Below are 69,097 nucleotides of genomic sequence, written 5' to 3'. Positions count from 1 at the left end.
GGGTAAATGCCTGCCTGTAGAATGGCTGCATCATTGGTAAGTGTATGTTTAAGTTTTAAAAAAATACCTATTTTCCATAGTGGTTTGATCATTTTACATCTCTACCAGCAGTGTATGAGAGCTGCATTTTCTTCATGTTGTGGCCAACATTTACTATGCTCAGTATTTTTAATTTTAGATAGTTTAATAGGTGTGTAGTTGTATCTCACTGTAGCATCCCTAATGATTAATCATGTCAAACATCTTTTCATATGCTTATTTTCCATCTGTATATCTTTGAATCTTTTATCTATATTTTTCTGGAGTTTTGAGAGTTCTTTATATATTCTGGAAATTAGTCCTTTATCCAATATGTAAGTTGCTAAGTATTTTCTCCCATTCTGTGACTCATCTTTTCATTCTCTCAGGAGTGTCTTTTGCAGGGCAGAAATTCTTAATTTCGATGGTGTCTAATTTATCTATTTTTTTCTTTTATGCATTATGCGTTTGGTGTTGTATCTAAGAAACCTTGCCGAACTCAAGGTCATAAAATTTTTCACCTGTTTTGTTCTAGACGTTTTATAGTTTTATGTTTTACATTTAGATCTTTGAACCAATTTGAGTTCATTTCTGTAAATGGTTTAGTTGGAAGTTCATTTTTTTTTCTTTTTGCCCCTGGATATTCAGTTGTTCCAGCATCATTTGTTGAAAAGACTATCATTTCTCCACTGAAATGCCTTTGAACCTGAAAGTCAGTTCTCCACTTATCTCTACTTGAGAACTTTGTATTCTGTTCCTTTGGTCTTTTAGTCTGTCTTTACACTACTATCACAATGTCTTGAAGGTGTAGCTTCATAATCCTTGAAATCAGTTACTGTTAGTTCTTCAACTTTGTTCTTTCTCAAAGTTGTTTTAGTTATTCTAAATTTTATTTCCATATGAATGTTAGAATTAGCTTGTCAATGTCTATAGAAAAGCCTACTGGGGTTTTGATGTATAAATCGATTTGGGGAGAATTGATGTCTCAACAATATTGAATCTTCTGATCCATGAATACTTTATATCTCTCCATTTATTTAGGTCTTTCTTAATTTCCCCCGGCAATATTTTACAGTTTTCAGTGTGCAAGTCTTTTGTCAGATTTATTCTAAGCATTTTATATGTTTGATTCTTTTATAAGTAGCATTTTAAAACTTTGATCTCTGATTGTTTGTTGAGACAAATTCATCTTTTTGTATGTTGATCTTGTACCCTGCAAACTTGATAAACTCATTTATTAGTTCCAGTATCATTTTCGTAGATTCTATCAGGTTTTCTACATAATCATGTTATCTGCAAATAAAGATAGTTTTACTTCTTCCTTTCCATTCTGAATATCTCTTTTCTTTTTGTTGCCCTATTGCACTGACTAGAACCTTCAGTGCAATGTCAAATAGAAGCAATGAGAGCAGATATCCTTGCCTTGTTCCTGATCCTGGTGAGAAAGTACTTTGTCCTTCACCATTAAGTATGATGTTAGGTTTTTTGCAGAAGTCATTTATCAAGTTAAGGAAGTCTCCTTCCATTCCTAGTCTACTGAGGGCTGTTTTTTTCTTTAATCAGGAATGTGTGTTAGATGTTTTCATTCTTTTCCTGCATCTATTGCAATGATTATATGATTTTTCCCTTCTTTACTTAATTTGCTTATTTATTTTTGGTTGAATTGGGTCTTCATTGTTGTATGTATCCAGTATTCTTAATCTTTTATGTAGATCCATATTCCAATCTGGTGTCATTTTCCTTCTGCTTAAAAATACTTCTTTTAACATTTCTTATTGTGAAAGTCTACTAGTAATGAATTCTTTCAGCTTCTGTATGTCTGAGATAGTCTTTATTTTGCTTTTATTTGGACAGATCTGGGTATAAAATTCTAGCTTGATAGAATTCAATTCCCTACTTTAAAGATGTTATTCCACTGAGTTCTCGTTTACGATGGTTCAAGCAAGAATTCTGCTGTCATTGTTATCTTTGTTCCTCTGTAGGTAGTGTATAATTTTTTCCTCTGGCTCCTTTTAAATTCTTCTCTTTATTGCTGGTTTTGAGCAATTCGATTATTTTTCGTGCCTTGGTGTAGTTTTGTCCATGTTTCTTCTGCTTAAAGTTCATTGATCTTCTTGATTTTGTGGGTTTATAGTGTTTACCAATTTGGAAAAATTTTGGCTATTATTTCTTCAAATTTTTATATTTCTCCTCTCCTTCATGGACTCTAAGTACACATGTATTAGGCCACTTGAAGTTGTTGCACAAGTCACTGAGGCTCTATTCATTTTGTTGTTGTTTTGTTACTCCTTTTGTTTCATTTTGGATAGTTTCTGTTGCTATGCCTTAATGTTCACTGACCTTCTGCCGTGTCTAATTAGCCTTTAACCTCCTGCAATATCTTTTTCATTTAGACATTGTTTTTAATCTCTAGAAGCTCAATTTAGGTCTGTTTTACATTTTCCATGCCTGTACTTAACATTTTCAGTGTTTAGTCTGGGTTTTTTAACATAGGAAATACAGTTAGAATAACTTTTCTTCATGTATAATAACTTTTTAAAAGTTCTTTTCTGCCAATTCTAACATCTGTATAGATTATGGGGTATTGTCGATTGATTGCCTTTTCTCCTCAGTATGGGTCATATTTTCCTACTTCTTTGCATGCTTGGCAATTTTTCATATGATCCCAGATATTGTGAGTTTTAGTTTATTGTGTGCTATGTATATTTATATTCCTGTAAAATGCCTGGGCTTTGTTTTGGGTGAAATTAGGTTACTCAAAACAATTTTATTCTTTTAGGTCTAGCTTTTAAGGTTCGTTGGGTAGGAGTCCAAGTAGCCTTTAGTCTGGAGCTCATTATTTGCAACTACTGAGACAAGTCCTTTCTGAGTATCATGAGGTTTTCCAGTCTGACTTGTAGGAACAGGTACTATTCCTACAACCCTGTGTGATATCCAGTTGTTCTTCTTATTAATCCTTTCATGTGGTTCTTTTCCTGGCATCAAGTTATTCCTCACACAAATGTACTGACCCATACTTTGTTGAATTCTCAAGAGATCCCTCTGCATATCTCCAGAGTTCTTTGTCTGTGCACTTCTTTTCTCTCTGATACTCTGCTTTGTGAACTCTAGTCACCTTGGTTTTCCCAGACTCTTATCTCCATTTCGTCTGTCAGGGAGCCCACTAGTCTCTGTCTGGACTTCTCTTCCCTGTACCATGACGTGGATACTCTCTCAGAGAAGTAAGGGCAATTATAGGGATCACTTCATTTATTTCCCATCTCCTCGGGAATCACTGAAATTTATTGCCTGAGGTTCAGTTTCTTGAAAACTGTTGTTTCATATGTTCCATCTGATTTTTTCCTTGTTTCAGGTGGGAGGTTAAGTTGGCCCTTGTACTTCATCTTGGCCGGAAGCCAATAACATTCTTTAAGTCTGTTTTGTTTTGATACAGGATCCAATTAAAGATTAGGCATTGCATGTCATGTCTGTGTTTCCGTTAATCTAGAATTTTTCCCTACTATTTTTTTTGGTCTTTTATGACATTGGCTTTTTTGAAGAGTCTAAGCCAGTTGTCTTGTAAATTGCCCCACAATCTGTTATTTGTCTGTTTCCTCATTAGAGTCAAAGTAAACATTTTGGGGAAGAATACTATGTAGGTGATGTATTCTTCATACTTCATCACTTCAGGTGGCCCAGTGCTAAGTTTGATCACTTGATTAAGGTGGTCTATTCCATATCTCTCCATTGTAAAGTTATTTTTCCCCTTGGTAATTGATAAATAATATGTGGGGTGATCCTTGGGATCAGTGAAGATCCTACTTTCAAACAACTCTTCACCCAACTGTGCATCAATGATAATCCTTGTCTGAATCGATTATTACATTGATAGTTGCAAAATAACACTTTCCTAATTCTATCCTTCCTTTTGCATTTATTAGCTGACATTATTCTATAAAGAAGAGCTCCCCCACTTTTCATTTGGAGTATCATTATGAACTCATGTGCTTTTTTTTCAATTAACTATGTTATACCTTATTATAATGATAATGTTATTCTTTGGAATTTTCCTTTTGTCCAGATTTGGTCAATGCGATCTCTGTTATTGTTTAGCCACATGATGCTATTTTATTACTAAAATAATTTCTAATATATTACTCCTCACAAATAGGACCTGAGAAAGTGACTCCAGAATGTGCGGTCTTATTCATACTCTTCTTAGAAGTCTGCCTTCTTCCTGTGTACTCTCAACCCAAAGTGAGGCTTTCGGGTTGGAAGGAGATACTTCTGAATTAAACTACAGATCAGTGTGACCTAATTCTAATCCCTATTCCCTTTTTTCTAGGCATATCATACCTACTGCCATCCTAATTCTTCTGTTGGGCACCTCTCTCCTCCTCTATATTTATTTACAACAGTCAAGGGCAGCAATTGGCCAACCGGCCCCTATCCAGTTCTATAGTCCATATGCCCCAAGAACTCCTTTTTGCACTGGTCTGTGGTGGCCTTGGCCTACCTCTTCTACCTACTCAGGTAACTCTTTTACCACGAATTTAATTACCTTTGTTTCCATTTATAGGATCTTACCCAGCCATATGGCCTCCTGCCTCTGCCAATTTAAAGATACTATTGAGGTTGTCTGTGAGACAGTCAAGCTGCGTTGTGACAGTGAACGCCTGAGGGACGTCACACGTTGTGGTGAGTCTCAATTGCGGGATAATACATTTTTAATTTTTAATTTAATTTTTTATTTTTAATCAAGGATGATACATTTTAAAACTAATGATGTAATTACATTATTTTAATACATTCCTTCAGAGTTCCAGCTCCCTAAATTTCTAAGAATTACCCCCTTGCTAAAAATCAGATTCTTGGTTACATTATGAAGCTAAGAATAGCTCAGTTACATTATTAGCTTCATAATGTAACTGATCTGCATATATAAAGGAACAAGAGAAAGGAATGGAAGGGGGAAGGGAATTCACATTAATGGCCACATATCCTATGCTGTGCTCTCTGCAAATGAGAACTTATTCACATACTACATAACAGTTTGTAAACTGATTTTATATACATTAGGTCTCAAGTACCCTTTGTCTTATAAGACAGGTGTAAATATAGTTTTGTTTATTTTGTTTGTTTGTGCAATTTTATAAAGAATACAAGTGATGCTGTTTTATGTCCTATATGGAGCCTGAGAGTTTTTGGTCCCATAACCAGAAGCTGCTACTAAGCCCTTCTAATGCATGGGAGAGCTAGTTATTTCTTTGACTGTCCAGCTCTGAACTTGCTCTGAATCGCAAGTTTTTCTATCCACAAAACACTCAGGGGCTTTCAACTATTTTTCTATATATTAGATTTATGGGCACTAACTTGATGACTTCCAAAATGTGCTTTCATGCCCAGGTAGCTTGAATACAGGTCTCTTTCAGTGATCTAGAGCACATCATAAATAATAACACTTTGCCACTTATATAAAGACAATATTGCTGATTTTTCAACACAGTTTTTTTTTTTTTTCCTTTGGCCACAAAGCTGGTGGGATCTTAGTTTCCCCACCAGGTATTGAACCCGGGCCACAGCAGGGAAAGTGCCAGGTCCTAACCACTAGACCACCTGGGAACTCCCCCAAACATTTTTTTTACTAATTATATTACTCCCTTCTCCCCCAGAAGTGGGCAGAAAAGGCATTTTTAATCTCCTTTTACAGGTGAGGAAAAACAAGATCAGAGGTGTTAAGTGCTATGACCCTAGTGCCCCGATCTCCTGTCCCCAGTTTGGGGCTCTCTGCTAGCCTCTGCTCCTCCTTTTTCATGACCCTTCCCTCCTCCTTTGACCCTCACCAAAAATACTTTTAATCCTTTTGGAAGACAAGCCCAGCTACACAATGGTACACATTACCTTCACACAGTCAGAAGATTTGGATGGTTCCCCAAGTAGAGCTGGAAATATTAGAAGTAAAATGAATTGAAAGCAAAGTAGCCATCTGACAGAAGTTGCTTTTTCCCGTCTACATTTTAGGGCCTCAAGTATTATTCCATTGATTTGTTGAACATTCCACATGGGCATACAATCTGGCAAATCTCTTAACTTATACGCGAGATCCCTGCCCAAATTTTAGCAAAGAGCCAGGGCGGACATAGTGTTTTTTTCTGTATAGAGCCTTCTGTTATGGGGACTGGGATATATAGAAGCAGGGACTAAGCAAAGGACTCAGTGGGTAGTTGGAGAAGGACATGTCCAGATGACGACCTGTTAGCGGTGGTTGTTGTCGTGGAGATCTGTGATAGCAGCAAGAACACAAGCACACTGAAGAGGTGGAGAGAGGAAGCCTCACACTCCTGTGCCTTTGAGGCAGGACAGGATGGGGTATATGAATGTGAGGAGTCACAGTAGATCTGCAGAGAGTCCAGCTGATTAGGGGAATATTTGTCTTCCAACCTTGGCTTTTCTTGAGTACTGGCCCCTGGGAACCAGTGGAGTAATCCTGAATATAGTTCCTATATTTCACGCTACAGAATTTTCTGAGTAGATAGCCCCTTTTTCAAGAGAGATCTTTTTCACATTTTGTTGTTGCCAGTCATAGGCTTAAGTGTGGGTTTCTTTTTCTCCTAAGTGGCACTCAAACTTTGACTGATTCCTAATTTCGTTGGCTGTGGACTGACAAAAGGCTGTCCCATCAGGCTTCAATGATCAAAAACAGTCCCTTCTTTTTTGACAGATGAAGAAACATCTATAGAGAATGCAGGAGGATCATTGATGAAGGTGTTACAAGCCCAGCAGAAGAACAACAGCACCGAGCTGACTATTGAGTCAGAGAGGATGTCCTCACATAAGAGTGCTGTCAGCTTGTCAGGCTTCATGAATGAGCAGCTGGACTTTAATAATAAAAGTGATATTATCAGTACACTAAATTACATACTGCCTTATATCTCAAAGGGAAATCTAGGAGATGTGGAATCAACATTATTACCATTCATTCAACTTCTTTTCTCAAATACACAAGATGGAGATATGCCGCTGGGACTTTTGAAAAACAATACAAGGAGCCCTTTTGTTAAACCTGTACCCAACCATTCAACTAATAAAAACAAATTGAGGGAACTCCATTTTGTGGAAAATTTGTTAGATGCAGAAACTCAAGAAAAAATCGATGAGGTTAAAAAGGAAGTAAAACCTGCCACGCGTACGTGTTGCAACCTTTTAAGTGCCATGTTTACACGCTACATCTTACAAAAGAAATTGGAAACTGCCCAACCACAGACAGACAGCCTAGCAAAGATTGAGAGAACAGAGGAAAAGCTGCTGAGAGTGAACAAGGTCCTCACGGGGCATACAGAAAATGCACCTCAAAGCAGTGGGAGATGAGAGCGTCAGGAGGAAACAGAATGCCCAGCCATCTGTGGCGAACACTGCCAAAGAATGAAAGCTCAGGAGGCCATCCCCAAGAAAGCTGAAACAGCTTCTCGTGGTGCAGAGGCCCAGGAAGCTGGTGGGAAAGTCCTCCAATGCAGAGTCTTCATTCATAAAGGAACACAAGGCCGCAGGCGCCTCTTCCCTCAAACCGTACTTCAAGGGCAGGCCTTGTGCCTCCATCCCGCCAAAATCCCCATCTGAGGTTAAAAGCAAATCAAAAGATTAATCCAACACTATTCATGTTTTTGAAGATGCAAAGGCAAGACTTAGAAATATTAAGGACTTTGAATTAATCTCACATTCTGGAAAAAAAAATACATCTTCCATAAAATTAGGTCTCATCGGGTCCACAGAAAACCCAAAGTTAAAAGGAGTCGAGGGGCTTCCCTGGTGGCACAGTGGTTGGGAGTCCGCCTGCCGATGCAGGAGACACGGGTTCGTGTCCTAGTCCGGGAAGATCCCACATGCCGTGGAGCGGCTGGGCCCGTGAGCCATGGCCGCTGAGCCTGCGCGTCCGGAGCCTGTGCTCCGCAATGGGAGAAGCCACAACGGTGAGAGGACTGTGTACCGCAGAAAAAAAAAAAAAAGGGAGTCGAAAGTTCAGAAAGAAAAGCTCACTTGATAGAATGATGCTTGCAAGCCCTCCGTTCTCTGTCGTGAGGAGTCTCATAAATTCCCCTCCATGAGAGGCTGTTTCATCTTCAGGAGAAGTGACTTCTCAGGAAAATCCTTTTCCAGAATTATTTTCTCTTTCAGACCCTTCTGCAGAAAACACTACTTCAGAAAACAATACTGCACAAAATGTTTCTGAAGCAATTATTTCTACAGGAAATGCTACTCTGCCAGGAGGAACCGGCCCTGGAAACACTACCCATAGGACCGTCTCTGCTGCACATTCTACTGTTGCTGCAGACAACAGTATGCCAGCTGTTCAACACACCAACAAAACACAATAGGAACACCACAACATGGTCACTGAATTATCCTCTAAGCCCACAGGCTTCACTTTCCCAGGGCTCGCATCCCCGGGTGATCAAGTTGAAACTCAGCTAAACCAGCAGCTCTGGTCCCTCATCCCCAACAATGACGTGCAAAGGCTCATTTCTCATGTTATCCAGACTTTGAAAATAGACTGCTCGGACACCCACGTGCAGCTGGCCTGTGCCAACCTCATCTCTAGAACAGGCCTCCTGATGAAGCTTCTCAGCAAGCAGCAAGAAGTAAATGTGTCCAAAGCGGAATGGGATATGGACCAGTGGAAAGCTGACAACTATATCAGTGAGAGCACAGAAGCCCAGAGTGAGCAGAAAGAGCAGGAGTCAAGTGAGGTGAGGATAACCCCTGACACATGGGACTTGGACTTTTACTCAGTTTAGGACATGCCATTAACGTGCCCAGGTGGGAATACCACGGGCTCCTAGTCAGTATCTTATCTTCAGCCATGAAACGGGCTAAGACAGTGATCACCAACTTTGCTCATTGAGAGAGTGTGTCACTATTCCTAGGGTAGATGCGAAAAGGACATAACACAAGATAAATAAATTGTAGATAGATTGTAGAAGAAAATGCTAATGATAAGACTAATAACATTAAATTTGGCTTGTTCTTATAGAAGCTACTCGCCTGAAAGGATTGGGTTTCATAGTAGTTTAAGAATAGTTAGCTATCGTTTAGAATAGGATTAAGAATCGTAAGTTTTCATCCCTTCTATCTCCTTGTTTTTAAAAATTGTTATATATTTTTTTAGCTCCCAAAAGAAGTTCCAGGTTATGACTATAACAACAAACTCACCTTGGAAGTATCTGTACCTGTAGTAGTGACGATTTGTGTTACAATTCTCTGTCTCATTGAGGTAAGGACAATAATTAATTCAGATTCAGAACCCAGAAACTGAGAATCAAATTCACCTTTCCACCTGCTACTACTTGATTCTTCCCTTTAGCCATGAGGACTGACATACACTTTGTTCTTTTAATGAAAATTATATTCCCAGGATGTTTTTTTTGTGTGGTTTTTTTTTTTTTTTTTTTTTTTTGGCTACGTTGGGTCTTCATTGCGGTGCATGGGCTTCTTACTGAGGTGGCGTCTCTTGTTGTGGAGTACGGGCTGTAGCTGCACGGGCTCAGGAGTTGTGGCACACTGACTTAGTTGCTCCGCAGCATGTGGGACCTCCCCAGGCCAGGGATCGAACCTGTGTGCCCTGTGCTGGCAGGCGGATCCTTAACCATTGCACCACCAGGGAAGTCCCCACAGGATTTTTAAAAGGAACTTCACTCCCAAGAGATCCCTATGGAATTGGATCCATGATAACAAGCTATTGGACTATTTTGACACGTGAAGTTTATAAGAAGGCCAGAGTTGACATGATAGTACATTTTCTTCAAATCAAAAAAGTATGCTGATTTGATGTACTCACCAGTCACTCTCATTCTACTGTTGATTTCTTTCCTTCTTGGCTGAAGTGATGAGAGATATAGGATCTCCATAGTCAAGGAGCTCTCAGTCACCCTGGGAGGGCTAAAAGGACATGCCTAAAAGACAAAAGTGTGATCTCGTCAATTCCTCAGGTTTACTTAGCAGCTTTCTTCTCCGGTGTATTAGGAATTGTATAGATAGTTTCCATTAAAACACTGCAAGTAAAATCTTGCAGCAGGCTACCCTAAAATATTTATAGTAGCCTATTCCTGGAGCTAGCCTGTTTACCTTTTGTTCAGTTACATAGTGGTTTATTCCTTTTCCCAGCAGGCAGTTGCTAACATGAAAAGAGTGATTTTAATAGGCTGACAGTCTTGATTCTACCCTACCACTCCACATTACTTTAGTTATCTTTTCTCCTGTAATGGCAGCCCTCCATTCCAGCCAAAGCAGCTCCTCACTATACGCTAGTTACACCATACCCATTCCTACTTTTGTCTGTGCCTTTGTCCTTCTAAAATTCCTTTATTTTGCTTTGCCTGTGGAACTCCTATGAATCTCTGAAAAGCCAACTCAAGTTCAGATATCTTTCTCTGTAAAGCCTTCCCTGAATACTCCAGCCCTCCTGATCCTAGTCCTGTGAGGTTTGTCACCATTTCTTAGGGGCCATAACAAAGCAGTCCCCTCCCCTCAGAACTCACCAAAGTGGTAAGCAGTTTTTTGAAAGGCAGCCCCCCAGGAGAGAACCACCAAGGTTAGCACATCATGGAGCTGAGGAGAGATGTGTAAGGACCAATGGCTACCTGGCCTATCACACTTGAATAAAACCTGATATGATGTACTAACTTCTAAAGAGAAATGTGTCTATCTGCAGGAGGGTTGGTCACTAGTGAAAGCATAGAAAAGGTGAGGAGAGACCAACATGGGCAGTGCCCATCCTCACATTGCCCAAGAGTAGAGATGGCACCTTAGGCAGCATAACTGAAGAGTCAGGCCCACTAGCCAGGCTGTCTGTTGAGGAGATGGATGGATCCAGTTACCTCAGGCCTTCCCATTAAAGTCTGGATTCAGCTGATTCCTTTTCTAATTCTGTTCTCACCAAGTAGCCTTCGATTCTGTGATTGTGCTTTAGTGTGCCACGGAGGCCTGTCCCCACAGAAGGTAATTCTCTGATTGTGTAGACACAGATGCCCTGTGTGTAGAACAGATGTATTTCTCATTGTCAAGTAATTTGGCATTCTGATGTTTGATCAATCCTGTGATATTGCTAAAGTGAGACTGCCACAACAGGAAGACGTGAGTTCTCTCTTGGTGAGGAAGAGTATGATTTCTGAGCCTAGGAGGCTGGGGACTAGCTTGCTAGTCATTGGCCATTGCCCAGACTGTACCCTCTACATCTCAGGTGGCATATGGCCTTTGGCATTTTTAGAATTTCTGTAAAGTCCCCTTTTTATTGTTTTTAACTTCTTGCATTTGTTTTCTTTTGTTTTGTTTGGGCCTCTGTGATCTTAGTTCCCCAAGTAGGGATTGGACCTGTGCCCTCGGCAGTGAAAGCGAGGAGTCCTAACCGTTATTTCCTCTCCCCACATATATGATAAGCTTTTTGAGGACAGGGTCCATGCAGTGTTCTTCCTATGGTAGACAATAATGGTGTTCAACGGAAGAGAGATGAGGCGTTATGTCAATTCCACAGTGAGGAATAATTCAACCGAATATTTATTTGAAGTAGGATAGAGTCCAGCAATAGACCCCTGTGTTCTTAAGACTTTTGAAATGCCATGTTTTAATATTGCAATCAGCAGAAGAAAATGAATAAATGGTGATAGAATAGCTGCCTAACTACTTGGGGGGTAAATAGCAGATCCCCATGTTTCATCTTAAATAAGCATATATCCATAAGTGTGAAAAAAGACCACATAAAGGTATTAGAAGAAAATAAAAGCAATATTTCTATCATCTTCTGGTGGGAAAGAGCCTTCAGAGCCTGATGCCACAAGCAGAGTCTTTGATATATTCCACCATCTTGTCTGTGACACCAGCTTAGCACTGATTCATGCCAAGCGTAAGACGAAGAGTTTTCCATATATTGTCTGATTTAAAGCCCACAGTCCTGTGAGGATGATATTACTATCCCTCCTTCATAGATGAAGGAGATCAGTGTAAGGCCCCAGCGGCCAAACCAAAAGCAGAAGGCAGTTTCACCCGACTGCAAAGCTGGTGCTCCCTACTCCACTCTTTTGTCTTGTCTCCTTAGAGACAAAAACACTGGAAATATTCGAAACACTGAAATTCAATGAAAGCCAGTATTTCTTTACCATAAAGAGTTTTTGTTTGTTTGTTTCGAAGTGGTGGGGTTTGGCCATGCTGTGCAGCTTGCAGGATCTTAGTTCCTTGACAAGGGATTGAACCTCGGGCCACAGCAGTGAAAGAGCCAAGCCCTAACCACTGGACCACCAGGGAACTCCCAAGAGTTTTATAAGTCAACAAGAAGAAGACAAACAGTCCAGGGGAAAAGGGGGCAAGGGCTGTGAAGAGTAGGAGGTGTGTTGACAGTCTGCCACCATATCTGCCTGTCGTCTCCTCATGGCTCATGTGGGGTGGGTTTTGTTAGCCAGGCCTTTGTCACCTCGTGACGTAAAAATCATCTCTAATATTTTCTTCAAGTACTTTTATAATCTGTCCAGAATTTGTTGTATTTGTTTGTTTGTGTGGTTGAGGTAGGGGATCTAACTTTTTCCCCCTACATGAAGATCTGATTCTTTTCAAATCTTTCACTGAATGGTTTATTCTTTCTTCCCTGGTCTAATATGCTATCTTCATCTGGATGCTGTTCTGTGATCCAGTAATCTTGTCCTGTACCAGTACTGATATCACACTGCTTAATTCAGTCACTCTATAACATATTTTATATCTGGTAGGACAAGGTCCTAATCTTTGACCTTCTTTTGCATACATTTCATAACTATTCTTACATATATTCTCTACCAAATGTCAGCTGGCCAGGTTTTATTTAGAAATTATTTTGGCTATAAATGGATTGCATTGAATTTTTAGTTTCATTTGAAGAGAATTGACCTCTTTACAACATTCTAGGAGGATGGTATCTCATGCCATGTAAGTACTTCTTAATGTCCTTCAAAAAAGTTTTAATATTTTCATCACATAGGTCTTACAAATTTGTGGTTAAATTTATTCCTAGGTACGTCATGCATTTTTATTGATAGAGTAAATTGGGTGTTTCTTCTGTTTTTTAGTTAGTTAGTTGTGTTATATGGGAAAGCTATTGAGGCTAATATGTTGATCTCTTGATTTTGTATGGAGCCATCTTACTCATGTTACTTCCAATAAAATTTCAGTTGATGCTTTTGGTCTTTTTAGGTCCCTTGTTTCATATGCAAATATGTTTGTCTCTTCTTTCCAATACTTCATTTTTCTTATCGTACTGATTAAGACCTCCTCCATAATACTCAATAGTAGCAGTAATGATTGGGCATCCTACTCTTGTTCTTGACTTTAAAACAATGCTTAGGTTTCTGCCAGATACTTTTATTTTCTTTTCCTACTTCTAAGAGTTTTTATTAGGAATTATCTGTTGAACGTTATCTAAAACAGTCAATAAAATATATCGCCAGCTGCATGCAAGACCCTAAGTTAGGTACTGTGGAAGAGTCGAAGGATTATTAAACAGGGTAGAAATCCTTTCCTTGAAAGAGTTATCATCTTACTGGATAGATAAGATTTAAAGTAAAAAGGAATGAATAAGGATTTGGAAATAGTTGTAATGGATCATCATGATCCTGTTTTCTTTCAAGACAGATTTCTTCTCATAGAATTGCAAAAGAGGAAGATAGAAAAAGAAGCCGAAGGTAAATATTGGTCTTTGAAAGCAGAATTTTACAACTAGAGGAGAACTTAGAACTCATCTATTTCAATTTCCTCACCAAAGGCAGGAAGAACGCTTAATTACCCTAATGGTTTACCCTAGTTTATTTATCAGCAGAAGTAGCTCCCCAGCCGAAGCTGAGTTAGAACAGGACTGGCACACATTCATCTGCTTTCACTAGTCCTTTAAGGAAAGAGGGTGGACGGGGAGAGGTTTTGGTTGTACCTGTTCCTGCTGGGCTGATGCCTGGCTCCCAGGCATCAGGCCAGGCCAGAGGCCTTCTAGGAGGCTCTGGGGTAGGGAGGGCCACATGGTTGGGGATTTAGGGGCTGGCCTCACTCAAAGCTGACGAAAGGTAGAACATATGAGTCCCTTCTGGAAAGTGGCAAGAAAACTTCCCTCTCATCCTACTGTTTTTCAGGCCCCTACTCTCTATTCCCTTTATCCAAACCTCATAGAATTTTAACCGGGAGAAACTTTAGACAGTAGTTTGTCTCTTCCTTTTGTAATAAGGAACTGGAGAAAGAGAAAGGGAAAATATCTTGCCCCATGGTCATACTGCTAGTGATTACCAAGAAGAAGATGGTCCCTTTCCACTGAGGACTTCTCTACTGATCACACACTGTGCTTGGGCTGTGAGCTACGTTTTATGTCACAGTTGAGTAGACACATACTATATGGACATAAGTAGTTTCTGAAACAAAGTTATTGCGCACTGTGATTTTTTTTCTATTCTGTTTGTATTCGAAAAGAGTATTTTGTGCATCCCTGCTGGTCACGGCCTTTAAACGGATTCCACAATTCACTGACACCTGAGTGACAGCCTGCAGAGTGAAAGTCAGAGAGCTATAGATGACTTTGCTCGTTGGGTTCAGGTGTTTACTTGGTGTGATTCAACTTATAGGATAGAGCAGCCAGGAAAATAAAATCACCTTCTCCCCACACCCACACCCCCAGCAAATGCTGCATGTGCAACTAAGTCCGAAGCGGACTGGTGTGAAGCGCGTCTAAGGGAGTAACAAGTTTCTGCCCAGTGCCGTTGTGCAGTGTTTTCACTGCACGAGGGCAGTTGGCCCAGGGCAAAGAAAGGTGAACGGGGCTGAAAATCCTGCCTATGCTCCATGCTAAGCCACATACAAATGTCTCTCCAGAGACACTTGGGGTCCATTTTGGACAGACACAGAGAACTTCTGGAAGGCCTGCATGCATGCAATGATTTTCATGATCCCGGGTCTGTGGTGATTTTGCTCATTGTGATTATGGACTGAGGTACCCATTTAGTCCTAATGAAAGCAGAGATAACACATTGTGAGAGAGATGAAAAGTGACGTGTAATACTAACTGTGTGTGTTTTCCTCCAAGGGGCTTTTTTGATTTCTGCTGCGTAAGAGAGGCTCAGGGGAAAGTGAGAGTCAGGTAGATGTGAGGAGGATAAAGTACTGTGGCCAGAGAAAGCAGGGGAGATGCAGAATTAATATTTCCCTTTCTGTGTTCTAGGAGGGCTTTTTCGGGAGAAGGCGGCCACTTTGGCTTAGGGATATGTATAGGCCTCTCAGCGCCACACGCAAGGAAAACATGGCACAAAAGCTACACGACAGGGAGTCTTCTGATGAGGATGCGATATTTCTGCATCCCAGCAGGAGGCCCAAACTCGTCATCCAGAGCTCACTGAGGAGGCTGAATCTTTACCCAGCAGGAAGGCCCTGCTCAGCATCCACAGACCCCTGAGGACGTTGAATCTTTTTCACCCCAGGCAGAGGCCCAGGCTCAGCATCCAGAGCCCACTGAAGTGGTAGAACCACCTCCACTTCCGCAGGAGGCTCCATCTCAGCCTTCAGAGGCCCCTGAGGAAGTAGAAACTACAAGTCCTCAGGAGGCCCTCACCCAGCCTTTGGAGACACTTAAGGAGGTTGTAGTTCGACTAGAAGCACATCAAGTGGTAAATGATACTCAGGAGTCACACTTGTACAATGTCACTGTTAAATCTCTGGCTCTGGCACTTCCCATAAGTCCACAGGTCACTAAAGAGGTTGAACCTTCTCCAGTCCAGGAGGAGACCCCATCTCAGCCTCCAGAGCGCCCTGAGGAGATTGAACCTTCTCTACTCCATCAAGAGGCCCAACTCAGGCTCCTGAGAGCCCCGAGAAGGTTGAACCTTCTCCCGTCCAGCAGGAGGCCCCATCTCAGCCTCCAGAGCACCCTGAGGAGATTGATCCTTCTCTACTCCATCAAGAGGCCCCAACTGAGGCTCCAGCTTTCCCTACTGAATATGTACTTCAAATTCCAGTGACTGATGAGGTAGCATCTCTACCTGGCGTTCAGCATCACGCTCATTCAAACTTGCCCAGTGTTCCACTTCAACCTCTGGATTTGGAATTTACCATCAATCCAGAGGCCACTACGGAAGCTGAGTTTCCTACAGCTCAGCAGGAGGCCCTGGCTCCACCTCTTGATCATCCTGAGGAGACAGGATCTTCTCCAACCCAACAAGAGACCACAGCTAGGCCTCCAGAGCCTCCTAGAGAGGATGAGCCTTCAAGGGAGCAGTAGCAGCCAGCTCAGCCTTCTGAGCCTCCTGGGGAAGTTGAACCTTCTCCAACCCAGCAGGAGCCCACAGGTCAGCCTCCAGAGCCTCTTGTGGAAGCTGGGCCTTCTCCAAGTGAACAGGAACAACCGACTCAGCCTTCTGAGCCTACAGAGCCTCCTGAGGAGGTGAAAGCAGCAACCCAGCAGGAGACCCCAGCTCAGCTTTCAGAGTCTTTTGGAGAAGCTGAAACTTCTGCAACCCACGAGGAAGCCTCAGCTCAGTCTCTAGAGCCTCCTAATGAGGCAGAATCTTCTCCAACCCAGCAGGAGATCCCAGCTCTGTCTCCTCCAGAGATAGGACCTTCTGCAACCCTGCAAGAGCAACCAGCTCAGCCTCCAGAGCCTTCTTCAGGGGAGGTGGAACCTTCTCCAACTCAACAGGAACAGCCAGCTCAACCTCCAGAGCATCATGAAATGACAGTTTCACCTCCAAGTCACCCTCATGCTCAGCATTCAAAGTTATCCAGTGTCGCTGTCAAACCTGCAGATGTGGAGCTTACCATCACAAAAGAACCCACTCCAGAGGTGGGACCTTCTCCAAATCAGCACAAGCCTTCAGCTCAGCCCTCAGTGCCCCTTACTAATGCAGAATTTTCTACAACCTAGCATGAGGCCCCCACGCTGCCTTCACAGCCACCTGAGGAGTTTGAACTTTTGCCAGTTCAACAGGAGGCTCCAGCCCAATCTCCAGAAGCCGGTATACATAATAAACCTTCAGTACAAGACGAGACCCCAGCTCAGTATCCAGAGCATCCTGGAGAAGAAGTTATTCCTGCCACAAGCCAGCAGGAGGCTCCAGATCAGCATCCACAGGCTCCTGAGGTTGTACCTTCTCCACCTCAGCAGGAAGACACAGCTCAGCATCCAGAGTGTCCTGGTGAGGTTGAATCTGCTCCAACTCAGTCTCCAGAGCTCTCTAATATGACTGTAGTTTTCTCTCCAGAGCGTCATGTGACAACAGTTTCTCCTCTAGGTCAGGATCGAGCTCAGCTTCTGCAGCGGCCCAATGTCACTGTTAAACCTGTGGATCTTGCACTTATCGTAACTCCAGCGTTCACCAATGGGGTTGAAACTTCTCCACCCCAACAAGAAACCTCGGCTCAGTCTACAGTGTCCCCTGAGCAATTGGTACCTTTGTCAGTTCAGCAAGAGTTTTCAGATCAGCATGCAACCCCCTGTGAAAATGTTGAACCTTCTCCGGTCCAGCAGGGAGCCCCAACTCAACCTCAAGGGCTTCCTGAGGAAACTGAACCTTCTCCAAGCCAGCAGGAGAGCTCAGCTCAGCATCCAAAGCCCACTGAGTGGGTTGCACCTTCTCCAGTCCAGCATCAGCACCCAAGTCAGCCTCCAGGGGCCTCTACGGATGGTGCAGCTGAATCTTCAGCGCATAATGAAGTGACATTCTCACCTCTAGGTCCAGGTGGAGTTGAACATCCAGTGTTGCCTAACATCACAGTTCAACCCGTGGATCTGGCGGTTCTCTTAACTCTAGAGCCCACTAAAGAGGTTGAACATCCTCCAGTGCAGCAGGAGGACCCTACGCACACTCCAGATCCCCCTGGAGGGGTAGAGCTTTCTTTAGTCCAGGAGGAGGCACCAGCTCAGTCTCCAGTTCCCCAGCGGGGCTCAGCTACATCTCCTTAGCCCCCTAAGGAAGTGATACCTTCTCCCACACAGCAGGAGTTTCATGCTCAGTCATCAGAGCTCCTTTCAAAGGTGGAACCATTTCCAGTCCCTCAAGGGACCTTTCCTCAGCTTGTACAGCCCCCTGAGAATATGAAATCTTCTCCAGTCCAACAGGAGTTCCCAGACCTACCTCTGGAACCCCTTAAAGAGACAGAACCTTCTCCAGCCCAGCAGGAGGCCCCATCTCAGTCTACAGAGCCACCTAAGGAGGTTGTAGCATAAACTCCAGTGCATTATGGGATGACAGTTCCAACACTAGGACAGGATCAAGCTCAGCATTCAAACTTGCCCAGTGTCACAGTTAAACCTTTGGACCAGGGGCTTCTCACAGCTCCAGAACCTACAACGTAGGCTGAACATTCCGCAACCCTGCAGCAGACTGCAGTTCCTCCAACTTACCCTGAGGTGGCATTTCCAAATCCAGAGTAAGTTCAGGCTCAGCATCCAACCTGGAGTGAGACCACAGTTCAACCTTTGGACCTGGAACTTACGTGAACTCTGGAATCCAGTATGGAGGTTGAACCTTCTCCAACCATGCAGCAGACCCAAGCTCAGCCTCCAGAGCTCATTAAGGAAGTTGTAACTCAATCTCCATTGTATCCCGAGGTGACAGTTCCAGCACCAGATCAGGATCATACTGAGCATCCAATGTCACCAAGTATCACAGTTAAACCTTTGGACCTGGAGCTTACCACAACTCCAGAACCTACTAAAGAGTCTGAACATTCTACAGCCTGGCAGAAGACTACAGGTCCCCCTCCAAAACACCCTGAGGTGAAACTTGCACAACCAAACCTGACTCAAGTCACAGTTCCACCTGTGGACCTGGGAGTTAACATATCTCAGCAACCAAAGCCATCTGAGGCAGTTCTTTTTCCTTTGACTCAGTATTCAGTATCCACAGGTCTTCCTGGTGTAAAATATACCCCAGAAAAGAAACAGCCAGAACAGAATGCCACCACAAACATCAGCATATGTGAGCTCTGTACCTGCAAAAATGAGACGCTGTCGTGTGTTGGTCTCAGCCCAAAGCAGAAGCTCCACAGAGTGCCTGAGCCAGAGCCTAACGCCTACAACGGCACCTTCACCATCATGTAAGAATCGCCATTCCTCATCTGTTCTCTGCATCCTACCTGACATGGCAGCCTTTCTTCAGGTCTTCCTGGGTCCTCCTTATGTCCCCAATCCACATTGACTGACTTTCTGTTTCCATCTTTTGTTTGTCTATGATTCCTTATCTTCATTCTCCTTCTTACTATTTTTCCCTCTCCTCCAGTCTTTTAATTGCCCTTATTTTTCCCCCATTATTTAATTCCCTAACATCTACTCTTCTCCCATCTTTACTCCATCCTCTTTACAGCAACATGTCCCTCTCCCCATCTCATTGGTGGTAATACAACAAAGTGGTTAACAGTAGAGATTCCGGAGCCAGACTACCCGGGTTTGAACCCAGGTCACTCATTTATTAGCTTTAGGACACAATTTCCTACCTGTAAAATGGGGATTATGGTAGTTATCATCTCATCTCATAGGATGACGCTTATGACTCCTCAACAGAATTGGATGCCAGGGAAATTCTGTTCCCTGAGAAAGAGAATATTTAACTTTTTCACTTAATTTTTAACAGAATTAATTTTCCTTAATTTTAAATAATTTACATTCTAATAGGCATTTGGCTAGTGGCTACTGTAATTGACAATGGAGCTCTAGGGCCTTGAGGATAATGGATTTAGCTAGACAGCAATGGAGGGAAAGCAGGGATAGTTTAGTTCCTCATCAGGCCCTGTGGAATGGGGCTGGGGTGGATGTCCTCAAACAACCAGAGAACACTTCTCTTGTCTCTTTATTCCTCATGCATATCTGTCCCCTCTTTTTCTAGGTTTCTCATCACACACTGATATCCCCACTACTTGATGGTCTCCGGTGAGTTGTTGGATGTCTCTCAGTGAAGGCGCCTGGGAGACAGAGCTTCGCACTTGTCCCTGCCTGCTGTCTCTGCCGGGCGTCAAAGACCACACGCCCTAGCCGGGTGCCTGACCCAGGACAGTAGGGCTTCCAGCTGGTTTTGGGAGGCGTAGACATCTGGCGATAGTTCTGGCAGGCTGGAAGAACTGTATCAGTGGGGTGGTACATCCAGTCTTGGCTGCCTGTTCACTACGAGGAGGTTAGCAGGTCACTGTAGGCCCCCTGAGCCTTGGCAGAGCAGGAGTTGTGACTGGGTGGGACAGAAGTCCATGGTATGTGCTGCCCTGCATCTTCCTTTCGAGGAACTGTCTCAGATATAAATGATTTTTGGGTCTGATGTGGGTCCAAAACTTGGACAAAGTCAGTTACAAGAGGAACAGAATTTTTTTTTTTAGCCAAGCCATGGAGCTTGCGGGGTCTGAGTTCCCCGACCAGTGATTGAACCCCAGGCACAGCAGTTAAAGCGCCAAGTCCCAACAACTGGGCTACCAGGGAACAGAATTGGATGCCAGGGAAATTCTGTTCCCTGAGAAAGAATTTTTAACTTAATTTTTAACAACTAATTTTCCTTAATTTTAACTAATTTACATTCTAATAGGCATTTGGCTAGTGGCTACTGTAATTGACAGTAGCAGCTATAGGGCCTTGGGGATAACAGATTTAGCTAGACAGTGATGGAGTGAAAGCCGGGATAGTTTAGGTCCTCATCAGGCCCTGTGGGATGGGGCTGGGGTGGATGTCTTCAAAGACCCACAGAACACTTCTCTTGTCTCTTTATTCCTCATGCTTATCTGTCCCCTCTCTAAGTTTCTCATCACACAATGATATCCCCACTACTTGACCATCTCCGGTGAGTTGTTGGATGTCTCTCGGTGAAGGCACCTGGGAGACAGCTTCGCACTTGTCCCTACCTGCTCTGAACTGTCTCTGGCAGGCGTCAAAGACCACACGCCCAGGCCGGTTGCCTGACCCAGGACAGTAGGGCTTCCAGCTGGTTTTGGGAGGCGTAGACATCTGGCGATAGTTCTGTCAGGCTGGAGGAACTGTATCCATGCGGTTGTACACCCAGTCTTGGCTGCCTGTGCGCTGCGAGGAGGTTAGCAGGGCATTGTAAGCCACTTGAGCCTTGGGAGAGCAGGAGTTCAGCCTGCGTGGGAGAGAAATCCATTGTATGTGCTGCCTTGCATCCTCCTTTCGAGGAACTGCCTCAGATATAAATGACTTTTGGGTCTGATGTGGGCCCAAAACTTGGACAGAGTCAGTTCCCAGAGGGTTCTTGTGGAGGCCAGGGTTTGGGATAAGGCCTGAGTTGTTATGGAGGCCTGGTCTCTTGGGTAAGCCAGAGTCTTGAGTAAGGGCTGGACCCTTATGGGGGCCAGGATCTCGATTAATTCCTGTGTCCTTGTGGAAGTTAGGGTCATGGGTATGTTCTGAGCTTCTGTAAATTCCAGCATCTTGGGTAAGGCCACATCTCCTTTTGACTTCAGTGGCTTGGGTAAGGCCTGGATCCTTATGGAGGTCAGAATCTTGAGTAAGGCCTTGGCTTCTGCAGATGCCAGAATCTTGGGTCAGACCTGGATTCTTGTAGTCTCCTGAGTCTTGGGTAAGTCTTGAGCCCTTATAGATGCGAGGGGTTTGCACAAGGCCTGGGTTCTTATGGAGACCAGATTCCTGGCAAAGGACTGAGCTCTTGTTGATTGCAGAGTCTTGGGCAATGTATGGACTCTTCTGTGGCCCAGAGTCTTGGGTAAAGTCTGGACTCCCAGAGACTCCTGAATCTTGGGCATTACCTGTACTCTTGTCACATCCAGAATCTTGAGAAGGGTGTGGGCTATTATGGAAGCCTGTTTTTTGGGAGAGCGCTTGACTTTTATAGAGTACAGTCTCTTGGTTTCGCTCTAGATTCCTATAGACTCCAGAATCGTGCATGAAGCCTGAGCTCCTATTAATGTGAGCAGTTTAGGAGAAATGATGTGTTCTTGCAGAGACCAGAGAGTTGCGTGAGATATGGGCTTTTAAAGAAACGTCCATGTAGAGTAGAACCTAACATCTTCTGGGAGCCAGAATCTTGGGTAATGACTGGATTCTTCTGAAGTTCAGAGTCTTGGGAAAGGCTTCGATTCTTTCAGAGGTAAGGGTCTTGGGTAAGGGCTGGAAGCTTGTGGAGGCCTGGATCTTGAGCAAGGCCTTGGTTCTTGGGGAGGCCTGCGTCTCGGGTAAGGCCTGGGTTCTTGTGGAGGCCTGGATTTGGGGTAAGTCCTGGGTTTCTGGAAACTCTACAGTCTTGCCACATCCAGAGTTTTGAGAAGGGTGTGGGCTATTTTGGGAAAGGCCATGACTTTTATAGGGTACAGTCTCTTGGTTTCGCTCTAGATTCCTATAGACTCCAGAATCCTGCATATAGCCTGAGCTCCTGTGAATGTAAGGAATTTGGAGAAATGATGTGTTCTTGTGGAGACCAGAGGGTTGGGTGTGATACTGCCTTTTAAACAAAGGTCCATGTAGAGTAGAACCTAAGACCTTCTGGGAGCCAGAATCTTGGGTAATGACTGGGTTCTTCTGAAGTTCAGAGTCTTGGGAAAGGCTTGGATTCTTGCAGAGGTAAGAGTCTTAGGTAAGGCCTCGAAGCTTGTGTAGGCCTGGATCTTGAGCAAGGCCTGGGTTCTTGGGGCTGCCTCAGTCTCCAGTAAGGCCTAGGTTCTTGTGGAAGCCTGGGTCTTGGATAAGGCCTTGGTTCTTGTGGAGGACTGGATTTAGGGTAAGGCTTGGGTTTCTGGAAACTCTACAGCCTTTTGAAGAGCCTGAGGCGCTTTGGAGGACAGAGCCTTGGTTGAGGCCTAGACTCTCATGAAGTTCAGCGGTTTGTGGCTTGTTTGGGGTTTGGGAAGTAGTGAATAACTGGGGAGGGATGGCAACCTGGGGAGAGAGGACAGACTGAGGAGACTTGGAGGGTGGGGGATAGGTGGGGGGTTCATATTAAGGTCTAGGGCTTCTGGTGGTTGCTGTGTTGATGAAGGACAAAGGATCTGGGAGAAACAAGAGGCAGAGAAAGAGTGCATGGTGGAGGCATGGTGCATGGTGAGCTCTGGGCACTGGTCGGAGAATAGAAGCAAGGTTGAGAAGGTGCATCATCCTTGGAGTACACTAGGAATTTGGGGTACAGTGGAGTCTGGAGGTCCGTGTTTCTCTTCTCAGACCTGCAAGGATGGAAGCTACAGTAAGGGAAGGTCTTGGACTGTACAAATTTGTCTTTGGCACCATTTGAGATCTTCCATTCCATATTCCCCAACTCCATGTAACCCAATATGGGTCCTGTGGAGGGCTTGGCACTGTCCCCACTACATTGCTTCAGTGTTTGCTCAGCTGTACCAGAGCTCACCAGACCATGCCCCTCTTGGGGCCTGGAGAGGGTACCCAAGTCATTTCTGGAGTACCCAGAGTTCTGAGGGGGACACACATGGAATAAGTTCTGCTTTACACTGCGGGCGTCTTAGACCACATGGCCAGGGGAGAGGCCTTGGCTGAAGGCAGACAAGGTAGAGGGAGTAGAATCTAGGATGGGGGTAGGGGTGTTCGAAGGGACTAGTGTGGTCGTCAGTGCCATGACCAGTGCTGGGACAGTGGTTGTGGCAGAGATCGGGACAGGGGCTGTTGTAGGGGCTAGGGCAGGAGTAGTAGCAGGGGCAGAAGTTGGGAGAGGGACCAGAGTGTTGGCATGGGTATAGGTCAGATGAGCATGGGTGAGGGTGCAGAGAGAAGTGTGGCCCAGGAATTGGGCTGAGGCATGTGAGGGGGCCTTGGCTGGCGTATGGGCTATGGTATGCTCAGGGCCATGGACTTGGGCAGGGCTGTGCTCAGGGTTGAGGGCTGTGTAGGGTGTCTGAGCCGAGGGGGTGGTGTGCTCAGGGGGGTGGAATGTGGAGCAAGTCTGGGTCTGAGGTTTCACGTGCTCGGAGGGTTGGGCGGAGGAGAAGGTCTGGGCTTTGTCAGGAGTGTTCCCAGTGGTGTGCACTAGGGAGAAGGCCTGGGCCTTGGCGGAAGTGTGCTCATGTGCGTGGCCTTGGGAGCAGGTCTCGGCCTGGGGGTGGTGTGTGCTCAGTGGGATGACCTGAGGAGCAGGTCTGGGCCTTGGCAGGAGCATGTGCAGGGAGCTGAACTGGGGAGCAGGTCTGTGCCCACGCTGGGGCCTGGACTGTGTCATAGCCTGGGGTCTTAGTCTTGCTCTCTTGGGGCAGGCGGAGTGGAACCACGTCCACCTTGCTCATTCTGTGGAGCTTGGAAGATGTCTCTTACCTGGAGTTAAAGGTGGCTTGGGACTTTAAGGCTGTGACTGGAGGGGCGTCCCCAGCTCCCACTACCCCCTCCTTCCACAGTCCCCGTGGAGCCTCCGTGGAAGCCGGAGCCCGTCCACACTGAGGCGGCATCCAGCAGCACTTAGAAGCCGTCTCATCATCTGTTTCTGGTATCCAGGAGTCAAGGTGTTTTGGGTGCCCGAGCAGGAAGCTTGGGCAATGGCGGAAGCGGGGAGAAACTCTTGAGCATATGTTCTTGGGTTCCACCGAGCAGTGCATGCACATACGATGGCTGCCTACACAGCTGGCTTGCTTGTCTGTGGGGAAAGGCGAGATGGGACAGGGCCTGGGGTCCTGAGGGGCTGAGAATCAAGGCAGGGATAGAAGAAAGGGGACAGGCCTACATCCCTTGTGCACATGCTGGTGCCCACTTACCTTTGGGGAAAATACGGTTGAAACCTGCCGGCAAGAATCACTTCAGTTGCATCCAGAGCTGAGGGAAGCAAGGGAGCGTGGAGTTCGGGATCAGGTTGAGCCCTGAAATCCAACCCTTGTCCGGCCACACCCCAGCAGCCCTACCACCTCAGCCCCTTCAAGACCCCAGGGCTCCCCCAACCCCGCTGCCCAGATCCTGCCCTGACCAGAGTCACCACATTGATCCCCACGTTGAGCAAGATGAAGCTGACCAGGATCAGAAGAATTGAGTCTCCTAGGTCTTGGCATTTCCTGGGGGTGGTGCCAGAGCACGGCTGGGCTCAGTAATGGGTTTGCTTACCCATGGCCGGATATCCCAGGACTGCCTGGGTCCCCTGGCCTCCATATGTATACTGGGAACCAGACTGGGTCATAATGGGGCAGGTGGTGGGGTCACAGTGAGGGAGGGGGACGAAAAGCAGGGCCCAGGGTGGCATTCCTTGGTTATCAGGGTCAGGTAAGCTGAGCCTGGACAGTCAAACAGGGCCTGGAGGCCGGCACCCCTCCCGTCGAGCGGATTACTTCCTTCTGAATCTCAGCTCTAGGACATAGACCACGACTCTCAGCCCTTCCCTCTAGGATGAAACTAGAGCCTATATAGGCATGTTATTGCTCTAGATTAAGAGTTCTCGACCCACGCTCCCACCTTCTCTGTTGATACCTGTTAAGCAGGAGCTCTGGAAAGGAGCCAGCTATGATTCACAAGAACTAAGTTCTGGATGGATCAAGAGCCACTTCTTGTTTGCCCTAGACAATTTTCCAAAAATCGTATTCTTCCTATAGAATGCTAACCTTATTTTTTTACATGCAGTTTCTAGCTCCTGCAACTCAGCTGGGGTCCTGCCAGGGAACAGAGGCTGAGGAAGGGCAGAGGAGTTTCGCAAGGAATCCCTGGCTCATAGAAGGGCAGCTAGGATGGGAAAGGGGCCAGAGCCATGGCATGGCTGGACCTGTGCCTGGGTTGGGGGGGACATGAACACCTAGCTACCTCAGCAGGAATTCCTTCCAGGTCCCCTTTAAAGCTGAGGTCTTTAGGGTAATGGGTCTAGAATAAAAAAGACAAATGGGACATAGCTTTGAGCCCCCTCAAATGAGATACCACTTCAGCAATAAGTCCCACCCTCCTCCCCTACAGGTCAGGCCAAGGAGGGTGAGGGCCTCTTTGTCTCTAGACCACATACACCCCTCCAGCTTCTAACTGAATAGAACTTGCTTTACCTCAGCTGGCTGTTAGGTACCCAAAAAGGCTCTGCTCCCGGGGGACCAGTCTCCACTCCATGCTTTCTCAATTAAAGACGATTTATACAATTGAAGTGTTGTCTGCCATCTGTGGGTAGCAGACTTTGGCAGTTGCTCGGGGAGGGATGAAGTCCCAGGGGCGGGGCGGGTAGGCTGGCGGCTGCCCCCCAATAACAGGTGCACATTCCTGGGCGCCTCGTCACTTCCCTTGCGCTGCTGTCCTGGCGGATCACGCATGGGGACTCACTGAGCGACGCGGCGGGCTATGACCCCAGGTGGTGCTGCTGCTGGGGGCGTTGGGGCGCCTTTCGCCCCGGGTAAGTCTGGGCTTCAAAGGGACAGTGACAGGGCCAGAGGTCGTGGCCGGGCACCAGGGCTTCACTCAGTTCTCTCCTCCTCCAGGCGCCCGCGGCTCGGAGGCAGACAGCCGAGTCCGCGAGAAACTTTTCTCGGGCTATGATAGCTCGGTGAGGCCGGCGCGGGAGGTGGGAGACCGTCTCGGGGTCAGCCTTGGTCTCAACCTAGCGCAATTAATCAGCCTGGTGAGGGCGCACGCGGGGAGCTGAGGTCTGGCCCACGAGCCGGCTGGGGTGCGTGGCTTTAGGCAGGGCAGTACCCAGGGACCACTGGGGATGGGGTCCGGGGCGAGGCCAGGCTGGGTGACTGACGGGCCGTTAGTAGAGATTGGGTTGAAATCGGACCAATGGACAAGCTGTGGGCGTGGCTGCTGGACGGGCCAGGATTGAGCCGGGCAGGATGATGAACGGGCCTGTGGGCGGATCTCAAAGTGGAGCTGGGGCCGATGGACAGGCCAGAGAGCGGACTTTGAGGCGGGGTCACAGGCTGGGGCGGACCTTGGTGCCGGACAAGGTCAATAAACAACAGCGGGCAGAGATTCACTCCGGCTGGGGCTGGGACAGATAAATGAACTGGCTGGCTGTATGGCCAGCAGGACGTTTACGAGATAGAGGCGGAGCTTAAGCCAACGCAGTTTATAGGAGGTGGGGCTTGAACCGAAGAGGGTGCGACTCAGAAAAAGAGGGGAGTTTCCAGGGAGAGTTTACCCACCGAGCCCCTCATTTCTCTACACTGCCATCATATCTACCCTTTAAACTTTTCCCTTCTAGAACGAGAAGGATGAGGAGATGAGCACAAAGATCTCCTTAGACCTGGTACGGAGACCCCCGCAGGGTGGAAAGGGCGGGCGTCCCGCTGCCTTTACAATTTCCTCGAATGTCCCGCCCAGTAAGATTTTTTTTTTTTTTTTTTTTTTTTTTTTTTTTTTTTTTTTTTTTTTGCATCACGACCTCAGAAAACACATTTATAACTGAAACAGAAGCTTCAGGAAACAATACCTGTCTTTACTATGGGAGCTGCATTCCATGCATTTTTCATTCTAAAAATTTTTTAACACTGGTTTGGGGCCACTCATTTGATTCCGGACCTATGAAAAGGGTCGTTAACTGCAGTTTGAAAACCACTGTTTTAGAGGCTAGCGTGCAACCCCCTCGTTTTTACAGAAAAAAGAAATTGGGGCCCGATGAGAGAGAAGGGGAAATTAGTTGATAGGGTCCCAAAGAGTGCAGCTGGAGTCTTAAACAGAGCCCCGGCCTCCGGAACCACAGACCATGCCTGCGCGGCTCTCCTCCCTTGCATTCCCTGCCTGGGCTTCCTTCGCACATCCCAAGACTTCTTCCAGCCCCCAGCCCCAGACGGCCCCTCAGCCTCTGCTTCCCTAGGAGTGGACTGACGACAGGCTGAGCTGGGACTCTGAGGAGCACGAGGGCATCACTTCACTCCGCATCACTGCCGAATCCGTGTGGCTACCAGACGTGGTGCTCCTAAACAAGTAAGGATGTTCCCAAAGTCTGGGAGGTGGGGCAGGGCCTCTGGAGGGGCGCGGCCTCCGGAGGGAGGGGCCTGATCCCAGATGAGAAGATTCTTTCCCTGCAGCAACAACGGAAATGTTGACGTTGCTCTGGACATCAGCATCGTGGTGTCCTCCGACGGCTCCGTGCGCTGGCAGCCCCCGGGCACCTATCGCAGCAGCTGCAGCATCCAGGTGTCCGGGCCCCACCTGAGAAGCTCAAGGCGCTCCTAGGAACCCTCACTCGGATATCCCTCCTCCATTATCCCCATGACCCTCACGTCTCTCTTACGCTTCTGATTTTCCTTTGAGTTTCGTCTTCTCTGTCCACTTTCATTGACTTCCAGTCTTCCTCAGTGACCGCCCCCCTCCATTGTCCATGACTTCCCCGCATAACCTTCTTATTCCTCTGTGACTCCACTTCTCTGGGATCTTCCCCTGGTGGTCCCTATCTCCCTAGTGCCCCATATCCTCTGACCCCTGTCTGCCCTGTGACCTCCCCAACTCCCCCAGCCCTGACCAGCTCTCTGGCAGCTCTAGTGACTCTCCACTCCATCCCGGTCACCTACTTCCCCTTTGACTGGCAGAACTGCACCATGGTGTTCAGTTCCTATAGCTATGACAGCTCAGAAGTCAGTCTGCAGACCGGCTTGGGTCCCGATGGGCAGGAGCGGCAGGAAGTGCACATTCATGAAGGCACCTTTATTGGTGAGTGGGCATGGCTCCCATGTCCATGGGCTTTATGATTTCCAGTTTCTAACAGGCTGATAAATATACTCCATCAGTGAGTCGCTGTGGGTTCAGCAAGATAGGTGTAACTGTCTATATTTTATGGTTATGGAAATTGAGACTTGCTCAGATTTATTAGAGATGGGCTGTCCAGCCCAGGGACCGTAGCTAGCCCCTTATTACATCAGTCCCCCCTGCTCTAGGATGTGGCAGAGAAAGCCATATCTGGGAATTCCCTGGCGGTCCAGTGGTTAGGACGCCACACTTTCACTGCTGAGGGCCCGGGTTCAATCCCTCGTTGGGGAACTAGGATCCCACAAGCAGCGCAGTGGTGCAGTGAGGCAAAAAAAAAAAAAAAAAAAAACAGCCGTATCTGGCACCAAAAAAGACAGGTTCCACATCTGTGTCACCTTCTCTTCTCCCTCCCCCGCCCACGAGAATGGTCAATGGGAGATTATTCACAAGCCTTCTCGGCTAATCCAGCCTCCAGTGGATCCTAGGGGAGGGGGGGAAAGATGGCGTGAAGAAGTCACCTTCTACCTCATCATTCGCCGGAAGCCTCTCTTTTACCTGGTCAACGTCATTGCCCCACGCATCCTCATCACTCTTCTGACCATCTTCGTCTTCTACCTGCCACCAGATGCAGGTAAGAGGGGAAGGGGCCCAGCACTCCTTCTTACCAATTGCTCAGGTTCTTCCTCTTCGCCTATAATACAGGGAAGGTTTTCGTGCCAACTGAAGCCTTCATGAACTGTGCTTCAGCAGTCTGACCCAGGTTTTCCTTTCAGGAAGAGCGTTTGCCTCTGCATCCAGATTTCCCCTCCAACCTCAAGCTCTACCTCCCCTCTGCTGCTCACTTCTCTGCACCCAGTAACTTCTGAACTCTTCCCTTCAGAGTCCTAGGATCTCATCCTTGGAACTGCCACTCCTCTGACCAACAAACTCCCAGGCTTAGCTAACGCTTCCTTTCCCTTTCCCCATTCCTGGCATCCTCCCCACCCCCACCCCCCCCCGCTTGTCAAATGCCGCCTACTAGTCCCTTAACCTCCTATCTCCCTTGGAAATAATAGCCAACATTTCTCTGGGAGACAGCACAATATGCTAACAGAGTAACCTTGGGCAAATTCCTTAATCTCTTAGTGCCCTGATCTGGAAATAGGCCAGTCGTTGTCCCTCCCCCATAGGACTATTTTGAGGATTAACGGAGTTAATAGAACTATGCCTGGTACTCTGTAAGCTTTGTGTAAGTGTAGGTATAGTCTTTTCTAATTTTGAGCACTTGCTATAAGATAATACAAACAATGTGTTACATATATTAACTCAGTTCTAATCTTCACAACTCTGTGAGGTAAGTACTGAATTGTCTTCCCGTTTCACAGAGGCTAAGTGAGTTGAAGTCATTCACCTGACATTACACAGAGAGAGGCAGTGTTGCTCTTCCAACCCTGCTTAGTACTAGTCTGATTCAGAGACTGATATCCTAAACACTCATATTCAAAACATGCTTTCCTGGGAGTTCCCTGGTAGCCTAGTGGTTAGGATTCTGGGCTTTTACTGCTGTGGCCTGAAAAACAAAACAAAACAAACAGAAAACACACTCTTTCCTTCTCTGTGTAATCAAGCCCTCTCTCAGTCTAGGGAAGGAGAGTGATGAATCTCTAGAACACACTTCCACATGTAACTTCTCCTTCTTCCTGGAGCAAGGCAAATCTTGGGACCCAATATTACAAGACTCAAGTAGAACAGACCATAATAGTTATTTATTTCAATACCTTCCATGAAGTTTTCAGTGCCTGTTGTATGCCACAGTAATAACCAGCCACCTGGCATATTCTTATATACTAGGTTTCATTTTCAGATCCTTCGATTTGCTATATAGTTCCTGCTACAGGGGTTGGTCCATTCATTCATTTAACAATATTTGTTAAACATCTGTAATGTGCAAGGCACTGGGAATGCATCAGTGAATAAAACAGACAAAATCCCTGCCCTTGTGGAGTTTATGTTCTAGTGGGGCAGACAGTCAGTAAACAAAATAAATAAACCCATTGGATAGTATATTATTATTTTTTAAATTAATTAATTAATTTAGGCTGCATTGGGTCTTTGTTGCTGCGCGGGGGCTTTCTCTAGTTGTGGTGAACAGGGGCTACTTTCGTTGCAGTGCACGGGCTTCTCATTGCGGTGGCTCCTCTTGTTGTGGAACACGGAATCTAGGTGCACGGGCTTCAGTAGTTGTGGCACCTGGGCTCAGTAGTTGCGGCTCACGGGCTCTAGAGCACAGGCTCAGTAGTTGTGGTGCACGGGCTTAGTTGCTCTGCGGTATGTGGGATCTTCCTGGACCAGGACTCAAACCCGTGTCTCCTGCATTGGCAGGCAGATTTCTAACCACTGTGCCACCAGGGTAGTCTTAGATAGTATATTAGGAGAGGTCAATTCCTAAGAAGGAAAAACAGGAAAAGGGTTTGGGGAGGATGAGAATGGGGGTAGGGGTTGCAATTTATTTATTTATTTAAACAATTTTGTTGAAATATAGTTGATTTACAATGTTGTGTTTCATTTCTGCTGTACAGCAAAGTGACTCATTTATATATATATATATATGTGTGTATATATATATATATATATATATATTTTTTTTTTTTTTCATATTCTTTTCCGCTATGGTTTATCACAGGGGTTGCAATTTAAAAATAGGATGGTCAGTGAATGCCTCACTAAAAAGGGAATGTTTGATCAATATTTGAACAAAGACTTGAAGGAAGTGAGAGAATGACCCTGGTAGATATGTGGGGGAAGAAATTACCAGGAGGAGTTAACAGTGAATGCAAAGGCTCTGAGGTGGGCGTGTGCCTTGCATATTCAAGAAATAACCAATGAAGTAATAACTGAAAGAAGTAAGCAAGAGAGAAAACAGTATGAGATGTAGTCAGAGAGCAAATGGGAAGGCCTTGTAGACTTCAGTAAGGACTTTTATGCTAAAGGCTATGGGAAACCACTGGAGTGATATGATCTGATTTACATTTTAACGGGATCAATCCGGCTGCTCTGTTGAGAACAGTCAGCAGGGGGGCAAAGGATGAAGCAAAGAGGAGGCCTTTATAATAACTCAGATCTGAGGTAATGGTGGCTTGTACCAGGATGGTAGTGGTAGATGGGATAAGTCATCAGTTTCAGGATATATTTTGAAGGTAGAGCCAATAGGGTTTGGTATGGATTGCATATGGGATGAGAGAGAGGAGAGCTGAGAATGATTCCGAGGGATTTGGCCTGAGCCACAGGAAAGATCGAGTTGTCATTTATGAACTGAGGAAGACAGTGGGAGGAGTCGGTGGTGAGGGAATTAAGTTTTGGACATGTTAAGTTCGAGATGTCTATTGGACACCCAAATGGAGAGGTTAAGTAGGCAGGTGGATACAAGTGTGGAATTTAGGGGAATCAGTCCAGGTTGGAGGTATAAATGTAGGAGTTATTTGCATGCAGTTGGCCCTTCCAAAAGCCTGTCCTTGAGTGGGCTGGAAACACGGTCACTGATTATGCCAGGGAGATTGCTTTCTGGCAAAGCCTAATCCTTCCGCCTTCCCCTCTGTCCCCCAAGTAGAGCAGATGGGGCTCTCGATCTTTGCCCTGCTGACCCTTACTGTGTTCCTGCTGCTGCTGGCAGACAAAGTGCCTAAGACCTCCCTGTCTGTCCCCGTCATTATCAAATACCTCATGTTTACCATGGTCCTCGTCACCTTCTCAGTCATCCTTAACATCGTAGTCCTCAACCTGCACCATCGCTCACCCCACACCCACCAAATGCCCCTTTGGGTCCGTCAGGTAAGAAGATCTCCTCTCCAACCTGTGTTAACTCTCAATCCTAGTATTTGGCTTTTTGTCCAGGTATCGCTCCTCACTCCCACCAACTTTCAACCTTCCCTTTCACAGACCTGAGGGAGAACTACAACTCCTGGTAGAGCGTCAAAGTGCCAAGGTCTTTGGGTGTTGAAATGTTGCCCAATTAATTTTATCCTCCCATCATTAACATTGCGTAGATCCCAGACTCTCTTCATCAATACTGCCCATCGTGGGTCCCAAGGAAGCATTCTCAGGGTTAGGTACTATCAGGGTGGAAGCCCTCAGAACTTTTCTTTCCAGTCAGGATGCCTCCTAACCCCCTTAAGGACTCTTGGGCTGTGTAGTTGCATTTCATCTGTGGGATGCATGCACGCATGAGCAGGAATGGGCACGTGCCGTGGGGGTGGTTGGCGGCTTCCCTTCTGGTCTGAAAGCATAAGAGCCCCCTCCAACACGCCTCTTCTTCTACTCTGCAGATCTTTATCCACAAACTCCCTCCGTATCTGGGTCTGAAGAGACCCAAACCTGAGAGAGACCAGATACCGGAGCCACCTCCTATACCTCTCAGGGATTCTCCAGGAAGTGGCTGGGGTCGGGGAACAGATGAATATTTCATCCGCAAGCCACCACATGATTTTCTCTTCCCCAAACCCAACAGGTAGTATCTACTCCCCATGGCCCACGTAGAAGGGAGAGGGCGAACTACAGTTCCCAGAAGACTGTGCGGAGGCAGGCGTCCTAAGCTCTCAGAGGATGTCGTGGTTGAGCATCATGGGAGTTGTAGTCCTCCTTCTGTTGCCCACTTTGCGGGGAGGTGGGAACTAAAGCGTAAGGGAATAGGAGGAATTGCGGAAGGCTAGAGAGGTCGCCGCTGTTGAAGAGAACCTGAAGGGCTCTCTCACGTTTGGAAACCTGGATGGGCGTTGGAGGAGGGAGTTGGGGCGGGGCCTAGAGCACCCACGCAGGCCGTCTTTGTGCCCCGGTCGTGGCCAAACAGACTCGCCTCTTCCACGTTCCAGCCTGAACTGTCTTCCCCGGACCTGCGGCCATTTATCGATGGTCCAAGCCGGGCTGTGTGCCTGCCTCCCGACCTACGGGAGGTTGTTTCTTCAATCAGCTACACCGCTCAACAGCTGTGGGAACAGGAGGACCACGAAGCTGTGACTCCAAAGAGGGTGGGCTAAGGCAAGGCCTGGGCGGCCTTGGCTCCACTGGCAAACTTAGGCTCCGCCCCCAGAACTCGATTTCTTTTTCTGATTGGAAGTTTGCCTCACTTGGTCCCGCCCCCTGGCTTCCCACTTGTTCTTTACTCACATCCGTCGCCCGCAGTTTCGCTCTCTGCTATTCTGCGGGCCCGCCCTTGTCTCAAAGCCGTGGTTGGAGGGCGTGGGTGCAGTACAGGGACTTTGGGCCGCCTTCCCTGGGGGTTTGGAGCTCAGGAACAGTTTCCTCTTCCTACCCCCAGCTGAAGGAGGACTGGCAGTTTGTGGCCATGGTGGTGGACCGCCTCTTCCTGTGGACCCTCGTCATCTTTCTGGACGCCACGTACCACTTGCCCCCTCCCGACCCCTTTCCTTGAGGACGAGAGGGCCGAGACCGAGGTCCTCGGCCACTTGAATTGAGAGTTCGGTAGTACTCTCAAGGCCTATCCCTTTCTGCATCTTAACTCCTTCACTAGGAGTCCAATCCTCTCATTTCGTTTCTAGGGAGGAAGCCCAAGTGGGACTGGGCGGCTGGGGGTCTTGGGCACACGTGAAATGCACTATCCGCTTATTTACTCTTTGGCTTCTTGAAGAAGCTCCATTGGATATTCACATCTAGGTTGGCAATGAATGGAACAAAGAACAAGCACTAGATTGTAAGCCTTCTGAGGGCAGGAACTATGGCTGTTCACTGTAATATCCCCAGCACCTAGCACAGATCTTAACCTATACAGCCGGTACCTCTGACTGAATGAATAGGGAAATTTTTTTTTCTGTAAGGAAATACACTAAGTAATAGTGCTTATGTTTGCATGTTGGGACTAGTGGTCGTTTTTTCTTTGTTTTGACCTTTCTGTACTTTATTGTATTTTGTAATATGTATTATCTTTAGGATAAGAAAAGGTTCTTTCTAAAAGGATGCATTTGTAATGAGGATAAAAAAGCACACTGTAAAAACCTCAAGTTCCAGCTTTGGTGCTCAAACTTTGGACAAGCTACTAAACTGCTCTGTGCCTCAGTTTCTCCATCTGTAAAATGAAGCGAATAATAGTATCTGCTCCCTAGTCTGAGGATCATATGAGAAGATGAGAACAAAAGCATTATACAGTATACATAAGAGGTTACAAACTGGTGTGTTTTGTGTGGCCCATGTTGTTGGCCAGCAGAGTTTAAAATTTGAATTGGTTTGCTACTTTTTTTTTTTTTTTTCTTGTGGTACGCGGGCCTCTCACTGTTTTGGCCTCTCCCATTGCGGAGCACAGGCTCTGGACGCGCAGGCTCAGCGGCCATGGCTCACGGGCCCAGCCGCTCCGCGGCATGTGGGATCTTCCCAGACCGGGGCACGAACCCATGTTCCCTGCATCGGCAGGTGGACTCTCAACCACTGCGCCACCAGGGAAGCCCTGGTTTGCTACTTTTAAAATGTGGATATTTCACAGAGAAATTTGGATTTTTGGCTTCTCTTGAAACTTTTAAAGAACTACAGGCTAGTTCTAAGAAGCCCAACAGGCTACATAAGCTGCCCTAATGTCTCGAACAATGAAATGGAGGAAATGCTATATGCATGATCCAGTCACTATGAAGACTGTCTCTCATCTGTAGCAACCCTGCTTGCAAATCAAGTTAAGCAAGGCCCCATGGAGACAGAAGGAGAGACTGAACTCTGGTGACAAGGCTCCATGTAGTGGGAGCCGAGGGCAGAGACGGCCACATAAAGGGCCTGCTGATTGGATGAAAGATTGGGCACCTCTGCATTGTGACTGCCTGCAACCTGCCTCATTATGACCATGCTCCCTCACCTGTTGGTGGGTGTCCCCAGGTCCTGGCATGAATTCACTGTGGGTCAGGGCCGGTGGGCAGGGGGCATCCCACGGTCCAGGTGGCCCTAGGACGCCCCCCCCACCATGGAAAACCGGCTCTGGTATGACAACTTGGGGTGCTGCCATCAATACCAAGAAAGTACCCAGAATGTGGAGGACTAACTACTCCTGCTGCTGGGCCTTGTCATTCTTGTCAGCATTGGGATCAGCATGGCAACTATGGTCAGCGATGGTTGGGGACCACCAGTAGGGGTGAAGAGGGCAGAGGGTGGGAACCAGCTGCAGACTGCACCTCCGTCTGCAACAACGGTCTTGGCTGGGAATGGGGGTGAGGGTATAGAGCCTGGCCTTCATTTTCACCCACCCCACCCCACCCCACCCCAGATATGGCATGGTCTCCAGAATGCCTTAGACAAGGCCATGTATTGGATTAATCAGAAAAGTAAGTACAGAAGACAGGTAGGGGGCACACCACCCCCGCCATTCCCAGGGCCCTAGAAACCAAGGTCCCCAGGTTCCCAACCCTGAACTCTTCTGACAGTTGCCCTGCCCTCATGGACTCTCGCTTCCCACAGATGAAATCTCGCAGGCTTGTGAAAGTTCCCCCAAACAGCCTCCAGCCAAGCCCAAAGACATCCACGTCCACTGCACCCTGGACTCTGTGGAAGTGAGAATGGCCCGGCCAACTAGCTACTCCTCGTCCTCCTACCATCATCTCCTCAACTGTAGCTGCAGCTGCAGCTGCCGCCCCTGCACCCACCAGCGGAGGCCGAAGATCCGCAGACAATTCCCCTACAGCCGCTCAGGCTTCCGTAGGCCGCATCACAGCCACGGGATGTCACAGCTGCGGCTGATGCCCTCCTTTGATTGGGAGGACCCGGACTTCTGTCTGGAGGAGGAGGACGACCTTTCCTTCCCACAACCAAAGTACCCGTGGGGGTGCTGGGGAGGGCTCTACCAGCAGATGGGCCTGCCCTCCAACGTGGGCCTCTGGGGCCGCCAGGGTGGCATCCTGGCCAGCCTGCCACCACCCTGTCTCTACCTGTCGCCCGAGCTGCACCGCATGCCCAAGCATGTGGAGGCCAAGTCTGAGCTAAGGCTTCAGTCCTTCGGGGCCCCCTGCTCACCATCCCGCATCTAGGGCCACGTGGACACTGACCAGTGGACCTCGTCTCCACCACTTCCCTGATGGCTGCCCCCTAATCCTCATGGGTCCCTGGGGGGCACAGCACTTACCCCACAAGGGGCCATCTCCCGTATGTCTCCTGGGATCAGCAGTGGCGTGGTCTGGAGGGCTCTGAGCCTCCATCCGCCCTGGTGCCTCGGTGCCTCGGGCAGCGCAACTCCCCCCCGGCCCACGGACGGAGCCTCCCCAGCTGTGCTCACAGCCAGCGCAACCGCAGCCCGCGCCCCTCCACGGGACACTTGAACTACTCCCTGGATCCCCACGAGATGCGGCACCGCAGGCCGAATGGGCAGAGATGCTGCCTGTGAGGCGCCCTCTGGCCACCTCCGCCTCCCTCACGGTGCTGGCCGAGGCCTCTACCAGCGGGCCTCGGATCCCAGCTCAGCGCTGCTCCTCCGCCCCTCCCAGACTCTGCCCGACGTCCAGGCTACCGAACACCCTCCACCCCTGCCCACCTTCATGCCACTCAGCTGGAACCCGTGGGACAATGCCAACTACCGGGTATATGACAGACTGGAGCTGAAGTGGCAAGTGCAGGAAGCCAAGTGCGGGCCAACTCGCTGCTACCTTCCACCTCGGCCTTGAGGCCCTCCCTGCATGGAAGCCAGGCTGGGAAAATGAACTGGCCAACAGCTAATGGGGGCGGGTGGGGGGCAGCATGGCATGGAGAGAGGAATAAAGAGCGCCAGGGTCCAGAAAACATTGGCGGTCTGTGGCTTGGAAGCACCACTCCTTCTGCCAGCTTGGGTCCCTGCCCTTGGCTTCCTGCAATAAGAAGCCAGTGTCCCCTTCTTGGCCTGAGGGTCCCCTTGGTTTAGTGGCCACAGCCCTGCCAGCAGGCCCCTCCTGGTCCGATACCATGCACTAAGTAGATCTGCAGCTGCAGACTCCAAACCACTGGTCTCTGGGCACCTCCTCTGTGTCTCAGCTGTCCCTGTCCCCAAAGAGCCTGATACAAGATTCTGCTTCCAAACTGGGAGGTTCCAAATCTGGGCAGGTCCAGCTCCACAGCCAGTGAAGGGCATGAAGAAGGCTGAGGCTCTGGACTCCAGCCAGGCCTTCAGCAGGTCTCTGAGGCCAAGGTCTTCCTAGTCTCAGGAGGGGCCAAGAGATGGAATGTGTCATTTGAACAAGTGAATCAGCGGGCGGTGAGCAAATGACTGACTGCTCGAGGGGAGGTGAGCCGGCCTCCGGGCCCTGTTTGACTGTCCAGGCTCAGCTTACCTGACCCTGGTAACCAGGGAATGCCATACTGGGCCCTCCTTTTCATCCCCCTCCTTCACTGTGACACCACCACCTGCCCCATTATGACCCAGTCTGGCTCCCTGTATATATATGGAGACCAGGGGACCCAGGCAGTCCTGAGACACCAGGCCATGGCTGAGTAAACCCATTACCTACCCAAGCCGTGCTCTGGCACCACCCCCAGGAAATCGCAGGACCTACGAGACTCAATTCTTCTGATCCTGGTAAGCTTCATCTTGCTCAGTGTGTGAATCAATGTGGTGACTCTGGTGAGGGCAGGATCTGGGCAGTGGGGTTGGGGGAGCCCTGGGGTCTTGAAGGGGCTGAAATGGGTGGGCTGCTGCGCTGTGGCCGGACAAGTGTTGGATTTCAGGGCTCACCCTGATCCCGGCCTCCACCCTCCCTTGCTTCCCTCAGCTCTGGATGCATCTGAAGAGATTCTTGCGGGCAGGTTTCAACTGTATTTTCCCCAAAGGTAAGTGGGCGCCAGGGTGGGCTCAGGGTATGTGGGCCTGTCCCCTTTCTTCAATCGCTGCCTTGATTCTCAGCCCCTCAGGAACCCAGGCCCTGTCCAATCCCGCCTTTCCCCACAGACAAGCAAGACAGCTGTGTAGGCAGCCATCGCATGTGCATGCGCTGCTCCGTGGATCCCAGGAACATACGCTCAAGAGTTCCTCCCCGCTTCCGCCATCACCCGAGCTTCCTGCTCGGGCACCCAAACCACCTTGACTCCTGGATACCAGAAACAGATGATGAGACGGCTTCTAAGTGCTGCTGGATGCCGCCTCAGTGTGGACGGGTTTGGGCTTCCACGGAGGCTCCACGGGGACTGTGGAAGTAGGGGGTAGTGGGAGCTGGGGACGCCCCTCCGGTCACAGCCTTAAAGTCCCAAGACACCTTTAACTCCAGGTAAGAGACATCTTCCAAGCTCCGCAGGAGAAGCAAGGTGGACGTGGTTCCACTCCGCCTGCCCCAAGAGAGCAAGACTAAGACCCCAGACTATGAGCCAGCCCAGGCCCCAGCCCGGGCCCAGACCTGCCCCCCAGTTCAGCTCCCTGCACATTCTCCTGCCAAGGCCCAGACCTTCTCCTACAAGCACCCCCCTGAGCACACTACCCCCCAAGCCAAGACCCGCTCCCCAGCCCTCACCCCTGAGCACAGCCCCGCCCAGGTCCATGGCCCTGAGCACACCTCAGCCCATACCCCAGCCCAGACCCAAGCCCAGGCCCCCTCACATGCCTCAGCCCAGTCCCTGGTTCATACATCTCTCTGCACCCTGAACCATGCTCATCTGACCTATACCCATGCCAACACTGTGGTCCCTCCCCAAACTTCTGCCCCTGCCACTACTCCTGCCCTAGCCCCTACACAAGCCCCTGTCCCGATCTCTGCCACAACCTCCGTCCCAGCACTGGTCATGGCCCTGACGACCACTCCAGTCCCTTCCACCACCCCTACCCCCATCCTAGATTCTATTCCCTCTACCTTGTCTGACTTCAGGCAAGGCCTCTCCTCTGGCCATGTGGTCTACGATGCCCGCAGCGTAAAGCAGAACTTATTCCATGTGTGTCCCCCTCAGAACTCTGGGTACTCCAGAAATGACTTGGGTACCCTCTCCAGGCCCCAAGAGGGGCATGGTCTGGTGAGCTCTGGTACAGCTGAGCAAACACTGAAGCAATGTAGTGGGGACAATGCCAAGCCCTCCACAGGACCCATATTGGGTTACATGGAGTTGGGGAATATGGAATGGAAGATCTCAAATGATGCCACAGACAAATTTGTACAATCCAAGACCTTCACTTACTATAGCTTCCACCCTTGCCGGTCTGAGAAGAGAAACAGGGATCCCCAGACTCCAGTCTACCCCCAATTCCTGGTGTACTCCAAGGATGCTGCACCTTCTCAACCTTGCTTCCATTCTGTGACCAGTGCCCAGAGCTCACCATGCACCATGCCTCCCCCATGCACTCTTTCTCTGCTTCTTGATTCTCCCAGATCCTTTGTCCTTCATCAACACAGCAACCACCAGAAGCCCTCCACCTTAATACAAACCCCCACCTTTCCCCCAACCTCCAAGTCTCCTCAGTCTGTCCTCTCTCCCCAGGGCCCCATCCCTCCCCAGTTATCCACTACTTCCCAAACCCAAAACTAGCCCCAACCTCCTGAACTTCATGGGAGTCTAGGTCTCAACCAAGGCTCTGTCCTCCAAAGGACCCCAGGCCTTACCGGAGACACAGGCCTCCCCAAGAACCCAGGCCTTGTTCAAGATCCAGTCCTCCAGGATCTTCGGGTCCTTAACGAACATCCTTACCTCTGCAAGAATCCAAGCCTTTCCCAAGATTCTGACCTTCACAAGAAGCCAGTCATTACGCAAGGGTCTGGCTCCCAGCAGATCTTAGGTTCTACTCTACATGGACGTTTCTTTATAAGGCCATACATCACCCAACCCTCTGACCTCCACAAGAACACATCATTTCTCCAAAGTTCTTACATTCAGAGGAGCTCAGCCTTTATGCATGATTCTGGAGTCTATAGGAATCTAGAACAAAACCAAGAGCCTGTACTCAATAAAAGTCGAGGGCTTTCTCAACAAACTCACTTCCATAATAGCCCACACCCTTTTCAAGATTCTGGATGTGACAAGAGTACAGGTAATGCCCAAGATTCAGGAGTCTCTAGGAGTCCAGACTTTACCCAAGATTCTGGGCCACAGAAGAGTCCATACCTTGCCCAAGACTCTGCAGTCAACAAGAGCTCAGTCCTTTGCCAGGAATCTGGTCTCCATAAGAGCCCAGCCCTTGTGCAAACCCCTCGCCTCCATAAGGGCTCAAGCCTTACCCAAGACTCAGGAGACTACAAGAATCCAGGTCTGACCCAAGATTCTGGAGTCTGCAGGAGCCAAGGCCTTACTCAAGATTCTGACCTCCATAAGAATCCAGGCCTTACCCAAGCCACTGAAGTCAAAAGGAGATGTGGCCTTACCCAAGATGCTGGAATTTACAGGAGCTCAGATCATACCCGTGACCCTAAGTTCCAAAAGAACTCAGGAATTAATCGAGATCCTGGCCCCCATAAGGGTCCAGCCCTTACTCAAGACTCTGGCTTACCCAAGAGACCAGGCCTCCATAACAACTCAGGCCTTATCCCAAACCCTGGCCTTCACAAGAAACCTCTAGGAACTGACTCTGTCCAAGTTTTGGGCCCACATCAGACCCAAAAGTCATTTATATCTGAGGCAGTTCCTCGAAAGGAGGATGCAGGGCAGCACATACCATGGACTTCTGTCCCACCCAGTCACAACTCCTGCTCTGCCAAGGCTCAGGGGGCCTACAATGACCTGCTAACCTCCTCGCAGCGAAAAGGCAGCCAAGACTGTGTGTACCACCCCATTGATACAGTTCCTCCAGCCTGCCAGAACTATCGCCAGATGTCTATGCCTCCAGAAACCAGCTGGAAGCCCTACTGTCCTGGTTCAGGCATCCGGCTAGGGTGTGTGGTCTTTGACGCCCGCCGGAGACAGCGGGCAGGGACAAGTGCAAAGCTCTGTCTCCCAGGTGCCTTCACCGAGAGACTTCCAACTGCCGGAGTCAAGCTCCAGCGAGTCCGGGGATAACCGAGGGATGGGTAGCATCGGGGAAGGAAATAAATCTATCACACTTCTTAAAGAATCAGCATTGCATGTTTCTCTCTCTTCTTTATTGTTTACAATCACAGGTTTATATATTGTAGTTGATTACTTTACCAGGTACGTGACCAAACAATCTTAGCACAATCAAACCTCAAAATGTTCTATAAAGATTTTTTTAAAAAAAATATCCCCTAGTTTCTAGATGTCCTATTAAAATATTTCAACCTTTTACAATGGTTCCATGAAAATATTTACAATGTACCCTGCATGCCCTTTCTCGTTGTTTCCTTGAACTGAGACAGTGTTTTCTCCCTATCCTAGCAACCAATTCTGCTCTAAGCATTTGCTTTTCTATAATTAATCTTCGTTTATAATAGAACCATAAATTTCTATATCATCAGGAACTTCGGCCCATGGCCATAACTCCATACTCGAGGGTGTTTTTCATGAAAACATCCCCTTAGTTCCAGGCTCTTATTTCTTTACCCATTTCCCCGGGGCTTTAGTGGGTACTTCCCATTCTGTGGTAGTTTCAGGAGGGGGAGTCCTAGAGAAATTTTTCTTTCACGTGGAGCAACATCCCCCCAAAATTGCCCCTATATTTAAATTTATTATCATAAAACATAACAACAGAGCTGTAGTCCACCTTCCTGGCACGCCGCTGCCTTGCAGTTTCGCCTTCCGTTGCTTCATGACTTTGTCATGGTGCAATGGCTCCAGGATGGCTTCCAACATCCAACAACTCACCAGAGACCATCAAGGAGTGGGGATATCAGTGTGTGATGAGAAACTTAGAAAAAGAGGTGACAGATAAGCATGAGGAATAAAGAGACAAGAGAATTGTTCTGTGGGTCTTTGAAGACATCCACCCCAGCCCCATCCCACAGGGCCTGATGAGGACCGAAACTATCCCTGCTTTCCCTCCATCGCTGTCTAGCTAAATCCGTTATCCCCAAGGCCCTAGAACTGCACTGTCAATTACAGTAGCCACTAGCCAAAGGCCTATTAGAATGTAAGTTAGTTAAAATTAAGGAAAATTAATTCTATTAAAAATTAAGTTAAAAAGTTAAAAATTCTCTTCCTCAGGGAACAGAATTTCCCTGACATCCAATTCTGTTCCCTGGCGGTGCAGTTGTTGGGACTTGGTGCTTTCACTGCTGTGGCTGGTTTTCAATCCCTGGTCAGGGAACTCAGACCCCGCAAGCTTCATGGATTGGCCAGAAAAAAAATTCTGTTCCTCACTGCCATGATCTTCTAAGTGCTCAGTAGCCACGTGGGGCTAGCGGCTACTGTATTGGACGGCACAGATTTAGAACATTTCCATCATCATGGAAAATGCTATTGCAGAGCAGTGCTTTAGAGTTTAGAGCAATTTGCCTTTCCCTGTCACCCACCCCCAGCATCTTAAAGCTCCCCCAGAGGGCAGAGAACTTAGTTCTTTTTAGGGTGGCTCAGAAGCCACCCTCTGGGGAGGAGGTAACATGTAGGGATGGATGCCCAATGCCTGATTTCCCCAGACTGTGAGAAAGAGCCCAGGCTTCAGTTTTCCTCATCTGGTCTCTTGAGTCACGACCACATGTATGGAAACTTGCCCCCACATGCTGGGCTGTGTTTGGGGCTCTTGGTTACTGAGGGAGAAGACCTCTCTTTGTCAGTGAGTAGGAAACCTTGTGTTTTAGGCTCCCCAAATTGAGGCCTGGATTCTGAGGGTCCCCTCCTTCATAGGCCTCTAATTTTTTCGAGGTGTCTGCACTTAATTTTCTTGCTCATGGACTTAGGCCTAGTTCACTGTGGAGACAGAACCCTGGGGAAAAGGAATGTAAGAATTCCTGGTCCAGTATGCATTGGTCTAATCTGTGAGCGTGTCTCTGGTGTCCTATCTTTCTGTCCTATTATTCTGGCTCCTAGTTTCATCCTGGACTTAAGCTGTGTCCACGATAGCACTGTTTGCTGAAAGCCATTTCCTTCCCCTGATAATTTTTCATTGTCCTGCCCTAGCCCAGCTGGGGTTTCCTCTGGACTTGATTTTCAGTCCTGATAACTCTTCTGTATACACACATAAGCTGCGACATTCCAAAGTGTTTTCCCTGCCACCACTTGTGTGTCTGAGGTGGGCAACACTAATATGTCCCTTCCCTGAGTCAGATGTCCATCCCTGGGTCACTACATGCACACTATCGGCATGTTCTTGTCTAACGTTACCACCACCGATTCCAAGGAGATACGTCCCAGCTGGAGAGCCCATTTCCAACACCTCTCTGGCTCAGCTCCGACCTTGGGCAAGTCATGTGCAACCTTTCTAGGCTTGCAGTCTCATCTCTATCTGAAGTTGTAATTGCACGCAAGAACCCTTCTAGATTAAAATGACCAGGGCGCCTCTACTCCCAAGTGAGATGTAGAGTCCCCTATTTCTCCGCATGCCCTAGTGTATGCCCCTCATTATTGTTATTCAGATCCGTCCTATTAGGCCTCTGTTCTAAACCCAAGGAGTGTTTGTGCGGTTGACCTGACCTTGTAAAGACACAGAATAGTTTATCTCTATAGAAGCTACAACTTCCATCAGGCACTACTTCAAGGGAACGGGAAAGGATGTGGGTGCGTGGCCCCAACGCCCTGGTAGCTTTGAAGACAAACTACAACTCACAGGATAGCCGCGAGATCTCCGCAGAGCGAAAGGAGTGACTGAACTCTGAGTGGAGGCCGGGCTGGTCCGGAACCACCCCGACAGTCTCCCAAAAGAGGCGTGGTTATAATTTAGGGGCGTGGCCTTGCCGGCAGCAGGAAGAAGTTACCTGTTGAATCTTCCTCTCCATTCACTTCCCAGCCTTTGTAGCTAACACTAAGAGGGAAGCCGCAAACCACTACCCTCTTCTGAAAAACAGGTAAGGGGACGTAGGCAAGGGGCAGCGAAGGAGGCTATTGCATTCCTTCAGAGGGGCCAAACAGCTACTTTCTACCTGCTGAGTCAGGTGAACCGTTCCATGGGGACGGGGACCAGCACATGAGGAAAGGGCAAGGACGGAGGAGGTATCTATTTGTTCGCTTTCAAGACTAAATATAGGGCCCTTCGTCTGCAGACCCATTGGCGCACTGTGTCTTGCGAACCCTCCTGGCCTCTGGAAGAGCAAAGAATGGGGGCCAGTTTTCCACAGCAAAAGGAACGGCCCGTCTGGGCTTCCTCCCCTCTGTGTATTTCCTAGCTCCAAAACGACAGAGCCGTATGGTTTCTGCGGTGTGGGGGAGTGCTCCCTGGTGGGGCCCACCGCGCCCAGCCCCTGCCCGGCCGCTCACGGACATCGACTTCTGCTCTGGGGCACAGCAGCAAGAACTAACCCAGCTGATCCAGGAGCTGGGTGTGCAGGCGAGCTGGAGTGAAGGTCCCAAGCCAGGACCAGATCTCCTCCAGGCCAAGGACTTTGCTTGGTAAGTAACCATCCCAGCCTTCGGGAACTTGCAGCTCTCAGCTCCGCCTCACCCTGCCCCAGCTCTGGATCACGCCTTTTACGATCCCTTCTCTTTCCTTAGGTCAACGTGGTGACTCTGGTCAGGGCAGGATCTGGGCAGTGGTGTTGGGGGAGCCCTAGGGTCTTGAAGGGGCTGAGGTGGGAGGGCTGCTGGGGTGTGGCCGGGCAAGGGTTGGATTCCAGGGCTCACGCTGCTCCCGGCCTCCCCCGTCCCCTGCTTTCTTCAGCTATGGAGGCATCTGAAGGGGCCCTTGTGGGCACTTTTCAATCATATTTTCCCCAAAGGTGAGTGGACACCAGCGTGTGCTAAGGGGATGTGGGCCTGTCCCGGTCCCATCTCGCCTTTCCCCGCAGACAAGCAAGACAGCTGTGTAGGCAGCCATCGCATGTGCATGTGCTGCTCCATGGATCCCAAGAACCTGTGCTCAAGAGTTCCTCCCCGCTTCCGCCATCGCCCAAGCTTCCTGCTCGGGCACCCAAACCACCTTGACTCCTGGATACCAGACAAAATGATGAGAAGGCCTCTAAGTGCTGCTGGATGCCGCCTCAGTGTGGGTGGGCTTGGGCTTCCATGGAGGCTCCACGGGGACTGTGGAAGGAGGGGGTAGTGCGAGCTGGGGAGGCCCCTCTGGTCACAGCCTTAAAGTCCCAAGCCACCTTTAACTGCAGGTAAGAGACATCTTCCAAGCTCCGCAGGATGAGCAAGGTGGACGTGGTTCCACTCTGCCTGCCCCAAGAGAGCAAGACTAAGACCCCAGACTATGACCCAGCCCAGGCCCCAGCCCGGGCCCAGACCTGAACCCCATTTCAGCTCCCGGCGCATTCTCCTGCCAAGGCCCAGATTTTCTCCTCAGCCCATGCCCCTGAGCACAAGCCCCCCACCCCAGGCCGAGACTTGTTCCCGAGGCCACGCCCATGAGCACACTTCCTCCAAGGCCCAGGCCTTCTGCCTAGTTCACCCCACTGGGAACACTCCTGCCAAAGCTCAGACCTTCTTCTCCACCTACTCCTCTGAGCACGCTCCAGCTCAGGCCCAGACTTGCTCCACATTCCAGCCCCCTGCGCACACCATCCCCCAGGCCCAGACCCCCTCCGAACCCTCAGCCCTCAGCACGGCCCTGTCCATTTCCATGACCCTGAGCATACCACAGCCCATACCCCAACCCAGGTCCAAGCCCAGGCCCCCTCAACATGCCTCAGCCCAGTCCCTGGGTCACAATTCTCTCTGCACCCTGACCTATGCTCGTCTGACCTATACTCATGCCAACACTCTGGCCCGTCCCACAACTTGTGCCCCAGTCCCTCCCCCAACTTCTGACCCTGCAACTACTCCTGCCCTAGCCCCTACACTAGCACCTGTAACAAACTCTGCCACAACCTCTGTCCCAGCACTGGTCATGGCCCTAACGACCACTCCAGTCCCTTCCACCACCCCACCGCCATCCTAGATTCTATTCCCTCTAACTTGTCTGCCTTCAGCCAAGGCAGCTCCTCCGGCCATGTGGTCTACGGTGCCCACAGGGTTAAGCAGAACTTATTCCATGTGTGTCCCCCTCAGAACTCTGGGTACTCCAGAAATGACTTGGGTACCCTCTCCAGGCCCCAAGAGGGGCATGGTCTGGTGAGCTCTGGTACAGCTGAGCAAACACTGAAGAAATGAGGTGGGGACAGTGCCAAGCCCTCCACAGGATCCATATTGGGTTACGTGGAGTTGGGGAATATGGAATGGAAGATCTCAAATGGTGCCAAAGACAAATTTGTACAGTCCAAGACCTTCCCTTACTGTAGCTTCCATCCTTGCAGGTCTGAGAAGAGAAACACGGATCCCCAGACCCCAGTCTACCCCTAATTCTTGGTGTACTCCAACATGCTGAACTTTCTCAACCTTGCTTCCATTCTCTGACCAGTGCCCAGAGCTCACCATGCACCATGTCTCCCAAATGCACTCTTTCTCTGCCTCTTGTTTCTACCAGATCCTTTGTCCTTCATCAAAACAGCAACCAACAGAAGCGCTCCAACTTAATACGAACCCCCACCTTTCCCCCAACCTCCTAGTCTCCTCACTCTGTCCTCTCTCCCCAGGTTCCCATCCCACCCCAGTTATCCGCTACTTCCCGAACCAAAAACCAGCCCCTGAACTTCATGAGAGTCTAGGCCTCAAGCAAGGCTCTATCCTCCAAAGGACCCGAGGCCATTCAAAAGACTGTAGAGTTTCAGAAAACCAGGACGTACCCCAAATCCAGGCCTCCACAAGAACCCAGGCCTTACCCGAGACGCAGGCCTCCCCAAGAACCAAGGCCTTGCTCAAGATCCAGGCCTCCACAAGCTTCCAGCCCTTACCCAAGACCCTTACCTCTGCAAGAATCGAAGCCTTTCCCAAGACTCTGAACTTCAGAAGAATCCAGTCATTACCCAAGATTCTGGCTCCCAGAAGATCTTAGGTTCTACTCTACATGGACGTTTCTTTAAAAGCCCATATCTCACGCAACTCTCTGGTCTCTGCAAGAACACATCATTTCTCCAAACTTCTTACATTAATAGGAGCTCAGGCTTCATGCACGATTCTGGAGTCTATAGGAATCTTGAGAGAAACCAAGGGACTGTACTCTATAAAAGTCAAGCGCTCTCCCAAAAAACAGGCTTCCATAATAGCCCACACCCTTCTCAAGATTCTGGATGTGACAAGATTACAGGTAATGCCCAAGATTCAGGAGTCTCTGGGAGTCCAGACTTTACCCAAGACTCTGGGCCACAGAAGAGTCCATACATTGCCCAAGACTCTGCAATCAACAAGAGCTCAGTCCTTTGCCAGGAATCTGGTGTCCATAAGAACCCAGGCCTTGTGCAAACCCCTCACATCTATAAGGGCTCAAGACTTACCCAAGACTCAGGAGACTACAAGAATCCAGGTCTGACCCAAGATTCTGGCATCTGCAGAAGCCAAGGCCTTACTCAAGATTCTGACCTCCATAAGAATCCAGGCCTTACCCAAGCCACTGAAGTCAAAAGGAGATGTGGCCTTACACAAGATGCTGGAATTTACAGAAGCTCAGAACATACCCATGACCCTAACTTCCACAAGGACACAGGAATTAATCGAGATCCTGGCCCCCATAAGGGTCCAGCCCTTACTCAAGACTCTGGCTGACCCAAGAGACCAGGCCTCCATAACAACTCAGGCCTTATCCCAAACCCTGGCCTCCACAAGAACCCAGGCCTTGCTCAAGATCCAGGCCTACACAAGCTTCGAGGCCTTACCCAAGACTCTTACCTCTGCAAGAATCCAAGACTCTGAACTACAGAAGAACCCAGTCATTACACAAGATTCTGGCTCCCAGAAGGTCTTAGGTTCTACTCTACATGGACGTTTGTTTAAAAGGCAGTATCACACCCAACCCTCTGGTCTCCACAAGAACACATCATTTCTCCAAATTCCTTACCTTCAGAGGAGCTCAGGCTATATGCAGGATTCTGGAGTCTATAGGAATCTAGAGCGAAACCAAGAGGCTGTACTCTATAAAAGTCAAGGCCTTTCCCAAAATAGCCCACACCCTTCTCAAGACTCTGGATGTGGCAAGACTGTAGAGTTTCCAGAAACCCAGGACTTACCCCAAATCCAGGCCTCCGCAAGAACCCAGGCCTTACCCGAGACGCAGGCCTCCCCAAGAACCAAGGCCTTGCTCAAGATCCAGGCCTCCACAAGCTTCCAGCCCTTACCCAAGACCCTTACCTCTGCAAGAATCGAAACCTTTCCCAAGACTCTGAACTTCATAAGAATCCAGTCATTTCCCAAGATTCTGACTCCCAGAAGATCTTAGGTTCTACTCTACATGGACGTTTCTTTAAAAGCCCATATCTCACGCAACTCTCTGGTCTCTGCAAGAACACATCATTTCTCCAAACTTCTTACATTAATAGGAGCTCAGGCTTCATGCACGATTCTGGAGTCTATAGGAATCTTGAGCGAAACCAAGGGACTGTACTCTATAAAAGTCAAGCGCTCTCCCAAAAAACAGGCTTCCATAATAGCCCACACCCTTCTCAAGATTCTGGATGTGACAAGAGTACAGGTAATGCCCAAGATTCAGGAGTCTCTGGGAGTCCAGACTTTACCCAAGACTCTGGGCCACAGAAGAGTCCATACATTGCCCAAGACTCTGCAATCAACAAGAGCTCAGTCCTTTGCCAGGAATCTGGTCTCCATAAGAACCCAGGCCTTGTGCAAACCCCTCGCATCTATAAGGGCTCAAGACTTACCCAAGACTCAGGAGACTACAAGAATCCAGGTCTGACCCAAGATTCTGGCATCTGCAGAAGCCAAGGCCTTACTCAAGATTCTGACCTATATAAGAAGCCAGGAATTACCCAAGCCACTGAAGTCAAAAGGAGATGTGGCCTTACCCATGATGCTGGAATTCACAGAAGCTCAGAACATACCCATGACCCTAACTTCCACAAGGACACAGGAATTAATCGAGATCCTGGCCCCCATAAGGGTCCAGCCCTTACTCAAGACTCTGGCTTACCCAAGAGACCAGGCCTCCATAACAACTCAGGCCTTATCCCAAATCCTGGCCTCCACAAGAACCCAGGCCTTGCTCAAGATCCAGGCCTACACAAGCTTCGAGGCCTTACCCAAGACTCTTACCTCTGCAAGAATCCAAGACTCTGAACTTCAGAAGAACCCAGTCATTACCCAAGATTCTGGCTCCCAGAAGGTCTTAGGTCCTACTCTACATAGACGTTTGTTTAAAAGGCAGTATCACACCCACCCTCCGGTCTCCACAAGAACACATCATTTCTCCAAATTCCTTACATTCAGAGGAGCTCAGGCTATATGCAGGATTCTGGAGTCTATAGGAATCTAGAGCGAAACCAAGAGGCTGTACTCTATAAAAGTCAAGGCCTTTTCCAAAATAGCCCACACCCTTCTCAAGACTCTGGATGTGGCAAGACTGTAGAGTTTCCAGAAACCCAGGACTTACCCCAAATCCAGGCCTCCCCAAGAACCCAGGCCTTACCCGAGACGCAGGCCTCCCCAAGAACCAAGGCCTTGCTCAAGATCCAGGCCTCCACAAGCTTCCAGCCCTTACCCAAGACCCTTACCTCTGCAAGAATCGAAGCCTTTCCCAAGACTCTGAACTTCAGAAGAATCCAGTCATTACCCAAGATTCTGGCTCCCAGAAGATCTTAGGTTCTACTCTACATGGACGTTTCTTTAAAAGCCCATATCTCACGCAACTCTCTGGTCTCTGCAAGAACACATCATTTCTCCAAACTTCTTACATTAATAGGAGCTCAGGCTTCATGCACGATTCTGGAGTCTATAGGAATCTTGAGCGAAACCAAGGGACTGTACTCTATAAAAGTCAAGCGCTCTCCCAAAAAACAGGCTTCCATAATAGCCCACACCCTTCTCAAGATTCTGGATGTGACAAGAGTACAGGTAATGCCCAAGATTCAGGAGTCTCTGGGAGTCCAGACTTTACCAAAGACTCTGGGCCACAGAAGAGTCCATACATTGCCCAAGACTCTGGGCCACAGAAGAGTCCATACATTGCCCAAGACTCTGCAATCAACAAGAGCTCAGTCCTTTGCCAGGAATCTGGTGTCCATAAGAACCCAGGCCTTGTGCAAACCCCTCGCATCTATAAGGGCTCAAGACTTACCCAAGACTCAGGAGACTACAAGAATCCAGGTCTGACCCAAGATTCTGGCATCTGCAGAAGCCAAGGCCTTACTCAAGATTCTAACCTCCATAAGAATCCAGGCCTTACCCAAGCCACTGAAGTCAAAAGGAGATGTGGCCTTACACAAGATGCTGGAATTTACAGAAGCTCAGAACATACCCATGACCCTAACTTCCACAAGGACACAGGAATTAATCGAGATCCTGGCCCCCATAAGGGTCCAGCCCTTACTCAAGACTCTGGCTTACCCAAGAGACCAGGCCTCCATAACAACTCAGGCCTTATCCCAAACCCTGGACTCCACAAGAACCGTCTGGGAACTGACTCTGTCCAAGTTTTGGGCCCACATCAAACCCAATAGTCATTTATATCTGAGGCAGTTCCTCAAAAGTAGGATGCAAGGCAGCACATACAATGCATTTCTCTCCCACCCAGTCAGAACTCCTGCTCTCCCAAGGCTCAAGTGGCCTACAATGACCTGCTAACCTCCTCACAGCGCACACCAGCAAAGACTGGGTGTACCACCTCATGGATACAGTTCCACCAGCCTGACAAAACTATCGCCAGATGTCTACGCCTCCCAAAACCAGCTGGAAGCCCTACTGTCCTGGGTCAGGCAACCGGCTAGGGCATGTGGTCTTTGTCGCCTGTCAGAGACAGTTCAGAGCAGGCAGGGACAAGTGCGAAGCTCTGTCTCCCAGGCGCCTTCACCGAGAGACATCCAACAACTCACCGGAGACCGTCAAGCAGTGGGGATATCAGTGTGTGATGAGAAACTTAGAAAAAGAGGGGACAGATAAGCATGAGGAATAAAGAGACAAGAGAATTGTTCTGTGGGTCTTTGAAGACATCCACCCCAGCCCCATCCCACAGGGCCTGATGAGGACCTAAACTATCCCTGCTTTCACTCCATCGTCGTCTAGCTAAATCTGTTATCCCCAAGGCCCTATAGCTGCTACTGTCAATTACAGTAGCCACTAGCCAAAGGCCTATTAGAATGTAAATTAGTTAAAATTAAGGAAAATTAATTGTTAAAAATTAAGTTAAAAATTCTTTCTCAGGGAACAGAATTTCCCTGGCATCCAATTCTGTTCCCTGGTAGTCCAGTTGTTGGGACTTGGTGCTTTAACTGCTGTGCCTGGGGTTCAATCCCTGGTCGGGGAACTCAGACCCCGCATGCTGCATGGCTTGGCCAAAAAAAAAAAAAAAAAATTCTGTTCCTCTTGGAACTGACTCTGTCCAAGTTTTGGGCCCACATCAGACCCAAAAGTCATTTATATCTGAGACAGTTCCTGGAAAGGAGGATTCAAGGCAGTACATACCATGGACTTCTGTCTCACCCAGTCACAACTCCTGCTCTGCCAAGGCTCAGGGGGCCTACAGTGACCTGCTAACCTCCTTGTAGTGAACAGGCAGCCAAGACTGGATGTACCACCCCATTGATACAGTTCCTCCAGCCTACCAGAACTATCACCAGATGTCTACGCCTTCCGAAACCAGCTGGAAGCCCTACTGTCCTGGGTCAGGCACCCGGCTAGGGCGTGTGGTCTTTGACGCCCGGCAGAGACAGCAGGCAGGGACAAGTGCGAAGCTCTGTCTAGGGCGTGTGGTCTTTGACGCCCGCCAGAGACAGCAGGCAGGGACAAGTGTGAAGCTCTGTCTCCCAGGCGCCTTCACTGAGAGACATCCAACAACTCACCGGAGACCATCAAGTAGTGGGGCTATCAGTGTGTGATGAGAAACCTAGAAAAAGAGGGGACAGATATGCATGAGGAATAAAGGGACAAGAGAATTGTTCTGTGGTTGTTTGAGGACATCCACCCCAGCCCCATCCCACAGGGCCTGATGAGGACCTAAACTATCCCTGCTTTCCCTCCATTGCTGTCTAGCTAAATCCGTTATCCCCGAGGCCCTAGAGCTCCATTGTCAATTACAGTAGCCACTAGCCAAATGCCTATTAGAATGTAAATTATTTAAAATTAAGGAAAATTAATTCTGTTAAAAATTAAGTGAAAAAGTTAAATATTCTCTTTCTCAGGGAACAGAATTTCCCTGGCATCCAATTCTGTTGAGGAGTCATAAGCGTCATCTTATGAGATGAGATGATAACTACCATAATCCCCATTTTACAGGTAGGAAATTGTGTCCTAAAGCTAATAAATGAGTGACCTGGGTTCAAACCCGGGTAGTCTGGCTCTGGAATCTCTACTGTTAACCACTTTGTTGTATTACCACCAATGAGATGGGGAGAGGGACATGTTGCTGTAAAGAGGATGGAGTAAAGATGGGAGAAGAGTAGACGTTAGGGAATTAAATAATGGGGGAAAAATAAGGGCAATTAAAAGACTGGAGGAGAGGGAAAAATAATAAGAAGGAGAATGAAGATAAGGAATCATAGACAAACAAAAGATGGAAACAGAAAGGCAGTCAATGTGGATTGGGGACATAAGGAGGACCCAGGAAGACCTGAAGAAAGGCTGCCATGTCAGGCAGGATGCAGAGAACAAATGAGGAATGGCGATTCTTACATGATGGTGAAGGTGCCGTTGTAGGCGTTAGGCTCTGGCTCAGGCACTCTGTGGAGCTTCTGCTTTGGGCTGAGACCAACACACGACAGCGTCTCATTTGTGCAGGTACAGAGCTCACATATGCTGATGTTTGTGGTGGCATTCTGTTCTGGCTGTTTCTTCTCTGGGGTATATTCAGACCTGTGGATACTGAATACTGAGTCAAAGGAAAAAGAACTGTCTCAGATGGCTTTGGTTGCTGAGATATGTTAACTCCCAGGTCCACAGGTGGAACTGTGACTTGAGTCAGGTTTGGTTGTGCAAGTTTCACCTCAGGGTGTTTTGGAGGGGGAGCTGTAGTCTTCTTCCAGGCTGTAGAATGCTCAGACTCTTTAGTAGGTTCTGGAGTTGTGGTAAGCTCCAGGTCCAAAGGTTTAACTGTGATACTTGGTGATGTTGGATGCTCAGTATGATCCTGATCTGGTGCTGGAACTGTCACCTCGGGATACAATGGAGGTTGAGTTACAACTTCCTTAATGAGCTCTGGAGGCTGAGCTTGGGTCTGCTGCATAGTTGGAGAAGGTTCAACCTCCATACTGGATTCCAGAGTTCACGTAAGTTCCAGGTCCAAAGGTTGAACTGTGGTCTCACTCCAGGTTGGATGCTGAGCCTGAACTTGCTCTGGATTTGGAAATGTCACCTCAGGGTAAGTTGGCGGAACTGCAGTCTGCTGCAGGGCTGCGGAATGTTCAGCCTACGTTGTAGGTTCTGGAGCTGTGGGAAGCCCCTGGTCCAAAGGTTTAACTGTGACACTGGGCAAGTTTGAATGCTGAGCTTGATCCTGTCCTAGTGTTGGAACTGTCATCCCATAATCCACTGGAGTTTGTGCTACAACCTCCTTAGGTGGCTGTGTAGACTGAGATGGGGCCTCCTGCTGGGCTGGAGAAGGTTCTGTCTCTTTAAGGGGTTCCAGAGGTAGGTGTGGGAGCTCCTGTTGGACTGGAGAAGATTCCATATTCTCAGGGGGCTGTAGAAGCTGAGGAAAGGTCCCTTGAGGGACTGGAAATGGTTCCACCTTTGCAAGGAGCTCTGATGACTGAGCATGAAACTCCTGCTGTGTGGGAGAAGGTATCACTTCCTTAGGGGGCTCAGGAGATGTAGCTGAGCCCCCCTGGGGAACTGGAGACTGAGCTGGTGCCTCCTCCTGGACTAAAGAAAGCTCTACCCCTCCAGGGGGATCTGGAGTGTGCGTAGGGTCCTCCTGCTGCACTGGAGGATGTTCAACTCCACCTGGACCTAGAGGTGAGAATGTCACTTCATTATGCACTGAAGATTCAGCTGCACCATCCGTAGAGGCCCCTGGAGGCTGACTTGGGTGCTGATGCTGGACTGGAGAAGGTGCAACCCACTCAGTGGGCTTTGGATGCTGAGCTGAGCTCTCCTGCTGGCTTGGAGAAGGTTCAGTTTCCTCAGGAAGCCCTTGAGGTTGAGTTGGGGCTCCCTGCTGGACCGGAGAAGGTTCAACATTTTCACAGGGGGTTGCATGCTGATCTGAAACCTCTTGCTGAACTGACAAAGGTACCAACCGCTCAGGGGACATTGTAGACTGAGCCGAGGTTTCTTGTTGGGGTGGAGAAGTTTCAACCCCATTAGTGAACGCTGGAGTTACGATAAGTGCAAAATCCACAGGTTTAACAGTGACATTGGGCCGCTGCAGAAGCTGAGCTCAATCCTGACCTAGAGGAGAAGCTGTTGTCACATGAAGCTCTGGAGGGAAAACTACAGTCACATTAGAGAGCTCTGGAGACTGAGTTGGAGCAGATTCAACCTCACCAGGACACTCTGGATGCTGAGCTGTGTCTTCCTGCTGAGGTGGAGAAGGTACAAGCTCAGGAGCCTGTGGATGCTGATCTGGAGCCTCCTGCTGGCTTGTGGCAGGAATAACTTCTTCTCCAGGATGCTCTGGATACTGAGCTGGGGTCTCCTCTTGTACTGAAGGTTTATTATGTATACCGGCTTCTGGAGATTGGGCTGGAGCCTCCTGTTGAACTGGCAAAAGTTCAAACTCCTCAGGTGGCTGTGAAGGCAGCGTGGGGGCCTCATGCTGGGTTGTAGAAAATTCTGCATTAGTAAGGGGCACTGAGGGCTGAGCTGAAGGCTTGTGCTGATTTGGAGAAGGTCCCACCTCTAGAGTGGGTTCTTTTGTGATGGTAAGCTCCACATCTGCAGGTTTGACAGCGACACTGGATAACTTTGAATGCTGAGCATGAGGGTGACTTGGAGGTGAAACTGTCATTTCATGATGCTCTGGAGGTTGAGCTGGCTGTTCCTGTTGAGTTGGAGAAGGTTCCACCTCCCCTGAAGAAGGCTCTGGAGGCTGAGCTGGTTGCTCCTGCAGGGTTGCAGAAGGTCCTATCTCCGGAGGAGACAGAGCTGGGATCTCCTGCTGGGTTGGAGAAGATTCTGCCTCATTAGGAGGCTCTAGAGACTGAGCTGAGGCTTCCTCGTGGGTTGCAGAAGTTTCAGCTTCTCCAAAAGACTCTGAAAGCTGAGCTGGGGTCTCCTGCTGGGTTGCTGCTTTCACCTTCTCAGGAGGCTCTGTAGGCTCAGAAGGCTGAGTCGGTTGTTCCTGTTCACTTGGAGAAGGCTCAGCTTCCACAAGAGGCTCTGGAGGCTGACCTGTGGGCTCCTGCTGGGTTGGAGAAGGTTCAACTTCCCCAGGAGGCTCAGAAGGCTGAGCTGGCTGCTACTGCTCCCTTGAAGGCTCATCCTCTCTAGGAGGCTCTGGAGGCCTAGCTGTGGTCTCTTGTTGGGTTGGAGAAGATCCTGTCTCCTCAGGATGCTCAAGAGGTGGAGCCAGGGCCTCCTGCTGAGCTGTAGGAAACTCAGCTTCCGTAGTGGCCTCTGGATTGATGGTAAATTCCACATCCAGAGGTTGAAGTGGAACACTGGGCAAGTTTCAATGAGGGTGACGCTGAACGCCAGGTAGAGATGCTACCTCATCAGTCACTGGAATTTGAAGTACATACTCAGTAGAGAAAGCTAGAGCCTCACTTGGGGCCTCTTGATGGAGTAGAGAAGGATCAATCTCCTCAGGGTGCTCTGGAGGCTGAGATGGGGCCTCCTGCTGGACTGGAGAAGGTTCAAACTCCTCGGGGCTGTCAGGATCCTGAGTTGGGGCCTGTTGAAGGAGTAGAGAAGGTTCATTCTCCTCAGGGTGCTCTGGAGGCTGAGATGGGGTCTCCTCCTGGACTGGAGAAGGTTCAACCTCTTTAGTGACCTGTGCAGTTATGGTAAGTGCCAGATACAGAGATTTAACAGTGCCATTGTACAAGTTTGACTGCTGAGTTTCATTTACCACTTGATGAGCTTCTAGTCGAACTACAACCTCCTTAAGTGTCTCCAAAGGCTGGGTGAGGGCCTCCTGAGGACTTGTAGTTTCTAGTTCCTCAGGGGCCTCTGAAGGCTGAGATGGAGCCTCCTGCGGAAGTGGAGGTGGTTCTACCACTTCAGTGGGCTCTGGATGCTGAGCCTGGGCCTCTGCCTGGGGTGAAAAAGATTCAACGTCCTCAGGGGTCTGTGGATGCTGAGCAGGGCCCTCCTGCTGGGTAAAGATTCAGCCTCCTCAGTGAGCTCTGGATGACGAGTTTGGGCCTCCTGCTGGGATGCAGAAATATCGCATCCTCATCAGAAGACTCCCTGTCGTGTAGCTTTTGTGCCATGTTTTCCTTGCGTGTGGCGCTGAGAGGCCTATACATATCCCTAAGCCAAAGTGGCCGCCTTCTCCCGAAAAAGCCCTCCTAGAACACAGAAAGGGAAGTATTAATTCTGCATCTCCCCTGCTTTCTCTGGCCACAGTACTTTATCCTCCTCACATCTACCTGACTCTCACTTTCCCCTGAGCTTCTCTTACGCAGCAGAAATCAAAAAAAGCCCCTTGGAGGAAAACACACACAGTTAGTGTTACATGTCACTTTTCATCTCTCTCACAATGTGTTATCTCTGCTTTCATTAGGACTAAATGGGTACCTCAGCCCATAATCACAATGAGCAAAATCACCACAGACCCGGGATCATGAAAATCATTGCATGCATGCTGGCCTTCCAGAAGTTCTCTGTGTCTGTCCAAAATGGACTCCAAGTGTCTCTGGAGAGACATTTGTACGTGGCTTAGCATGGAACATAGGCAGGATTTTCAGCCCCGTTCACCTTTCTTTGCCCTTGGCCAACTGCCCTCGTGCAGTGAAAACACTGCACAACGGCACTGGGCAGAAACTTGTTACTCCCTTAGACGCGCTTCACACCAGTCGGCTTCGGACTTAGTTGCACATGCAGCATTTGCTGGGGGTGTGGGTGTGGGGAGAAGGTGATTTTATTTTCCTGGCTGCTCTATCCTATAAGTTGAATCACACCAAGTAAACACCTGAACCCAACGAGCAAAGTCATCTATAGCTCTCTGACTTTCACTCTGCAGGCTGTCACTCAGGTGTCAGTGAATTGTGGAAGCATTTTAAAGGCTGTGACCAGCAGGGAAGCACAAAATACTCTTTTCGAATACAAACAGAATAGAAAAAAATCACAGTGCACAATAAGTTTGTTTCAGAAACTACTTATGTCCGTATAGTATGTGTCTACTCAACTGTGACATAAAACGTAGCTCACAGCCCAAGCACAGTGTGTGATCAGTAGAGAAGTCCTCAGTGGAAAGGGACCATCTTCTTCTTGATAATCACTAGCAGTATGACCAAGGGGCAAGATATTTTCCCTTTCTCTTTTCTCCAGTGCCTTATTACAAAAGGAAGAGACAAACTACTGTCTAAAGTTTCTCCCGGTTAAAATTCTATGAGGTTTGGATAAAGGGAATAGAGAGTAGGGGCCTGAAAAACAGTAGGATGAGAAGGGAAGTTTTCTTGCCACTTTCCAGAAGGGACTCATATGTTCTCCCTTTCGTCAGCTTTGAGTGAGGCCAGCCCCTAAATCCCCAACCATGTGGCCCTCCCTACCCCAGAGCCTCCTAGAAGGCCTCTGGCCTGGCCTGATGCCTGGGAGCCAGGCATCAGCCCAGCAGGAACAGGTACAACCAAAACCTCTCCCCGTCCACCCTCTTTCCTTAAAGGACTGGTGCAAGCAGATGAATGTGTGCCAGTCCTGTTCTAACTCAGCTTGGGCTCGGGAGCTACTTCTGCTGATAAATAAACTAGGGTAAACTATTAGGGTAATTAAGCGTTCTTCCTGCCTTTGGTGAGGAAATTGAAATAGATGAGTTCTAAGTTCTCCTCTAGTTGTAAAATTCTGCTTTCAAAGACCAATATTTACCTTCTGCTTCTTTTTCTATCTTCCTCTTTTGCAATTCTATGAGAAGAAATCTGTCTTGAAAGAAAACAGGATCATGATTATCCATTACAACTATTTCCAAATCCTTATTCATTCCTTTTTACTTTAAATCTTATCTATCCAGTAAGATGATAACTCTTTCAAGGAAAGGAATTCTACCCTGTTTAATAATCCTTTGACTCTTCCACAGTACCTAACTTAGGGTCTTGCATGCAGCTGGCGATATATTTTATTGACTGTTTTAGATAACGTTCAACAGATAATTCCTAATAAAAACTCTTAGAAGTAGGAAAAGAAAATAAAAGTATCTGGCAGAAACCTAAGCATTGTTTTAAAGTCAAGAACAACAGTAGGATGCCCAATCATTACTGCTACTATTGAGCATTGTGGAGGAGGTCTTAATCAGTACGATAAGAAAAACAGAAGTATTGGAAAGAAGAGACAAACATATTTGCATATGAAACAAGGAACCTAAAAAGACCAAAAGAATCAACTGAAATTTTATTGGAAGTAACATGAGTAAGATGGCTCCATACAAAATCAAGAGATCAACATATTAGCCTCAATAGCTTTCCAATATAACACAACTAACTAACTAAAAAACAGAAGAAACACCCAATTTACTATATCAATAAAAATGCATGACGTACCTAGGAATAAATTTAACCACAAATTTGTAAGACCTATGTGATGAAAATATTACAGCTTTTTTGAGGGACATTAAGAAGTACTTACATGGCATGAGATACTATCCTCCTAGAATGTTGTAAAGGGGTCAATTCCCTTCACATGAAACTAAAAATTCAATGCAGTCCATTTATAGCCAAAATAATTTTTAAATAAAACCTGGCCAGCTGACATTTGGTAGAGAATATATGTAAGAATAGTTATGAAATGTATGCAAAAGAAGGTCAAAGAGTAGGACCTTGCCCTACCAGATATAAAATATGTTATAGAGCAACTGGAATTAAGCAGTGTGATGTTAATACTGGTACAGGACAAGATAACTGGATCACAGAACAGCATCCTGATGAAGATAGCATATTAGACCAGGGAAGAAAAAATAAACCATTCAGTGAAAGATTTGAAAAGACTCAGATCTTCATGTAGGAGGAAAAAGTTAGATCCCTTACCTCAACCACACAAACAAACAAATACAACAAATTCTGGACAGATTATAAAAGTACTTGAAGAAAATATTAGAGATGATTTTTGCGTCATGAGGTGACAAAGGCCTGGCTAACAAAACCCACCCCACATGAGCCATGAGCAGACGACAGGCAGATAGGGTGGCAGACTGTCAACACACCTCCTACTCTTCACAGCCCTTGCCCCCTTTTCCCCTGGGCTGTTTGTCTTCTTCTTGTTGACTTATAAAACTCTTGGGGGTTCCCTGGTGTCCAGTGGTTAGTGCTTGGCTCTTTCACTGCTGTGGCCCGAGGTTCAATCCCTTGTCAAGGAACTAAGGTCCTTCAAGCTGCACAGCATGGCCAAACCCCACCACTTCGAAACAAACAAACAAAAACTCTTTATGGTAAAGAAATACTGGCTTTCATTGAATTTCAGTGTTTCGAATATTTCCAGTGTTTTTGTCTCTAAGGAGACAAGACAAAAGAGTGGAGTAGGGAGCACCAGCTTTGCAGTCGGGTGAAACTGCCTTCTGCTTTTGGTTTGGCCGCTGGGGCCTTACACTGATCTCCTTCATCTATGAAGGAAGGATAGTAATATCATCCTCACGGGACTGTGGGCTTTAAATCAGACAATATATTGAAAACTCTTCATCTTACGATTGGCATGAATCAGTGCTAAGCTGGTGTCACAGACAAGATGGTGGAATATAGCAAAGACTCTGCTTGTGGCATCAGGCTCTGAAGGCTCTTTCCCACCAGAAGATTATAGAAATATTGCTTTTATTTTCTTCTAATACCTTTATGTGGTCTTTTTTCACATTCATGGATATATGTTTGTTTAAGATGAAACATGGGGATCTGCTATTTACCCCCAAATAGTTAGGCAGCTATTCTATCACCATTTATTCATTTTCTTCCGCTGATTGCAATATTAAAACATGACATTTCAAAAGTCTTAAGAACACAGGGGTCTATTGCTGGACTCTATCCTACTTCAAATAAATATTCGGTTGAATTATTCCTCACTGTGGAATTGACATAACGCCTCATCTCTCTTCCGTTGAACACCATTATTGTCTACCATAGGAAGAGCACTGCATGGCCCCTGTCCTCCAAAACCTTATCGTATATGTGGGGAGAAGAAATAATGGTTAGGACTCCTCGCTTTCACTGCCGAGGGTACAGGTCCAATCCCTACTTGGGGAACTAAGATCACACAGGCCCAAACAAAACAAAACAAAACAAAGCAAATGCAAGAAGTTAAAAACAATAAAAAGGGGACTTTACAGAAATTCTAAAAATGCCAAAGGCCATATGCCCCCTGAGATGTAGAGGGTACAGTCTGGGCAATGGCCAATGACTAGCAAGCTAGTCCCCAGCCTCCTAGGCTCAGAAATCATACTCTTCCTCACCAAGAGAGAACTCACATCTTCCTGTTGTGGCAGTCTCACTTTAGCAATAGCACAGGATTGATCAAACATCAGAATGCCAAATTATTACTTGACAATGAGAAATACATCTGTTCTACACACAGGACATCTGTGTCTACACACTCAGAGAATTACCTTCTGTGGGGACAGGCCTCCGTGGCACACTAAAGCACAATCACAGAATCGAAGGCTACTTGGTGAGAACAGAATTAGAAAAGGAATCAGCTGAATCCAGACTTTAATGGGAAGGCCTGAGGTAACTGGATCCATCCATCTCCTCAACAGGCAGCCTGGCTAGTGGGCCTGACTCTTCAGTTATGCTGCCTAAGGTGCCATCTCTACTCTTGGGCAATGTGAGGATGGGCACTGCCCATGTTGGTCTCTCCTCACCTTTTCTATGCTTTCACGAGTGACCAACCCTCCTGCAGATAGACACATTTCTCTTTAGAAGTTAGTACATCATGTCAGGTTTTATTCAAGTGTGATAGGCCAGGAAGCCATTGGTCCTTACACATCCCTGCTCAGCTCCATGATGTGCTAACTTTGGTGGTTCTCTCTTGGGGGGCTGCCTTTCAAAAAACTGCTTACCACTTTTGTGAGTTCTGAGGGGAGGGGACTGCTTTGCTATGGCCCCTAAGAAATGGTGACAAACCTCACAGGACTAGGATCAGGAGGGCTGGAGTATTCAGGGAAGGCTTTACAGAGAAAGATATCTGAACTTGAGTTGGCTTTTCAGAGATTCATAGGAGTTCCACAGGCAAAGCAAAATAAAGGAATTTTCGATGGACAAAGGCACAGACAAAAGTAGGAATGGGTATGGTGTAACTAGCGTATAGTGAGGAGCTGCTTTGGCTGGAATGGAGGGCTGCCATTACAGGAGAAAAGATAACTAAAGTAATGTGGAGTGGTAGGGTAGAATCAAGACTGTCAGCCTATTAAAATCACTCTTTTCATGTTAGCAACTGCCTGCTGGGAAAAGGAATAAACCACTATGTAACTGAACAAAAGGTAAACAGGCTAGCTCCAGGATTAGGCTACTATAAATATTTTAGGGTAGCCTGCTGCAAGATTTTACTTGCAGTGTTTTAATGGAAACTATCTATACAATTCCTAATACACCGGAGAAGAAAGCTGCTAAGTAAACCTGAGGAATTGACGAGATCACACTTTTGTCTTTTAGGCATGTCCTTTTAGCCCTCCCAGGGTGACTGAGAGCTCCTTGACTATGGAGATCCTATATCTCTCATCACTTCAGCCAAGAAGGAAAGAAATCAACAGTAGAATGAGAGTGACTGGTGAGTACATCAAATCAGCATACTTTTTTGATTTGAAGAAAATGTACTATCATGTCAACTCTGGCCTTCTTATAAACTTAAAGTGTCAAAATAGTCCAATAGCTTGTTATCATGGATCCAATTCCATAGGGATCTCTTGGGAGTGAAGTTCCTTTTAAAAATCCTGTGGGGACTTCCCTGGTGGTGCAATGGTTAAGGATCCGCCTGCCAGCACAGGGCACACAGGTTCGATCCCTGGCCTGGGGAGGTCCCACATGCTGCGGAGCAACTAAGTCAGTGTGCCACAACTCCTGAGCCCGTGCAGCTACAGCCCGTACTCCACAACAAGAGACACCACCTCAGTAAGAAGCCCATGCACCGCAATGAAGACCCAACGCAGCCAAAAAAAAAAAAAAAAAAAAAAAAAAATCCTGGGAATATACTTTTGATTAAAAGAACAAAGTGTATGTCAGTCCTCATGGCTAAAGGGAAGAATCAAGTAGTAGCAGGTGGAAAGGTGGATTTGATTCTCAGTTTCTGGGTTCTGAATCTGAATTAATTCTTGTCCTTACCTCAATGAGACAGAGAATTGTAACACAAATCGTCACTACTACAGGTACAGATACTGCCAAGAGGAGTTTGTTGTTATAGTCATAACCTGGAACTTCTTTTGGGAGCTAAAAAATATATATAACAATTTTTAAAAACAAGGAGATAGAAGGGATGAAAACTTACGATTCTTAATCCTATTCTAAACGATAGCTAACTATTCTTAAACTACTATGAAACCCAATCCTTTCAGGAGAGTAGCTTCTATAAGAACAAGACAAATTTAATGTTATTAGTCTTATCATTAGCATTTTCTTCTACAATCTATCTACAATTTATTTATCTTGTGTTGTGTCCTTTTCGCGTCTACCCTAGGAATAGTGACACACTCTCTCAATGAGCAAAGTTGGAGATCACTGTCTTAGCCCGTTTCATGGCTGAAGATAAGATACTGACTAGGAGCCCATGGTATTCCTGCTTGGGCACGTTAATGGCATGTCCTAAACTGAGTAAAAGTCCAAGTCCCATGTGTCAGGGGTTATCCTCACCTCACTTGACTCCTGCTCTTTCTGCTCACTCTGGGCTTCTGTGCTCTCACTGATATGGTTGTCAGCTTTCCACTGGTGCATATCCCATTCCGCTTTGGACACATTTACTTCTTGCTGCTTGCTGAGAAGCTTCATCAGGAGGCCTGTTCTAGAGATGAGGTTGGCACAGGCCAGCTGCACGTGGGTGTCCGAGCAGTCTATTTTCAAAGTCTGGATAACATGAGAAATGAGCCTTTGCACGTCATTGTTGGGGATGAGGGACCAGAGCTGCTGGTTTAGCTGAGTTTCAACTTAATCACCCGGGGATGCGAGCCCTGGGAAAGTGAAGCCTGTGGGCTTAGAGGATAATTCAGTGGCCATGTTGTGGTGCTCCCATTGTGTTTTGTTGGTGTGTTGAACAGCTGGCATACTGTTGTCTGCAGCAACAGTAGAATGTGCAGTGGAGACGTTCCTATGGGTAGTGTTTCCAGGGCCGGTTCCTCCTGGCAGAGTAGCGTTTCCTGTAGAAATAATTGCTTCAGAAACGTTTTGTGCAGTATTGTTTTCTGAAGTAGTGTTTTCTGCAGAAGGGTCTGAAAGAGAAAATAATTCTGGAAAAGGATTTTCCTGAGAAGTCACTTCTCCTGAAGATGAAACAGCCTCTCGTGGAGGGGAATTTATGAGACTCCTCACGACAGAGAACGGAGGGCTTGCAAGCATCATTCTATCAAGTGAACTTTTCTTTCTGAACTTTCGACACCCTTTTTTTTTTTTTTTTTTTTTTTTGTGGTACACAGGCCTCTCACCGTTGTGGCCTCTCCTGTTGCGGAGCACAGGCTCCGGACACACAGGCTCAGAGGCCATGACTCACGGGCCCAGCCGCTCCACGCCATGTGGGATCTTCCCGGACCAGGACACGAACCCGTGTCTCCTGCATCGGCAGGCGGACTCCCAACCACTGTGCCACCAGGGAAGCCCCTCGACTCCTTTTAACTTTGGGTTTTCTGTGGACCTGATGAGACCTAATTTTATGGAAGATGTATTTTTTTTTCCAGAATGTGAGATCAATTCAAAGTCCTTAATATTTCTAACACTTGCCTTTGCATCTTCGAAAACATGAATAGTGTTGGATAAGTCTTTTGATTTGCTTTTAAACTCAGATGGGGATTTTGACGGGATGGAGGCACAAGGCTTGCCCTTGAAGTACGGTTTCAGGGAAGAGGAGCCTGCGGCCTTGTGTTCCTTTATGAATGAAGACTCTGCATTGGAGGACTTTCCCACCAGCTTCCTGGGCCTCTGCACCATGAGAAGCTGTTTCAGCTTTCTTGGGGATGGCCTCCTGAGCTTTCATTCTTTGGCAGTGTTCGCCACAGATGGCTGGGCATTCTGTTTCCTCCTGACGCTCTCATCTCCCACTGCTTTGAGGTGCATTTTCTGTATGCCCCTTGAGGACCTTGTTCACTCTCAGCAGCTTTTCCTCTGTACTCTCAATCTTTGCTAGGCTGTCTTTCTGTGGTTGGGTAGTTTCTAATTTCTTTTGAAAGATGTAGCGTGTAAACATGACACTTAAAATGTTGGAACGCGTACGCGTGGCAGGTTTTTCTTCCTTTTTAACCTCATCAATTTTTTCTTGAGTTTCTGCATCTAACAAATTTTCCACAAAATGGAGTTCCCTCAATTTGTTTTTATTAGTTGAATGGTTGGGTACAGATTCAACATAAGGGCTCCTTGTACTGTTTTTCAAAAGGCCCAGTGACATATCTCCATCTTGTGTATTTGAGAAAAGAAGTTGAATGAATGGTAATAATGTTGATTCCACATCTCCTAGATTTCCCTCTGAGATATAAGGCAGTATGTAATTTAGTGTACTGATAATATCACTTTTATTATTAAAGTCCAGCTGCTCATTCAGGAAGCCTGACAAGCTGACAGCACTGTTATGTGAGGACATCCTCTCTGACTCAATAGTCAGCTCGGTGCTGTTGTTCTTCTTCTGGGCTTGTAACACCTTCATCAACGATCCTCCTGCATTCTCTATAGATGTTTCTTCATCTGTCAAAAAAGAAGGGACTGTTTTTGATCATTGAAGACTGATGGGACAGCCTTTAGTCAGTCCACAGCCAACGAAATTAGGAATCAGTCAAAGTTTGAGTGCCACTTAGGAGAAAAAGAAACCCACACTTAAGCCTATGACTGGCAACAACAAAATGTGAAAAAGATCTCTCTTGAAAAAGGGGCTATCTACTCAGAAAATTCTGTAGCGTGAAATATAGGAACTATATTCAGGATTACTCCACTGGTTCCCAGGGGCCAGTACTCAAGAAAAGCCAAGGCTGGAAGACAAATATTCCCCTAATCAGCTGGACTCTCTGCAGATCTACTGTGACTCCTCACATTCATATACCCCATCCTGTCCTGCCTCAAAGGCACAGGAGTGTGAGGCTTCCTCTCTCCACCTCTTCAGTGTGACTGTGTTCTTGCTGCTATCACAGATCTCCACGACAACAACCGCCGCTAACAGGTCGTCATCTGGACATGTCCTTCTCCAACTACCCACTGAGTCCTTTGCTTAGTCCCTGCTTCTATATATCCCAGTCCCCATAACAGAAGGCTCTATACAGAAGAAAACACTATGTCCGCCCTGGCTCTTTGCTAAAATTTGGGCAGGGATCTCGGGTATAAGTTAAGAGATTTGCCAGATTGTATGCCCATGTGGAATGTTCAACAAATCAATGGAATAATACTTGAGGCCCTAAAATGTAGAAGGCAAAAAGCAACTTCTGTCACATGGCTACTTTGTTTTCAATTCATTTTACTTCTAATATTTCCAGCTCTACTTGGGGAACCATCCAAATCTTCTGACTGCGTGAAGGTAATGTGTACCATTGTGTAGCTGGGCTTGTCTCCCAAAAGGATTAAAAGTATTTTTGGTGAGGGTCAAAGGAGGAGGGAAGGGTCATGAGAAAGGAGGAGCAGAGGCTAGCAGAGAGCCCCAAACTGGGGACAGGAGATCGGGGCACTAGGTTCATAGCACTTAACACCTCTGATCTTGTTTTTCCTCACCTGTAAAAGGAGACGAAAAATGCCTTTTCTGCCCACTTCTGGGGGGGAAGGGAGTAATATAATTACTAAAAAAAATGTTTGGGGGAGTTCCCAGGTGGTCTAGTGGTTAGGACCCGGCACTTTCCCTGCTGTGGCCCGGGTTCAATACCTGGTGGGGAAACTAAGATCCCACCAGCTTTGTGGCCAAAGGGAAGAAAAAAAAAAACTGTGTTGAAAAATCAGCAATATTGTCTTTATATAAGTGGCAAAGTGTTATTATTTATGATGTGCTCTAGATCACTGAAAGAGACCTGTATTCAAGCTACCTGGGCATGAAAGCACATTTTGGAAGTCATCAAGTTAGTGCCCATAAATCTAATATATAGAAAAATAGTTGAAAGCCCCTGAGTGTTTTGTGGATAGAAAAACTTGCGATTCAGAGCAAGTTCAGAGCTGGACAGTCAAAGAAATAACTAGCTCTCCCATACATTAGAAGGGCTTGGTAGCAGCTTCTGGTTATGGGACCAGAAACTCTCAGGCTCCAGATAGGACATAAAACAGCATCACTTGTCCTCTTTATAAAATTGCAGAAACAAACAAAATAAACAAAAATATATTTACAACTGTCTTATAAGACAAAGGGTACTTGAGACCTAATGTATATAAAATCAGTTTACAATCTGTGATGTACTATGTGAATAAGTTCTCATTTGCAGAGAGCACAGCATAGGATATGTGGCCATTAATGTGAATTCCCTTCCCCCTTCCATTCCTTTCTCTTGTTCCTTTATATATGCAGATCAGTTACATTATGAAGCTAATAATGTAACTGAGCTATTCTTAGCTTCATAATGTAACCAAGAATCTGATTTTTAGCAAGGGGGTAATTCTTAGAAATTTAGGGAGCTGGAACTCTGAATGAATGTATTAAAATAATGTAATTACATCATTAGTTTTAAAATGTATCATCCCTGATTAAAAATAAAAATTTAAATTAAAAATGTATTATCCCGCAATTGAGACTCACCACAACGTGTGACGTCCCTCAGGCGTTCACTGTCACAACGCAGCTTGACTGTCTCACAGACAACCTCAATAGTATTTTTAAATTGGCAGAGGCAGCAGGCCATATGGCTGGGTAAGATCCTATAAATGGAAACAAAGGTAATTAAATTCGTGGTAAAAGAGTTACCTGAGTAGGTAGAAGAGGTAGGCCAAGGCCACCACAGACCAGTGCAAAAAGGAGTTCTTGGGGCATATGGACTATAGAACTGGATAGGGGCCGGTTGGCCAATTGCTGCCCTTGACTGTTGTAAATAAATATAGAGGAGGAGAGAGGTGCCCAACAGAAGAATTAGGATGGCAGTAGGTATGATATGCCTAGAAAAAAGGGAATAGGGATTAGAATTGGGTGACATTGATGTGTAGTTTAATTCAGAAGTATCTTCTTCCAACCCGAAAGCCTCACTTTGGGTTGAGAGTACACAGGAAGAAGGCAGACTTCTAAGAAGAGTATGAATAAGACCGCACATTCTGGAGTCATTTTCTCAGTTCCTATTTGTGAGGAGTAATATATTAGAAATTATTCTAGTAATAAAAAAGCATCAGGTGGCTAAACAATAACAGAGATCGCATTGACCAAATCTGGACAAAAGGAACATTCCAAAGAATAACATTATCATTATAATAAGGTATAACATAGTTAATTGAAAAAAAAGCACATGAATTCATAATGATACTCCGAATGAAAAGTGGGGGAGCTCTTCTTTATAAAATGATGTCAGCTAATAAATGCAAAAGGAAGGATAGAATTAGGAAAGTGTTATTTTGCAACTATCAATGTAATAATCGATTCAGACAAGGATTATCATTGATGCACAGTTGGGTGAAGAGTTGTTTGAAAGTAGGATCTTCACTGATCCCAAGGATCACCCCACATATTATTTATCAATTACCAAGGGGAAAAATAACTTTACAATGGAGAGATATGGAATAGACCACCTTAATCAAGTGATCAAACTTAGCACTGGGCCACCTGACGTGATGAAGTATGAAGAATACATCACCTATATAGTATTCTTCCCCAAAATGTTTGCTTTGAATCTAATGAGGAAACAGACAAATACAGATTGTGGGGCAATTTACAAGACAACTGGCTTAGACTCTTCAAAAAAGCCAATGTCATAAAAGACCAAAAAAATAGTAGGGAAAAATTATAGATTAACGGAAACACAGACATGACATGCAATGCCTAATCTTTAATTGGATCCTGTATCAAAACAAAACAGACTTAAAGAATGTTATTGGCTTCTGGCCAAGATGAAGTACAAGGGCCATCTTAACCTCCCACCTGAAACAAGGAAAAAATCAGATGGAACATATGAAACAACAGTTTTCCAGAAACTGAACCTCAGGCAATAAATTTCAGTGATTCCCGAGGAGATGGGAAATAAATGAAGTGATCCCTATAATTGCCCTTACTTCTCTGAGAGAGTATCCACGTCATGGTACAGGGAAGAGAAACCCAGACAGAGATTAGTGGGCTCCCTGACAGATGAAATGGAGATAAGAGTCTGGGAAAACCAAGGTGACTAGAGTTCACAAAGCAGAGTATCAGAGAGAAAAGAAGTGCACAGACAAAGAACTCTGGAGATATGCAGAGGGATCTCTTGAGAATTCA

The 69,097-nt window shown here is 47.4% G+C and overlaps 2 protein-coding genes, 1 long non-coding RNA gene and 2 pseudogenes across 5 annotated transcripts; 4 read left to right on the top strand and 1 right to left on the bottom strand.

Moving 5' to 3' along the window:
- Nucleotides 1–8,394: 8,394 nt before the first annotated feature.
- On the top strand, nucleotides 8,395–15,409 carry LOC307070030. Its single transcript, XR_013811520.1, has 3 exons — nucleotides 8,395–8,741; nucleotides 13,645–13,694; nucleotides 15,209–15,409. It is a non-coding gene; the product is annotated as an uncharacterized lncRNA (long non-coding RNA).
- Nucleotides 15,410–20,977: 5,568 nt separating this feature from the next.
- Nucleotides 20,978–22,241, bottom strand: LOC307070033 (uncharacterized protein; the record flags this gene model as incomplete). The annotated part of the gene is made up of 2 exons (XM_079728644.1): nucleotides 20,978–21,890; nucleotides 22,237–22,241. The coding sequence occupies 2 exons, from the start codon at nucleotides 22,239–22,241 to the stop codon at nucleotides 20,978–20,980; spliced, it is 918 nt and encodes a 305-aa protein (XP_079584770.1).
- A 4,857-nt stretch (nucleotides 22,242–27,098) lies between these two features.
- Nucleotides 27,099–33,968, top strand: LOC307070029 (acetylcholine receptor subunit beta-like; the record flags this gene model as incomplete). The annotated part of the gene is made up of 9 exons (XM_079728643.1): nucleotides 27,099–27,125; nucleotides 27,693–27,802; nucleotides 27,907–28,015; nucleotides 28,381–28,528; nucleotides 28,986–29,195; nucleotides 32,148–32,371; nucleotides 32,866–33,047; nucleotides 33,387–33,549; nucleotides 33,855–33,968. The coding sequence occupies 9 exons, from the start codon at nucleotides 27,099–27,101 to the stop codon at nucleotides 33,966–33,968; spliced, it is 1,287 nt and encodes a 428-aa protein (XP_079584769.1).
- A 1,410-nt stretch (nucleotides 33,969–35,378) lies between these two features.
- On the top strand, nucleotides 35,379–41,455 carry LOC307070032 (uncharacterized protein SPEM2-like; annotated as a pseudogene). The gene is made up of 7 exons: nucleotides 35,379–35,396; nucleotides 35,481–35,633; nucleotides 35,796–35,853; nucleotides 35,987–37,305; nucleotides 38,436–38,641; nucleotides 38,918–39,013; nucleotides 41,159–41,455. The product of its transcript is annotated as an uncharacterized protein SPEM2-like (transcript).
- Nucleotides 41,456–44,690: 3,235 nt separating this feature from the next.
- Nucleotides 44,691–51,176, top strand: LOC307070031 (annotated as a pseudogene). Its single transcript has 3 exons — nucleotides 44,691–44,893; nucleotides 45,746–47,139; nucleotides 51,121–51,176. The product of its transcript is annotated as an uncharacterized misc_RNA (transcript).
- The last annotated feature ends 17,921 nt before the right edge of the window (nucleotides 51,177–69,097 follow it).

This window comes from Hyperoodon ampullatus, assembly GCF_949752795.1.
Source record: "Hyperoodon ampullatus genome assembly, contig: scaffold_583, whole genome shotgun sequence".
In the NCBI taxonomy this organism is placed as follows: domain Eukaryota; kingdom Metazoa; phylum Chordata; class Mammalia; order Artiodactyla; family Ziphiidae; genus Hyperoodon; species Hyperoodon ampullatus.
This window is presented reverse-complemented; position numbering and strand designations above follow the sequence as displayed.